The sequence below is a fragment of the Rattus norvegicus genome, chromosome 7 (assembly GCF_036323735.1).
Source record: "Rattus norvegicus strain BN/NHsdMcwi chromosome 7, GRCr8, whole genome shotgun sequence".
Taxonomy (NCBI): Eukaryota; Metazoa; Chordata; class Mammalia; order Rodentia; family Muridae; genus Rattus; species Rattus norvegicus.
Genome location: NC_086025.1, coordinates 27,517,121 through 27,588,555, shown reverse-complemented (window position 1 = coordinate 27,588,555; position 71,435 = coordinate 27,517,121). Strand labels below are relative to the sequence as shown.

The 71,435-nt window shown below is 43.8% G+C and overlaps 1 protein-coding gene, 1 long non-coding RNA gene, 2 other non-coding genes and 1 pseudogene across 8 annotated transcripts; 4 read left to right on the top strand and 1 right to left on the bottom strand.

Moving 5' to 3' along the window:
- Positions 1–21,283: 21,283 nt before the first annotated feature.
- On the bottom strand, positions 21,284–22,994 carry LOC134479859 (uncharacterized). The gene is made up of 2 exons (XR_010053664.1): positions 22,766–22,994; positions 21,284–22,165 (listed from the first exon to the last, which is right to left on the bottom strand). It is a non-coding gene; the product is annotated as an uncharacterized LOC134479859 (long non-coding RNA).
- On the top strand, positions 22,236–22,307 carry Trnad-guc1 (transfer RNA aspartic acid (anticodon GUC) 1). Its single transcript has one exon. It is a non-coding gene; the product is annotated as a tRNA-Asp (tRNA).
- Positions 22,921–22,992, top strand: Trnaw-cca1 (transfer RNA tryptophan (anticodon CCA) 1). The gene has a single exon. It is a non-coding gene; the product is annotated as a tRNA-Trp (tRNA).
- A 10,581-nt stretch (positions 22,995–33,575) lies between the features above and the next one.
- Tmpo (thymopoietin) lies at positions 33,576–58,579 on the top strand. Of its 5 annotated transcripts, NM_012887.2 has the most exons (9): positions 33,621–34,139; positions 40,294–40,420; positions 41,977–42,135; positions 47,188–47,285; positions 52,562–52,681; positions 52,779–52,874; positions 53,244–53,354; positions 54,160–54,248; positions 56,404–58,578. In NM_012887.2, the coding sequence occupies exons 1-9, from the start codon at positions 33,864–33,866 to the stop codon at positions 56,684–56,686; spliced, it is 1,359 nt and encodes a 452-aa protein (NP_037019.1). In that variant the 5' UTR covers positions 33,621–33,863; the 3' UTR covers positions 56,687–58,578. The 5 variants fall into 5 exon arrangements, with proteins under 5 accessions (XP_038934391.1, XP_008763441.1, NP_037019.1 ...); XM_039078463.1 differs by lacking the exon at positions 52,562–52,681 and having other exon boundaries at positions 33,576–34,139; positions 56,404–58,579; XM_008765219.1 differs by lacking the exons at positions 52,562–52,681; positions 52,779–52,874 and having other exon boundaries at positions 33,576–34,139; positions 56,404–58,579.
- LOC103692820 (cytochrome b-c1 complex subunit 7 pseudogene) lies at positions 34,152–40,287 on the top strand (annotated as a pseudogene).
- Positions 58,580–71,435: the final 12,856 nt, after the last annotated feature.

The following is a 71,435-nucleotide window of genomic DNA, read 5'->3' as shown; positions in this document are numbered from 1 at the left end:
AAACAAATAAAAATTATGTACTGGCTATATTTACTTTAAATTTTAAATGTTAGGAAATGACAGAAGCTTCTACTGTGTGCTGAATTATACAGAACTCATCCCCTCCCCCCCCCTGCCACCCCTCTCTCTGGATAGGAGCAACCCCTGAAGGGAGAAGGAGATGACCAACATGGTAGGAAAACAGGGACACTCATTATGTTCCTCAAAGCCCCACTAGAGAGTGAGGGGGGGATGTGTGTGTCCTCCCAATGAACTTTCTTCCACAGCCCTGTTTTTGATTCCTTCTCATGCAGCCCCAGTTCTCTTTACATCATAGCCTTTAATAAAGCTGACCCATGAGGGACAAAGATGTGCATAGATCCAAAATATCTGGCCCATACATCCAACTCATTTAAATGCCAGTGATAGGCACTCAGGAACTTGTTAAATTTCATAATCAAAATGCAGTGGCTTGCTTCAGCCCATGTAGTAGGGCATACCTGTGATCGCAGCTATTTGAAGGCTAAGCGAGAGTAACCTCTGGAGCCTAGAAGTTCAAGTTTAAGCTAAGCCTGCCCTAGCTCTTAATAGTTGGAGCGAGGGCTGACTCTGGCTCTGTTGCCTCCCTTTGCATCCCTTTCCTCTAGCAGGGCTGCCTTGTCTGGCCTCAGTGGGAGAGGATGTACCTAGTCCTGCTGCGACTTGATGTGCCAGGGTGGGTTGGTACCCATGGGAGGGCCTTCCCTTAGGAATGGGGGAGGGGTGCGAGAGTGGGCCTGGGAAGAGGGCTGCGATCTGGATGGGAAGTGAATAAATAATTTAGGGAAGAAAATAAAAATAAAGTTCAGTGGTTTCCATTAAAACCCAGAACCAGTTTTACACGGGCACCCAGGCATGTAGTATTACAAGAGACATAGGAGTACAGCTATCTTGTCGTCTGCTGCTGTGGCGGCTGTGGCGACGGTGGTGGTGGTGGTGGTGGCGGCGGCGGCAGAGGCAGCAGGGTCTTACTGTGTTGCCCAGCCTAGCTTGAAGCTCACTATGTAACACAGGCTGACCTCTAATTCACCATCGTCCTATGCAGCCTCCGCCATACTGATATTTCAGGTATGGGCCACTCTGGACTCTTATTTTGGTTTATGTTTTTGTTTTTGAGACAGAGTCTGATTGATGTATCCTTGACTGCCATGAAATTCCTCTGTAGACCAGACTGGCCTCAAACTCGCAGAGATTAACCTGCCTCTGCTTCTCCAGTGTTAGAGTTAAAGGCATGCGCCACCACAACCATTGTCATTTTTAAAAATTAGACTTTTATTGATTACTTAGGGCCTGCCAGGCAGCTGGACACAAGGATCAATAAAACAAGCCTTCTGCAGTTTTTAGCCGATAAACCTTCAACTCAGCGTCACATTTTAATAAAGTTTATTTATTACATCGCAGATCAGGGGAGGATAACGGATGGACAATTTATTCCATACTTGTCCTCTGGGACTTGAGTTCCTTCCTGTAGCTCCACTATCTGTATCGTGTCAGCCAGGGGTCAGCCCACTCCAAGCATTCAGGATTATCCCAGGAATAGGTCTCCTAGATCAGCTCCGATAATGGCTTTCAGCACCTCCGCTCACATTCTTCGAAGCAGAATGTGTCATGTGATCCTATCTAACTACAGACTGTGGGAAAATGGTCAGTGCGCATGCCCAGAACAAAAGAGGAAATGGCTCCCAAATAGCACAACTGATATCCCTGCATCTTCTCATCCATTCTCTCTGTGGCTACTTTATCTTTATTTTAGCAACAGAAACGGAGCAAAGAGAAAGACTCAAAGCTGACCAAATGCCCAGTGTCCCGAGGTATTTTCTCCTGGTTGGGCTTCACATTAGAACTGAATGAATATATATATATATATATATATATATATATATATATAGTTTGTGAACAATGGCTTGTCTTCAGTTCAAGTATAACAAAAAGTCAAAGAGACAAAGTAACCAATCCTTTCCTTCTTGCCCTCCGTTCTGTTTTGCGTTTTGCACAGAGAAAGGTGGCTGTGATGTTCAAATAGCTGGTACAGAGTTATCTCCTGGGCAGCAGGGGCTCTGCTCTGTTATGATTGATTGTGTTTGGGAATCCTTCCTTTATAACCTACTGATGAAACATAGAAACCCACTGGCAAACTGGGAGGTGATACCTAAGAACTATCTGTCACACATACACACACACACACAGACACACACACACACACACACATACACACACACACACATATACATACATATACACACACATACACACACAGACACACATACACACACACATACACACACACATTCACACATGCATATACACACATATACATACATATACACACACATACACACACAGACACACACACACACAGACACACACATACACACACATGCATATACACACATATACATACATATACACACACATACACACACACATACACACACACACACACACACACCACACACCCATACACTGTTGTAACAGAAGGAGAAAAAAAAACAGGGAACAGTTCCTTCTCCACAAGGTGAATGTGTTTATTAGCTTGATTTAGTCATTTCATATATATATACATATATATATATGAATATATATCATATATCATGTTGGATACCATATATAACATTTTCAATTAAAAAACTAAAATAAGCCTCTTTCGGGTCTTGGCTCCAAGATGACCAAAAGAAGAAGAAACAATGGTCGTGCCAAAAAGGGACCTGTCTTGGGGGAGGGGAGGAACAAACTGAAATTTGAGGGCCAGAGGAGATGGGTCAGTGGTTAATGGCACTGACAGTTCTTCTAGAGTACCTAGGTTTGACTCACAGCACCCACATGACAGCTCATAATCATCTCTATCTCCAGTTCCATGGAATGGGACATCATCTTCTGGCATGTAGGCACTGCATGCACATGGTACACAGACATAACACAGACAAAACACCTATACATATAAAATAAATAAATAAATAAAATTTTTAGAGATAAACCAGTCACTGTGCTATACATCTATAATCCCAGCAGTTGGGAGGTGAAGGCAAGAAGATCAAGAATTGAAAGTCATCTTTGATTATATAGCAACGTATGTAGCCTGGACCACACAAGACCTCTCAGAAACACAAAATGATAATAACAGTAATAATATATTAATAAATAAAAGCAAAAGGCATCTCAGCGAGATTGCTCCACTAGAGGCTATACTGGTCAGATTTCTGTTGCTATGACAAAATGCCTGAGATAACCAACTTGAAGGAAAGGTTCACAGTGAATCAAGATCTCAGAGGTTTCAATCTGTGGTCACTTGGTTCTGCATCTTTGGTCCTGTGGTGACATGTTATCTTAATGGTAAGAGCTCATAGTAGAGCTGACCTGGTCCCTTGTGACTGTCAAAAAGCCAAGGAGAGAAAAAGTACCTGGGGTCCCAATTGTCTCTTCAAGGGAGTAAGTACACCTCCCACAGCCTAAATTCTTTCCAGGAGGCCTCATCTCATAAATATCCCAACACTTTCTGACACTGCCTAGGGACCTTGCCTTTTGTTTAAGTCTCTAGGGGACCATAAAGATCCTGATCACAGCAGGGACCTTCACTGCAAATGCAGATGCTTCACAAGTGTTTCATTAAAGTCTTTTTTCCAATAACGTTACACGCTCAAGAGGTATATGAATTACCACTGTAGCACTCAGGAGATCAGGCCCTGCACCTCACCTGGGCAACACAGTAGAGCTGGCCCTGAGGGTGTAAGAGCAGGAGAGCTGGCCCAGCCCCTCACAGGCTGCAGCATTTGGGAGAGTGGGCCCCATGCCTCAACTGGGCAGCAGACTAAAGCTGGCACTGGTGGTGTGAGTGTGGGTGAGCTGACCCAGAGGTCACCAGAGCTGGACAGCTGACCCTGCCCACAGCAGTGTTGTCTCATGAGCTAGCTGGGCAGTGCTGGAGAGCTGGCCCTGGTGATGTGGATGCAGGATTACTGGTGGACTGACCAACTCAGCTACCATGGAGGCCCAGTTCCAGGGCTTTGAATTTGTCCTCCCCCCAAATCTACCTCATCTGTGAACTGTTGGAGCATGTGAAAGGGGCAGTCCTTAAGATCCAAAGCTACAGGATCTCCATGACACAGGCCAACAACAGGGTAACTGAGAGAAGTTCTGGTGAGGATCCAAAATTGAAGGTGTGTTGAAGGCCCCGGATCAGACCAGTGACTGGTGCAATAAACATTTGCAAGTAAAGATGTGTAGAGAAAGGGAACACACTGTGGGACACACTGTGACAGACCACAGCCTCTACAACAAGATGTCTCCTGTGCTTTGTTTTGTTTTGGGTTTTGCTGTTGTTGCTCTGTTGTTACTGTTTGACTGGTTGGGTTTTTAGTTTGTTTTGTTTTTCATTTTCTTCTGGGGGAGAGGTTACAAGAGCAGAGGGAGGGCGGATACGAAGGGATGTGGAGATAAATGGGACTGGGGTGCATGATGTGAAACTCACAAAAAAACAATAAAAAGGTCTTTTTTAAAGGTGTGAATATTAAAAAAAATAATTCAGAGCTGGTTACAGTGATATAAGCTGTGATTCTCAAGACTAAAAGGCAGAAACGGAAGAATATCACAAGCTCAAGGCTAACCTGGGCTATAGCAAGAGTTCCAGGCCTTTTGGGACTATATGACAAGACTCTGTCTCAATAATAACAGTGGTGGTGGTGATGGTGATGATGATGGTGGTGGTGATGATGATGATGATAGAATTATTTTAATCTTACACCATTTCACTCTGTACCTTTTTTTATATTTTTTATAAATAACTTACAAAATAATAAAAATGTTTTTATTGCCCTAATTACTAAAATTTAAGAAAAATAAATCGGGCTAGAGAGATGGCTCAGTGGTTAAGAGCAATGGCTGTTCTTCCAGAGGTCCTGAGTTCAATTCCCAGCACCCACATGGTGGCTCACAACCATCTGTAATGGGATCTGATGGCCTCTTCTGGTGTGTCTGAAGACAGCTACAGTGTGCTCATCATACATAAAATAAATAAAATAAAAAAAAAGAAAAAGAAATCAACATAAACCTTTTGGAACTAAAATGCTATTTAATTTCGTTTTTCCTCTGGAGGCAGGACCTCACTACACATTTCATACTAGCCCTGAACTTTAATATGTATCCCAGGCTGGCCTCAAACTACCAATTTCCCTGCTTCTGCTTCTGCTTCCTTAATACACAGGCCTGAGTCACTCTACGCCTGGTTATTTAAAAATTTCCCTTAGCCCTAGTTTGTCTTACGTCTCCAGAGTGGGGATATCCAGAACTAGCAGGCTTGTTTAAGAAAAGTAGGTGAACTTTTTGCCCCCCCTAAGCATTCATTTCTAGATGACCTCCATAGTTTAGATCCTGGTATTTGTACTGATGTCAGCCACCCGGAAACTTCTTCCGTCCCTGTCTTTATGTAATCTTTGGTTTACTTTCCAGTAGCTAAACTGGCTTAAGACACAAAATCAAAACCACAAGTAAACACATGGCCACACTCCCTTCCCAGAGCTGACAGCTGATACATTCTCAAGAAGACTTGAATTGTCTCCGCTTGGTTGTCCTGAAATGACAAGCTCTCCCTAAGTAGACTACCCTAGACAAAGCAACCATCCTGGCGGTCAGAACAATCTGGGCAGAAGAACTGAGATGAGACAGCCAAGAAAACAGCTTCCCTTCCTTCCCTCCCAGATTCTATGAACCAAGTCTGTAATACAGACTTGGATCCAAATTCCTAACAGAGCCTCTTAACATTCCGGACTACACACCGCAGGATATCTCTGACCTAAGACTGATCGAGTGTCTCAATCAGGGTTTCTATTCCTGCACAAAACATCACAACCAAGAAACAAATTGGGGAGGAAAGGGTTTATTCAACTTACACTTCCATATTGCTGTTCATCACCAAAGGAAGTCAGGACAGGAACTCAACCAGGGCTGCATTTTGGAAGCAGGAGCTGATACAGAGGCCATGGAGAGGTGCTGCTTACTGACTTGCTTCCCCTGGTTTGCTCAGCCTGCTTTCTAAAGAACCCAGGACCAATAATAGCCCAGGGATGGCATCACCCACAGTGGGCTAGGTCCTCCCACTCTTGATCACTAATTGAGTAAATGTCTTACAACTGGATTTCATGAAAGCATTTCCTCAAGGGAGGCTCCTTTCTCTGCGATAACTCCAGCTAGTAGCAAGTTGACATACAAAACCAGCGAGTACACCCACTAAGCAAACTAAAACTTCTAAGCTAACCTAAACCAAGAGCTGCCTCTAAACTAAACCAGCATTTACACTTCCTTTGGTGACTTCATTCGCCTTGAAAAATCCATTCCAAGAAGGCAGGTGTGGTGACCCATGCTTGAAATCCCAGCGTTTGGGAGGCTGCTGCAAGATTTACCTCCCTGCACTGACCTGGGCTTTCTTCTGTTTTCTGATTTGCTTTTTACCAGGGCACACGCTGATGTCACTGGCAATCGCGATCGCGATCGTGGTGGTAGACAGACAGCACAGGGAGATTTAAGAAGACAAGCACTCACAACTTCTCAGAATTTGGGTAATAACCTCTCTCGGTTTCCTTTTAGCCAGGAAGGGAATTTGATATTTGAAACTTAGTATTTGAACTGTTCCTACCTGGGACAAGATACAGCTAATGTTCTGTACATAGCGAAGTGCATCGTCAGCAGCCTTTGAAGGTTCTACGTCAACAAGACAGACAAGATGGGGAGCAAAATGAGCTTGTGATCTGCGAGTATTCACCAGGCAGCAGGCTAAATGCTTCTATGCTACCTTGCTCAATATTAGTGGCAGCCCCAAGAATCACACTCGTTCTGTAGACAGAGAAAATAGGTTTAGAAAGGTCTAGTAGCTAAGCAAGGGGGGGTGGACTAAGGCGATTTTAACCTGGTCTCTCTTTCCATTTTCTGTGTGTCCTATTAGCATTACCCAGCATCTTTTACACATAATGTCTGTGCTTAGAGGATTCTCTACACTTGGCCACTCCCTCACATGTGGGAAGCAAATGAGGCATACGATAAAGACTCTACTAATTAACTACTCCCACATGAAAATCTTGGGTGCAAGGCTCACAAACAAATTGGCAGTACATGGGGACCTACTAGTCTGTTGCAGGGAGGGCTTTGTTCTAGCCTGGTTCTTCTGTTTTTATTTTTTATGTTCTTTGGTGATTTGCCTGTACAGAGGGTGTCAGATTCCCCTGGAATAGGAGTTACAGACAGTTGTGAGGATGCTGGGAATTGAACCTGAGTCCTCTGGAAAGAGCAGCCAGTGCTCTTAATCACTGAGCCATCTCTCCAGCCTTCCAGGCGTCTAGCCCGGTTCTGTGTCAATTGGTCCTCAGGGACGTTCCAGCCAAGTCCTCAACAGCTGATGTTCAGGAGTCTTTGCTGGAGTCTAAAAGTGACTCGTTTCTGGCTGTGAAGCCATCAAGCCTACTCTGACTCTCCCAGAATTCTCTCATGATACCTGTCAGACCGTAGTAGATTTTGCTTCTGTTTAAGCCAGCTGACAGTTCCGTTATGGGCCACTAAGAACCCGAGTGAAACAGCCCCAAAGAACACAGAAAATAACGTTTCAAACAGACTGAGAATACCTGTTTCTTCTTCTTCACAAACCAGAGTCAACTGAATTATTTTATTATTGATGGAGTTGTTTTCAGTGAACATAACTTTTCCTGGGTCTCCTGATAATTCATCAAAAGCGGCAGAACAAACCATCTTCAACAGCTTTTTATCGGCTGGAAACCAGTTCTTCCATGAGCAGAAATCCAAAAACAAGAAGAAAAAAAACCTTCAAAAACATTTTCCTCTTTGTGCTTTCCTTCTCTGCCCCTTTCGATGTTAATATTAATGCGCAATATCTTACTATTACTGTGAATTTAATCAAATTCTTGTTCCATTATTTTAACTTTATTTCTCGAGCCAAGTCCTAACACCCTGGCTAACTCTGTTCAGCTGTTTGAGTCTTACAAAATCCCCTCATTCTCTACCTTCGCTCAGATAGACTGACCATCGTTCTTTCAGTGACATTCTACGGGTCCAGAGAGATGGCTCAGTGGTTAATCGCATCGGCTGCTCTCACAGAGAACCAAAGTTCGGTTCCCAGCATCCACACTGGGCAGCTGACAACCACCTCTAACACCAGCTCCAGGGAATCTGGCTCCCTCTCCTGGCCTCCTTGGGTACCTACGCTTACGTTTGCACAGACCCACACACACATATGCACAAAATTTAAAAATTCAAACCAATCTTTAGCATTACACAATTGTGAGATGTTCAGGACATTTTCTGTCTGATTTCACCCGCCAGCTGTCGACAGTACAACGTAAGGCATGAGATGCTTTTGTGAAGAGCAAAACAAGCATTATTAGCTGCCTTGCTGGCAATCAATCATTTCCACCTTATCTCTTGCTCACCAACCCCACATTTGTGCTTGCACAAAGAAGAAACACACTATGAGTTGTGAGTCCTTCCCCAAAGCCTCATCCTTTACCCTCTAATAGTGTGGGAATGTGACTGGCACAAATATCTGACAGGCCAGATACATGGATAGTTAAACCACTATGACTTGGCTTCCTGTTTAAGAGAGCTAAGGTCAGTATTGGTACTTCCTATCCTATATGGGGTCATGTGTGTGTGAGATGTGGTAGAGAGTTATCTTGTGACCATGAAGGACTTTTTAAAAATCCCACAAGTGCCAGGTGTGACGGTGCACACCTTTGATCCCAGCACTCAAGAGGCAGAGGCAGGAGATCTTTGAGTTCGAGGCTAGCGTGGTCTACAGCATGAGTAGCCAGCACTACATAACGAGAACCTGCCAACAAAACAAAAAAAATTTATAAGAATCAAAGAAAAAAATAATAGAAGAAAAGAGAATCGTCATTGGGTATAATGCTACCTACATACCAGCAATCTAAACACTCAGTGAGGATATAGGTTCAAGACCAGCCTAGGATACATAGTAAAACCCTACCTCCAAGAAAGAAAAAAAAAAAAGAGGAGGTGGGAGAGGAGGAAGAGATTTCCTGGAAGAAAACAGAAACTGTAAAGGAGAGAAGATGTTCCAGATCACACTCTCTAACACTCCCCGCAAGAAAAGACAAGACAGTATTTTTGTTTCCATAAAACAAGAACCAAATATGATACTGAAAGTAGGATCTCAATGTGAGAATGAGCTTATGAATTTTTACAACGTGAAAACAGATTTAAAAAAAAAAATCAAAATAGAGGCCAGGATATAAATGTGTAGAAAGCTCTCAAAAGTACAACATGAAAATCAAGCTAAGGCTGACTGAGCCCTGCAGGTCCCTGGTCAGCTAATCTAGCCAAAGCAGAGAGCACCAGCTTCAGGTAGGAACCCTGACTCAATGATTAACAAGTGAATAAGGGGACAAATCGGAAAGCAACTGAGGAAGATATGCAACTTTGACCTCTAACTTCTACACACACACACACACACACACACACACACACACACACATACAAATACACACACACCATAAGTACACACACACATACACACATACACACATACACACACACCATAGGTACACACACACATACACATACACACCAAAGGTACACACACGCACACACACACACATATACACACACACCATAGGTATACACACACACCATAGGTACACACACACACATACACACACACCATACAGAGCTTGAAAGAAACAGGGAAAGAGCCCCACTGTAGGTAGAGTTGTAGTCCCCCGTCTGCTCTGCCACTGCAGACACTAGGGCAGGCGGAACAGAGCCTCAAATCTCTGGACAAGTTCCTGGACAGCCAGGGCTCCACAGAGAAAACCTATCTCACAAAGCAAGCAATATAGTATTTAAGGAGTTATATAGGGGGTTGGGGATTTAGCTCAGAGGTAGAGTGCTTGCCTAGCAAGCGCATAGCCCTGGGTTCAGTCCCCAGCTCCAGAAAAAAAAAAAAAGGAGTTATATAGGTTGTAAATATACAACAGGTTTAAGGAATAATTATCAAAGAGGTTACACATTGAGGAGGAAGAAGAAGAATATGATTCCAGGAGAACACATGATGCTGCAGCCTGGGTCGCTAGTGCAATAGACACAAACGTTCATTTTAACACCAGCCCTTAAGCTCTGCATAGTTCTGATACGATTACTCAGGTGTATTACACTCGACAAACCTTTAACAAAAGTCAATGTTCTTATAAAATAAGGATGTAGGTGCTGCAGAGGTGATTTGGCGGGTAGGAGCATGTGTTGCTCTTCCTAAGGACCCAACTAGTTCCCTGCATCCCCCATTAGGCAAATCACAACCACCTGAAGCTCCAGCTCCAGGGGCATCCGATGACTCTGGCCTTCTCCAGCATTGTATGCATGAACACATACCCATATGCAGACATACACACAAACAAACCAATAAAAATAACATTTCCATGTTTCACGCACGAAATTACAAATTAATTTTTTCTCCCAGCTTCTTAGCCATTGAGTGACATTCTTTTTTATTTGTTTTTAGACACAGGGATTTTTTTTTGGTGGAACTCTGGGCAGGGTTCTCCATCCTAGAACTCGCTCCGTAGACTGCCCCAGCCCACAGGGCAGTCAGCAGAGGTTGGGGACCACCTAGGAGAAAATGGAGGACAAGAGAGGCGAAGAAGGATGCCAGGACAAAGAGTCTGATCAAAGTGACAAATTTTATTTTTTCCCAAGGTAGAATTTATACCACAGCAGGGGTAACAGAGGGAGGGGGAAAGTGAGGAACATTTACGCCAGCCAAGGACACAGTGCTCTTGTAGACAGGCAATCAGTTGATGTCAACAGGATGTCAGAAAGGTCACAAGTTTGTCATATCATTAGGCATCCTGACCACCAGATTTATATTAGCCTTCTGCAGCTGGCTGGGGATTTTCCGTGTCCTGACCTCTTAATGAACCCAGTCATACCTAACTCTAATTACAATATTAACATCAATAATGGAGGGTTTTAAGGGCATAGCTCCCAACAGTAGACCAGGCTGTCCTCAGACTCAGAGATCTGTCTGCCTCTGCCTCCAGAGTCCTAGAATTAAAGGCATGTGCCACCAGCACTCAGTTTAAATGGTGCTTTTTGTAACCCTTTGACATGTTAAATGTCCCATAGTAAGCAGTCTTTGAAAATCAGGAATATGATTTTCATCGTGAGGAAGAGTTTTCCTCAGTGGAAAAAAGATGAAATATTTGGTAACATTATAGCATCACACCAAAATTAATTCAAGATGGAGGGCTAGGGATATATAATCCAGTGATGGAGTATTTGCCTAACATACACAAAGCCTTAGACTTAATCCCCAGCACCACAAATAAATATGTAAACAACTACAAAAATACCATTCGGATCAAGATTTACCCAGAAAACTCAAAACTGAAAGTAAAAGAGGAAAATGGAGGAGAATTATTCTGGTAGATGGAAATAGGAAAAGCACTTCTAAGCATGCCACGAGAGCTAGAAGCTATAAAAAGAAAAAAAAATGGCTAAATATAAGTTCTTTTTAAAAATTCTGCTTAGTAATACCACCAACCCAAAACACATAAAAATCTGGTAACTATTTGCATTCCCACAAATTGGTAAGAAAAAGGCCAATTTTGGGCTCCAAAAAAAAAAAAAAAAAAAATGGGCCAAGGATAAAAAAGTAAACAGTTCTCAGGAAATAAATTGCACACTGCTTTAAGACAGGGAAATATGCTCAAACTTCTCTATAATAAGGGAGATGCAAATGAAAGCTTCTAGATTGGCACAGACAGAAATTTTGATAACACCATGTGGGTGAAGGTTAGGGAGACAGATGCTCAGACATATTGCTGGTGGGAGTGTAAACCGCTTCGCCCCCTGCGGGGAACAACTTGACAACATCTAGCTAAGCCTCAGATGTGTGTTTTGGCAGGCACCGTGAGTTGTATACCCCAAACCCATTCCTTCATATTTGTTGCTAAGAGAACCCAGTTGCTCAGGTGGCCGTGAGCCAAGCACCCAGCAATGTGTCTATGTATTGATTACTTATAGGTCTAAAGCATTTACTGGATGCTAGGCACTGCTCTGTGCTCTGCGAAGACACACCCGAGGAAGGACACCAGAGCCAAGCCTCATGACAACCCACCACAGACTGGCTGAGGGGTGGACGAACCGTAACAAAGATACTTTGCGATGGATATATTTCAAATTAGAAGGGGCAAGATCATTTTTTTCCTCTGGACCGAGGTTTTTGAGAAGGAACTGAGTGAATGCTACTGTGATAAGTCTGTGCAACACAGCATAAACTCGGATTAGTACAGACTAGAAAATAGTTCTCCTTCATAATCCTAAAACAAAAACACCGGCTCGGCTGCTGCTGTGAACAATGCCTTCCATACTAAAACCACTCCGCCAGGGAACCCTGGAAGGGAACCCTTACCTGAACTGGCTCCGGAGAAAATCCATCCTACAGTTAAACACGAAACTATGTTCAACCTTTTTAAAAATGAGAGAAGTTGCATTCTGACCAGAGGAGCAGTTTCTTCACGTAGACGTTATGGCTTCTAGTTTAGGGTTTTCAATGCGATTCCTGAGCGAGCGAATCAGTGGGTCCCTGCATCTATATCTGTTTCTTGTGCCTTTCCCTGGGCTCTTTTCCTCCCGTTTTGTTTGTTTGTTTCCATCCTACTCTATTTTACCTTAATATATTTTATTTTAATATCATCCCTTAGAAGCCTGTTTGTTTTCTTTCATGTTTTATTTGTGTTTGTTTGTTTACGATTTTTCGAGACAAGGTCTCCCTGTGCAGTCCTGGAAGTGTCTCTGAGTCCTGCTCTGTAAACCAGGCTAGCCTCGAACTCACAGTGATCTGCCTGCCTCTGCTTCACAAGTGCCTGGTTGTTTTCTAATGAAAGACAGAAAAGATCAATCTGGATTGGAGGGCGGGTGGGGAGAGAACCCGGAAGAGTGGGGTGTGAGGGGTGGTCAGGATATATTTTTAAAAATATATTTTCAATAAGAGGAAATAAATCCAATTATTTTTAAAAAATGGGGGAAGTTAGAATAAGATTACTAAAAAGATCTAAATCATTGGAGAATTGGAGAAAGAGTAAGAATATAAACAGACTCCTTCATAAAGCTTGGGGGACTTTAAGATACTTACATGGTATTTACTCCTCTGGGCATACCCCACCCCCCAACACAAAATGATTAAATTATTTTCATGGGCTCAAAGCAAAAACAGATTATACCATAGATTTGGGTTCTTAAAAATAACACAGAGCTCCAAATCAATGGTTCTCAACCTTCCCAATGTTGCAACCCTTTGATATAGTTCATGCTGTGGTGACTCCCAACCATGGAATTATTTTGTTGCTACTTTATATCTGTAATGTTGCTACTGTTACAAATCGTGATGTAACTATCTGATACCTGACTGCCACAGAGGTAGAAAACTGCTGCTCTAGAGTATGAAAAACTACTAGAATCTCTTGGGTTTTTTACTTCATTATCATCTACTGAATCTCTTTGGAACCCAGTAACAGTCTAACCAAACAAGGAGACACCGGCCAGGACCCTGGGGTAAGCCTCCTTGCTGCTAAATGGACGAACTTAGAAAGTTTGCTGGGGCTGGCTCTTCACTCAAGTGCCAACCTTGAAAGAGTGGCTTCATTGCCTGCAGGAATTACATTGTGACCACCAAATGACATTTGTAAAAAGGAGAAGTTGGTAGGCTAAAGGTTGAAAAGAACCAGAAGAATGAGGGGGAAAGGCCTCCTGGTTAGTTCTTGTTGGTGTCACACAAACTAGTGTTAACTGCAAGAACAGACTCCACCAATTGGCCCATGGGCAAGCCTATCGGGCATTTCTTTGATGAATGGCTGATATGAAAGACCCTGCCCATTGTGGGTGGTGCCACCCCTGGGTAGGAGGTCTTGGGTTGCATAAAATTCAGGCTGAGCAAGCCGTGGAGTGCAAGCCAGTAAGCAAAACCAACCCCTTCATGGCCTCTACATCAGCCCCTGCTGTGGTTTCCCTCAACAACAGACCATAACTTCTAAGCCAAATAAACTCTTTCCTTCCCAAGTTGCTTTTGGTGAGGGTGTTTTATCACAGCCACAAAGAGGTAAACCAAGACAAATTGTAATCTTCGGAAGACCTCCGGGAACTGTCAAGCCAACCTTAACGTCAGCTGAAAGAATTGTAGGAGAAAAGTTTTACCTACATACCTTTGGGTACGTTTTGAATCTCATTACGCCTGTATTGTGTTGCTTATCCAAATACAACTATGGTACCAATTAGTTGCTATAATTTTACCTACCCAACATTTAAACCAAAAATTTGCCAGCCAGGAGTGATGGTGTATTTTTTGATCCCAGCACTCAGGAGGCAGGCGAAGGCAGAACTCTGTGAATTCAATGCTGGCCTGGTCTAGGACAGCCAAACTTTAAAAAGCTTTTCAGACTTATTTATTTTTTTAATCTGATGTGTAACCTGGTTTTGGCCAGCGTGTATGTCTGTTAGAACTGGAGTCCAGACATTTGTCTGCCACCATGTGGGTGCAGGGATTGAACCTGGGCCCTCTAGAAGGGTAGTCAGTGCTCTTAACCACTGAGCTATCTCTCTAGACCCCACTCTCCTCCCCAAATAAAATTTAAACAAACGAACAAAAACCTAAACAAATCAAGAGAAAAAAAAAATCCTGCTTCTATTCCTACTCCAAATACACAGCTCAGAGATGTCGCTGGCTTAAGAAAAAAGGTTGCAGTGAGCATAATGGTTCGTGGCTTTAATCTTCGCACTGGGGAGACAGAGGCAGAAGGACCTTGCCAACAGAGCAAGTTCTGGTTCAGCCAGGGCTACACAGAGAAACTCTGCGGGGGGAGTGGGGGAGGCACACAAACAAACAAAAAAAAGGGAGAAAACCAAAAACTAAAATAGTGATTACGTTGGATTTTCTTGACTTTCTTGGTTCTAGTACCCATAAGCTTTTGCCAAGTGCTTTTGAAAGACCACCGGGGTGGGGAAGACCCCCACTCAAATCTCGAGACAATGCAACCCCCAAGAACTCAGGAGAAACCAGTCTTGATGTAATAAACAAGAAGTGTATTTGAGGAACCAGAGCTCTGGGGACAACAGGTATCTCACACAGGAGACAGAGGAGTCGACCCCGAGCCCAATTAGGGGAAGGGATTTACAGGGAAAATTACATAGGTAGTTGACAACAGTCACACAAAGCAATTTCATTGGTTTGTAACTTGGGCTCAGTTCAACTCTAGGCTGCCCTGCTTCTGGGGCAAGCTGACCCTAATTCTCGTTTTTCTCAGGACTGTTGAGTCAGGCCTTATCGAGGCCAGATGGTTTGTGGTGGCTATAGCCAGGCTACATCCCCAAAATATGTTATGTTATTCTTTGCTGTGAGGTGCACTTGTCCTCACAGCAGGGTCAGTGGGGGATAGTTTAAAATCTTTATTCTTTTACTTTGAGAACTGAGTTGTTGAACTATTAGGTTCTGGGTTCTGTTTTGTGTTTAACGTTAGTGGGGCTCAAACCCAGAGCTGCTTGGCACATGCTAAAGGTAAAAGCTACGTAGGATCCCAGCTCCTACAATTCTCCTAAGTATCTGCACCACAGGCACTGCTGTTTTTGTTGTTGCTGCTGCTGTTGTAGCTCGTCTTAATCCGTCTCCACACTTAGAAATTCTGTTGGTATCCAATCTCATCCAAGATTCCAGGCGTTCTTCTCCTCTCTCTGGACATCTCCGGTCTGTGAAATGGCCGCGATGTTTGTTTGTGGATTTTATCTGGTTATACTGCGTTGGGACACCAGAGGGCGCGAGGAGAATCGGCTCTTGTTTTTCTTTAAATCTCAAATCGTGCTGGCTGCGGGAGAACAAAAGACCGGGAACACTGGGCTCCGAGACAAAGGGACACCGGGAAAAGCCTCCCGCCCTGTGTTGGACTCAATTCCAAAGCCTTACCCCCAACTCCTTTGCCAGGCCGAGGACTGGGAAAACAGTTTAAGCTGCGCAGTAATGAGGAAACAAGAACCACAGTAGAATTTTAAAAAGACAACAAAGAGAGAAAACAAAACAGCTAAGGAAGGACACCTGAGCTGTTTTACCTAATATTAGTAACCTTAAACTATTCAGTTCAGGGTAATAACAAGCATCTGGTGGAGAATTCGGAAATACAGATCGGCACTTTTTTTAGGTCCTCAAAGAAACTCTGGATAAACGGCTGAGGTGCCTATTAATGTATCAAAACGGGTGCTAGCCGCCCAGTTCTCCTAGCACCTCTTAGCACCTCTGCTACTTGTCCTAGAGGCCTGGCCCCCCTATCAGGGACCCTAAACCCCTCCAGCACCTGAGCTTGGCTTCCCTTCCTCCAGCTCTTCTTCACTATATAACTCAGGCATTTTCGTGCCCTCTTGGCTTGGCTCTCTTGGCTCCCGGTCCCTTCTCTCTCTCTCTCTCTCTCTCTCTCTCCTCTCTCTCTCTCTCTCTCTCTCTCTCTCTCTCTCTCTCTCTCTCTCTCTCTCTCTCTCTCTCTCTCTCTCTCTCTCTCTTCCTCCCCTCTCTCATTCTCCTCCCTTCTCATTCCTCTTATAACCCCGTTCACTCTGCTGACCCAATTCAGTCCGGACACTTCCAGATGCCTCAGACTGTGCTCGCCTTCACATCTAAAATAAACCTCCTCAACCATACCTTGGAGTAGTCATGTCCTTCCCCCACCCCTCCTTCTTTTTTTTTTTTAATCCGACATTATTCATATTTTTCTTTTCTTTCCCGCCCCTTCACCGTGCCCTTCGAGACAGCGTTTCTCTGTGTAGCCCTGGCTGACCTAGACTTAAGAATGTACATCAGGCTAAAGGTGTGCACCACCCCCACCCGGCTTCCGGATCGGCACATTCTAACAGATCTTCTTTTCTTTCTTTCCAACTTCTCCCAGTGTTTATAAATGCGTAAAGCGTGAGGCCGCGTGGTAATTTTCTGACTAGGTCGTGTGCCTTACTTTATGGGTGGGTTTTCGCTCGCTCATTTATCTCTGTCTGATGGGTTCTCCTTCTGTAGCCACGGTGGCCTGAAATTCAGACGATTCTCCTGCCTCAGCCTCTGAGATGCTGAGATTAAAGATGTGAGTCACCACACCTCGCTGATCACGGGTGGACTCTTAGGAGAACACTTTGCTGATAAAAGAGGACATAAGCCCAAAAATGCTACAGACAACTTTTTTTCTTAGATCCACAAAAGCCACTCGAAAACTGCTCGAGGTTTGCATCAGAAGCAGGGACAAAGCAGGGTTAGTTTTGTTGTTGCTTGTTTGTTTGTTTTTGTTCTCCTTTTCTTGCTTTGCTTTTAAAAGGAACACTTAAAGAGCAAAGGTAAGTAGACATTATTCCATGTCACCCCCACATGCCCAAAATGAATTTGTCTTTCCCAACAACTTGAAAACTGACACCACCACCACCACCCCCAGTCTGTCAGGGAAGAGAGCATGGGTTACCAGCACCTCTGATCTTCTTCAGGCAAGGATAGAGTGATTTGTTTCATTCATTCATTCATTTCAGTTGGGGTGGGCATCAGGATTGGGTTGGGTTTGCCTTAAGACTGGACACAAGACAAGAAAAGAGGGCATCAGATCCCCAGAACTAGAGTTACAGACAGTTATGAGCCACCATGTAAGCTCTGGGGATAGAACCCAGGCCCTCTGGAAAAGCAACCCAAGCAGAACAATGCAACAATGTCTTTAAAAGATAAATATATAAACCATCATGTTATATTTTGATGTTGGTTTTTTTTTACTGTCAACATAACACAGACTTAGAATTACCTGGGAAGAGGGAATCCGGTTTATAAAAAAAAAAAAAAAAATGACCTTGATCAGATTGTCCTGTGACGCCGACTAGGAGAGATTTTGGTTAAAAATTGATGTGGGAGGGCCCGGCCCACTGAAGGTGGGCCATCTCTAGGTAGGTGGGACAGTGAAGTGTATTCATCCTCGGTTTGTGCTTTAGAGCCTGCTGCCAGGCTCAATGATTTCCCTCAATGAGGAACAATCATTTGGATATGTAAGATAAAACAGGCCCCCTTTAGTGCATTGTTTTTGACCAAAGTGGTTTTTTTTTTTTTTTCTTTTCTTTTTTTCCGGAGCTGGGGATTGAACCTAGGGCCTTGAGCTTGCTAGGCAAGTGCTCTACCGCTGAGCTAAATCCCCAACCCCTTGACCAAAGTGTTTTACCACAGGACCACTTCTTCATTAACCATCTTGCCTTTGTTCTTATCTCCCTCCAGTCTCCTCTCAACCCCCTTTGACCTTTTGCCTCTTTTCTCTTGTCTGTCTTTGTTTCTTTTTCTTTGTTGGCACAATCTGACTGTGCCCAGGGCTGGCAATCCTCCTGCCTCCTGCCTAAGAGTATAGGCTAGCACCACTAAACCTGGCTCAAAGACACTAAAACAGAGGTCAGACCATGTCATTTTCTACTCCAAACTCTGTGACACTTGACTTTAATCCCAGATCGACAGGTGGGGAAAAGACCAGACAGATATCTCTGTAGGTTCAAGGCCAGCCTACACAGTGAGTTCCAGGACAGCCAAGAGCTGTCCTGTAGAGAGCTGTAGAGAGACCCTGTCTCCAAAAAAAAAAAAAAAAAAAAAAAAAAAAAAAAAAACCGGGGCTGGAGAAATGGCTCAGTGGTTAAGAGAACTGGCTGTTCTTCCATAGGTCCTAAATTCAATTCCCAGCAACCACGTAGTGGCTCACACCTATCTATAAATAAAGTAAATAAATCTTTAAAAAAGAAAAGTTTTTAAAACCCCCTATTGGATCTTTCCACCTCACTCAGGATGAAAGCCCAAATCCTAAGATGGCCTCTTCCAAGGCTCTCATGCCCTAGAAACAGTCATGTTGACAAGACATACTTTCTTCACTTTTGTGCGAATAATCATTTTTTAAAAGCTCTTTCATTTTCAACTCCATTCAATTCCATACACACATATATAAGTACTTTGATATTATCGCCCTCTATTATCCCGCCAAACCCCTTCTTCCTTCCTTCCTTCCTTCCTTCCTTCCTTTCTCCGTTTATACCCCCCCACCACCTGCACCCTGATTTAGGGTTGTTTGCATAAGCATGGGTGGAGGGTCATTTACTTGGACAGGGACACACCTACTGGTGTCTATACCACTGAGGAATAGCACTCTCTTTCCCAGACGGATGGGGCCTTATGAGCCCCTCCCTGATCCATGATGGAACACAGGTGGCCTCTGTCCGTACCAGCTCCGTGCAGGTAGTCGCAACTGCTGTGAGTTCGTTTCCCATCTGAACACACATTTATGACAATCGACACATCCTCCTCCTTCTCCTCCTCCATGTTCTGGGATGCTCTCTGAGCCTTGGGAAAGATTCATGTCTTGCTGTTAAGATATGTTTGTCTTTCTTAGAATTATGTGTTTGTGCCCATGCACGCACAGAGGGTTGTGTCTACATGAGTGCAGTACCCACAACGACCAGAAGAGGCCAATGGAACAGCGGGAGCTGAAGTTACAGATGACTGAGTTACCTGATGTGGGTGCTGGGAAGCAAACTTGGGTCCTTGCTACAGCAAAGTGTGCTCTTAGCCACAGAGTCATTTCGCCAGCTCGAGGACTCACTTCTTAACCATGCTGACTTCCACGTATCACGCCTGCTTAAGTAGCCACTCTCTATTACTTTGCATTTCTGCTCTTACCAATGTCTAAGATGTCTAACATGTTATTATATTGTTTACCGTTTGTCTGCCTGGCAATACAAATACAAGCACCATAGGAACAGGATTTACCCATTGAAATATCCCAATGCGTGTAATATAATGTCGGACACACTGTAAGCTCAGCACATGGCTAAGTAACCAGGCCTTGCCTGTCAACTAAGATAGCTGATTAGGCACCAATAACGGAAAAACGAGCGTGCCACATGCATCGTATAAACACACATACTAGTAATAAATTTTCCCCTTCGTGGCTGGTATTTACTTTTTAACGTACAAGCACATGGATCTAAGCATCTAAGGGAAACTGCAGAGGACTGGCTGCCAATGCTTATATGATTTACCAGCTTTTCCTCACTCTGTGCTGGCTAGATTTGTGCCAGCCAGACACAGAAGCTAGAGTTATCTGAAAGGAGAAAACCTTAATTGAGAAAAACGACTCCATAAGATCCAGCTGTAAGATTTTCTTAGTGATTCACGGGGGCGGCGGGCCCAGCCCATTGTGGGTAGTTCCAACCCTACGCTGGCGGTCCAAGATTCTCTAAGAAAGCTGGCTGAGCGTTCCTCTGTGGCCTCTGCATCAGTTCCTGCTCTGTTCGAGTCCATTGACTTCCTTGATAATGGACAGCAATATGGAAGTGTAAGCCGAATAAAACCTTTCCTCCCCAACTCGCTTTTTTGGGGGGGGAGGGGAGGGAGGGGGTCATGGTGTTCCCTCTCAGCCATAGAAACCCTAAGACCGTAACTCTGCGTACGATTCTATTTCAGCCCTCACCTCACAGGCTGCTGAGATGAGCGCGAATAGTTTTGTGAGACATGATTACTATCCAAGACTCGAAGCTTCCAGAGTCAACCAACCATTCTGCTATCTGCCTCCACCGAGTGTCCTTTGGACTGCCAGTCAGCATTGTAACCTGCGCTCTCTCCCAATGCTGACCGTGAGGAATCTCCCACACCCGGTTCAGGTTAAATACCAGTCTTTTTCCCCTTTCCATTTTAGGAAGACAGACAGCAGGTGCTGAGCTGCCTGCACGCTCCCTGATCTCAGCTGACTCAGGCTCCTGCTTAGCGTCCCCAGGGAGTAAGTAGTAACATATGTGTCAGAACACAGGCATGGCTCTGCTAAGACAGGGCGAAGCAGGCAGTGAGCGCCTCTTCTCCCATATAAGGAGCAGGGCAAACAGGTGATTCATTTGACCTGGGTTCCAGCTTCCTTGTAACTCTGCCAACTAAAAGACCTAGGGCAAGCCCTTTAAAACTCACCCAGAAAAGGGCATCACCATAGTTACCACAGGGACTTTTGGACCTCAGAAGAGTTATTGGAGAGTAAGAAGTTATCAGAAGCTACAGGATATGGGGGAGTGGGAGGTAGGAGGTTAATAGAGTTAGAGGTGGAAGGGGGGGGGAGCCAAAACACACCTCTGAAATTGCCATTTCTGTCTCTATTAAACAAATAATCCTGCCACCAGATTTTTTTAAAAAATCACCGTGTAATCTATGACCATAAAAATACAATAGTTAGCACCCTTGAGATACACGAGTGAAAGTTTTAATATTGATATTGGAACTAGCTGGCTGACTCCGACTATAACATAGCATAAGATTTGGGATTTACCCAAGAAGGTCTCCCATTGCATCTAATACAATGTCTGGTACACGGTACGTTCCAAATATCTTCTGAATCCCGGTCGGTGATGTGTGTTTATCTATAGCTGTGTAAATGTTCTTGGTGACAAATCAAAGTTTCTATACGAGGTCCTCCCTGTTCCCCTTCGGGGAAATGGCTCGATCTTGTTTATGAAACGGCTTAATATATCACAATAATTGTGATATATATGAATATATCCTATTGGTCCTGTTGCTGTATTTTCACAGCTCTATGTTAACCGATGGAACGCCTTTGGTTTTTAATTCTTTAAGTGCAATATTACTTAATAATGCATTTAAAACTTGCTTCTGTTCCTTTTAAGTTGTAGACACCTTTAGACGGGGATATAGGAAAAGTCAGATGGTCAGTGAAGTTTTCATTTTAAGAGAGTTCATCAAGAGCACAGATCCTTTTGTGTCACAAACGCTGACGAATCGTCTGAAGACACACAGAGCTTCGGAACATCTCTGACCATACTAGAGATCTGGCACCATAGGATACACTTGAACTTCAACTTCTGGTAGAAAAGACGAATTTGTGAGGATCTCAACTCATTTCAACCCTTCGTCACGATTGAACACAAAAGACCGAAGCATCTGGAAAGCTTCTGCTCTGCTAAGATATTTTCACATAGTTCGCTCACGTTGGCTTGGGAGTGTAGTTTATTCTACAGAGAGACAGAGCCAGCGACATGTCCAGATAAAGAAATACAGCAGCCCATCCCAAGAAGTCCAATTTCGAATCCTCCAGCTACGAGACGCTGCAACCTAGGGGGAAAAAAAGAAAAACAACTTAGTTCTCCTTTAAGTAAGGTCTGGAAAAAGACTTCCTCACAGCTCCTCGTTAGTATAGTGGTTAGTATCCCCGCCTGTCACGCGGGAGACCGGGGTTCAATTCCCCGACGGGGAGGTTGTAAACATTTTCTTTTCTCTGGCCGATATCAAGGACTTGATATCTCTGTTTGAAAAGCTGAGGAATCCTTTGTAAACCCAAAACTGTCTTCTTCAAAACAATTGCTTTTAAGTGTCAATGTTCCCTGTGAGACAAAAAACTCTGTTCGAGAGAAAACGCCTAGTGCTTTTGGCCCAGGCAGCGCACGCTCAGCGGGGATCAACTATGGTGTCCCGGCGCCATTTGGCACAGGCCCGCGCGTGCGCAGTGGGATCCCGCCAGATTACAAAGGGAGGTCACTGGCTCCGCGCGCAGATAGCGTGGGGGAGGGGAGACGGCGTCTCCGCCCCTAACGGGCGGGGGCGGGGCGGCCGGAGCGGAAGTGGCTGCCGGAAAGGAGAGGAAGAGTGGGTTTCCTTCGACTCCGCTGACCGGATTAGACGCCAGCTAGTCTCCCGCCTCCGCTGTTTTACTACCTAACTTAGACGGAGAGGGAAAGTCGGGCGCCGAGTGAACCCGCTTGGTCTCTGCCAGCTCTCCCGAGTGAGTGGCAGGGAATAAGTGTGGGATGCATGCTTCAGCCGCCATGTTTTCGGACTCCTAAGAAACCGCGCGAGCCACAGCCCAGCAGGACCTCGTGGCGCAACGGTAGCGCGTCTGACTCCAGATCAGAAGGCTGCGTGTTCGAATCACGTCGGGGTCATAAGCTTTTTTTTTTTTTTTTTCCAAATTCACTAATCAACTGTGGACTGTGGTGTATTCCCGCCACTTTTTAAAAAATGCTTCTTGTGCTCTGAAGCTTCGTTCAGAAGTTACAGTCATACTTTAATTGCTGAAAAATAAGGCCTGTCAAATATTGTAACGCCTGAAGTCTAGATTTAGGCCTTGTAAAGTGAGGTGGCTTGTTTTGTTCCGTTTTGTTTTTTGTGCATGCAGTGCCTTGGGAACTGGTCTTTCTGCTCTGCATTGGGTTTCTGAACCCGCTGTGATTTTTTTCACAGCAATTACATAATATTGGGGTACAGACTTTATAAAAAAAAAAACAGCTTTGACCCATTATTTGCCTTTTGAAAGCGAGATCATATACAATTTATTAAACGATAACCGGTTTTGAGCAGCAGAAAAGTTACATTGTAAGCCAGTGGGTGCCAAATGCTGGAGTAAGTGTTGTGAAAGTAACATAAACTGGAATGGAGTTACACAACAGAGACGACTGCTCTGCCCTGGGTGGGTCCTTAATAGTACATCACAAGGTGGTGCAGTGTGTTCTGTCTGCATCAAAAAAGGTGAGATTTTGTTCAAAGGAAATATGTTTGGTTCAAGCTAAGATAAAGAAATGTTGTAACTCTAGATGCTCCAGATGCAAAATGGGAGAAAGGTATACTGAGTTGTATATTCAAACTTTTCATGTTGGAGTCCTGTCTCCTACCCCCATCTTCAGTAATGTGGCTCTTAGGAGACAGGCCTTTTAAAGAGCTGAGTAAGTAAAACTGAGGCTGTCAGAGTCCTGATGCCATCTGACTGGCATCATGCTTTTGGACACACGTCAAGGACACATGCATATAGAAAGTTGGTGTTCCGGATAGAACAAGAAGGCAGACACCCTCAAATGAAAACAGGGAGGGTTGCCTGCTTCTAGAGAGAAAGGAAGACCGGCTGGTGAGGTAAATGAGAGAGGCAGGTCATACAGGACTTTCCTTCTAATTCTTCTGAGGGAAATGCAGAGGTCACCATAATCCTTAGTTTTTGTTATTCACAACTTTGGCAAGATCATAAAGAACTTAAAACCTAGCTTAGACTTCTTCTGGACTGCACCCTGACAATATAGAAGATAAAATTTGAGGTCTTGTTTACCATACAAGTTAAGAGGAACGAATAAAGCCAAAAATAGCAAAATACTATCTAGGCTGTAAAGCAGTAGTGTTCTGTTTTCTGTTCTGGTTGTGTTGCTGTAATAAAACACTGACTGAAAGCAATTTGGGGAAGGCAAGGGTTTATTTCAACACAACTTACAGTACATCAGTGAGAGTAATCAGGGCAGGAACTCAAGAGAAGAACTTGAAGCAAAACTACAGAAAAATGCTGCTTGCTGGAGTCCTCAGGCTCAGGCTTATCTAGATTTCTTACACAGCCCAGGACCACCTAGGGAATGGAACCACCAACAGTGGGCTGCCCTCCACCCCTTAACAAGGCAGTTCCTCCCAGCAATTCCATAGGCTAATCTGATTCGAGCAGTTCCTCACTGGATGAGACTCTCAGATGACCCTAGGCTCAGTGAAATTGACAAAGCTGGCCTGGCCATTTTCGTTTGTTTGAGACAAGATCTCACTGTGTAGTTCTGGCTGTCTTAGAACTCTATGTAGACCAGGCCGGCCTCGAATTCACATATCCACCTGCCTCTGCCTCCTGAATGCTGGGATTAAAGGGATATGTTACATTTGGCCAATTACTACCCCGATCCCCTAAATTTCCATTCAAAGGTTCTAGCTTTTTCCCCAAAGCTGATCTGTGTAATTTCTTAGAATGGCTAACTGGGTGGGTTAGTATAATTTAGAAGCAATCTGACACTGCATTTTAACTAGTCTATATTTACTCTATAGGGATGACATGTAGAGAGAAACTCAAGAACACTAAAATCCAACTTTCATATTTGAATCTTCAGTCACATTTTGTTTATTTACTTATATTTACTTATTTAAAAAATTTCTGTGTGTGTATTTGAGGGAAGTGTGCCTTTAGAGGCCATAGAAGGCTTCAAGACTCCTCAATCTGGAGGGACAGGTTGTGCAATGCCTCGCATGGATTCTGGAAACAGTTCAGGACCTCTGGAAGGACATCAAGCACTCTTAACCGCTAAGCCCTCTCTCCAACCAACCCTTGAATTTTCCACATAATAGCTCTCTGGCTTTTTGCTTGTTCATTAAAAAAAAACAAAAGTAGTATTTTTTTATCCTAAAAAGGGATTTATCTACTAATACAGTATAATCTGGTTATATAGTCACCTAATTAATAACCTTTCTTCCGAAGTCAATTACCTAAAACAGATACTCCCTGAATGAGCTGATTAAATGGGATTTGAACCTTGAAGACAAGACTTTGAATACTGGTTATTTTGGAGGGGGGATTAGATTTGGGTGGGTGGTTGGTTTTCCTCTGCCCGCCTCAGCTGTCTGCTGATGCTCCAGTTCTCACACTAGTTTTTCTTAACATACATCTCATTGTCTTGGGGGTGGGGAGGCATGCATGTGGAAGTGAAAGGCAGGCAGCCTGTAGAAATCAGTTCTCTCCTTGTACCATGGGAGTCCCGGGGATGGAACTTGAGCTGTCAGCTTGTCCGCCAAGTGCTGTATCCCTTCAGGCATCTGACCAGCCCTCTCACAGGAATGTAAAAGAAAAATATTTATGATATAGGCCCATATATGTTGATCATAGAAATCTTGGAAAATATAGAAAAGGAAGAACTGCCCAGTAGAACTGCTTTGTTTTTTTCGGGTGCATGAGCCAAGGGGTGCTGTTGGAGGTCAGAGGTCAGTGTGCCGAGGCAGCTCTCTCCTTCCGTCTTGAGGGTTCTAGGCATCAGGAACTTACTGTGCTATCTTTGTTTATTTTTGCTTTTCAAGACAGGGTCTCTGTGTAGCCTGGCTGGCCTGGGACTCACTCTGTAGACCATGCTGGCCTTGAACTCACAGAGATCTGCCTGCCTCTGTCTCCAGAGTGCTGGGATTAAAGGTGTGTGCTCCCTTTCCCTCAGTTGGAGTACTACCAACGTTAGGGTCAGTACTAATCTAGTGTTTCTTATGGTGCTGATATGTTCCCCAAAGTCCATGTGTTGGAAGCTCGGGCCACAGCTGCTGGCCCCATTGAAAGCACTGACTTCATCAGTGGGGTTAATCCATAGATCACTTTATACCGAATGGGTTAGTAGGTGGTAGAGCCTAGTAGATGGATATATATTGGATTTTTTGTTTCTTAAATTTACTTTATGTGTAAGAATGTTTTGTAGACCTGTGAATTACATTTGTTCCTGGTGCCTTCAGAGATCAGAAGTTCCCTGAAACTGCAGTTAAGAATGGTTGTAAAGCTACCATGTGGATGCTGGGAATTGAGCCCAGGCCCTCTGCAAAAACAGCAAATGCTCTTAACCGGTGAAAGCCTCTCCAGCCCTCTGAGGGGTATACGTTGTCCCTCCTGACTTCTGTCTCTCTCTGCTTCTTGGCTGCTGTGAGGTGAGAGTTTTCCTCCACCATGCATTTCTGTGATAATGTTTCTGCCTTGTCATAGGCCTAGGAGAGATGGGGTCAGCTGGTCACAGAGAGAGAAATCTGAAGTGTGAGGCCGCACGGACCTTTCGAGTGCTGAACTGATACGCTCAGATATAAGGTCAAACCGACAGCAAATGACTAATGTTGGGCTTCAGATGAGGATAAGCAGCCAAGGTGCATATTTTTTTTTTTTTTTGGTTCTTTTTTTTCGGAGCTGGGGACCGAACCCAGGGCCTTGTGCTTCCTAGGTAAGGGCTCTACCACTGAGCTAAATCCCCAGCCCCACTAAGGTGCATATTTAACATACCAAATCCAACCTGGCCTCCAGGCTCTCCCAGCATCCCTCAGTCCACAGGACAGGCTGGCATACCAGCCCTCTACCCTGAACTTCCCAGCCCAGGGGCGACCTTCCCTCCCTCCCCTCTCCCTCCCCCTCCCTCCCTCCCTCCCTTCCTAGGTCTATCTCTCCCTCCCCTCCACCCCCCCTCTTTCTCAATGCACTTTTGTGCTTTCTCTCTCTTTCCTGCCTCCCCGCCCATGTTGACTTCACTGATCCCCTTCTACGTGAACTTTCTGCCCCCAATGAACCTGCCTTTTTATTTTAATTTGGCTTGAATTGACCTATTTCGTCAGAGAATGCCTATCAACTTTTCATATATATGTATAATTTTTAATTTTTAAACGTATGTGCCTGTGTGGATTTGTACATGAGAGTACTTACCCACAGAGGTCAGAAGAAGAGGACACCAGGTCCCTGTGAATTATAGTAACAGGCAGTTGTAAGCTGCCGGATATAGATGCTGGGAGCTGAACTCCAATCCTCTGAAGAAGCAGCAAGTTTTTCTTAATTGCCAAACCATCCCTACGGTCCGTGAATTGTTGTTGTTATTGCTGTTGTTGTGTAGGTGCATGCCTCATGTGGGGGAACACAGAAAGGTCAGAGAACAACTCTGTGAAGTCGTTTCTCCCCTACCACCTTTATGTTGGTTCTGCATGGGGAACAAACACACTGACCCACTGACCGTCCCGCCAGACTGCTTGATTCTCTTGATACAGGCTATGTAGCCTAGGCTGGCTTTGAACTCACAATCAGCCTTCCAAGTGTGAAAATTACATACAAACATGTAAAAAGAAAAAAATAAGTGTGTTACTATTCCCTTCCCTGAGACAGGGTTTTACTATGTAGCGCTGGCTGTCCTGGAACTCAATGTGTAGTTCAGGCTGGCCTCGAACTCACAGAGATCCACTAGCTTCTCTTTCCCTACTGCTGATATTAAAGGCATGAAACACCATACCTGGCACACCTCTCTCTCTCTCTCTCTCTCTCTCTCTCTCTCTCTGTGTGTGTGTGTGTGTGTGTGTGTGTGTGTGTGTGTGTGTGCGTGCGTGCGTGCGTGCGCGTGCATGCATCTGGTTAGTTGGTTGGTTGGTTGGTTTTTTGAGACAGAATTTCTCTTTGTATAGCTTTGGCTATCCTAGAATTCACTGTGTAGACCAGGCTGGCCTCCAACTCACAGAAACCTACGTAACTCTGGCTCCCCAACACTGGGATTAAAGATGTGCGACACCACTGCCTACCACATATTCTAAGTAAATGTCACTGTTGTCATGGCCGTGCAGCATCTCCTCTTATGGATATGCTGGAAGGTATCTGTCATGGTTTAAGCACGGGAAGTATGCACGCCACACGCTAGTTTTGAGGCTTGGGCCTGTCTGTGTCGACTCTCAGAAGGCTCTTAAGTCTGTGGGACATGGGACCTGGTGGTAGAAATAAGCCCTTAGAGATGAATAATGTAATATCCTTAAATTTGCAATCAATCCCATGTGAAACAGGCTTAAAAAGTCAGGTGCAAGTTAATAGTATGAGAAAGGGGGCAGTTATCCAAATTATTGAAAAAAATAAAGATTCAAGAATGGGAATATATAGATGGAATTCACAGAACCTCAGTTCAACCAACATCAACAGAAAATAAGCAAAATAAGTTTTCTGATGTAATAATTGCACCAGGTCTCTTTTTTTTTTTAACCTTTTCGTTATCTAAAATATTTTTTCTACTGATTTTCAAGGCTTTAGGCATCATTTGTATTTTAAGGTTTTTCTTAGTACCCATTTCAATGTAAAATATATTTTACTATTTTAGGTAATAAGATGTGGGGTGGTGGGCTGTAAAAGGTATCCTGGTTCCCCGTCGAGATAAGGTTGAAGCCCTGGTGACCCTAAGGGATGACAGGTGCTTCCCTAAACTCCCAGGAGGCTGGGCCCCTCTCACATAGCTACAGCCCCCCGCCCCCCCCCCCCCAGCCCTTGTAGAGAGGCTTGTGGCCATCAGTCAAGTAGAAGAAGGACCACGCCCTCCCATATGTAGATGAGGTACTCCCAAGCTCTCAGGTCAAGCCAATAGAAAGCACCTACTGTCAGACTCTGACCCACCCTGAAACTGTATAGAAGAATCCTATCCAGGAGGATTAAAGGTGTGCAATAATTACTCTGTCTCCTGAGAGCTTCTGTCATAAGAGCTGTAACAGGGCTGCTTGGGAAAGAGATCTGTCCTCCGGATACCACCGCCAGATGCTCCCCTGTACCCCTAGCGGGCTGGTTAACCTCCTCTTGGAGCAACTGAAGCAGCAGCGGCCGCGGAGGCAGTTCTCCCTCCCTGCCCGAGTTCTCCCCTTCACTTGAACCCGCGCACCTAGCTGAACCAGAGATCTCCGGGGAAAGCCTCCAGTACGCAGGCCCACAATAAGATACTAAGTTTTTTGTTGTTAAATCAAGGTCTCACTATTGCGCTCTAACTGGCATCAAAGTTGCTATCCTCCTGCCTCAGCAGGCTCCTCAGTCCTGGAATTACAGATGACCATTCCCAGATGTGCTGGAAGTTTTAATTAGGAAAGGGCGAATATTAAAACTTAGGTGAGCAAAAGGCTTAGTGGTTAACGATTGGGGTCCTGAAGTAGAGACTGAGAAGGGCAGCTTGAGAATCTAACTGAAGCAACGAGGCCGAATACAGCGGCAAGCTGGTAAGACTTGAGTCACAGATGCTTCCGAAATCACCCATGCTGACTGCACAGATTAATAGGAAGCTCAGAGGGAAACTTAGAGCCAGGAGCTCCCAGTCTCTGAAAGAGGCTCCTGGTTTACAGCCCAAGTTCCCGGACATCCAGGGCTTCAAATGACAAACCACATCTTGTAACTGAATGGATGGAAGGTGGGAGGGAGGGAAGGAAGGAGGGAAGGAAAGTAGGAAAAAAGTGGGGGGACGTGGGGGTTTGGGGGCGAACAGGGGTGTCTGGCATTGATGGTGCTTACCTTTACTCAGCACCACCCAGGAGGCAGGTGGATGGATCTCTGAGTTCCAGGCCAGCTTGGTCTACAAATCAAGTTCCAGGACAGCCAGGGCTGAACATATGTCTTTTTTAGAGGCAAGTTTGGAAGCCGTAATTAGGAACAGATTTACTAGCCTAACCTCCTGCCCTTACCGTATATAGAATGTGAGAGATAAATATTCTCGACTTTGGAATTCTACAACAGTTAAAAACAAAACTTACTTTAATCACTAAGTTCTGGAAGCATGGGTACATGGGGCATCTCCAATTACCATTTGGTGAGAAAAGTCTAGAAAAGCAAAGTTTTTGATAGCTGATGAAAATAATCATGTCTCCTAAGAAATTTAGTTAAAGAATTCTAGTGTCTAGGGAACTCTTTTTAAAAAGTGGGGGAGGGCAACCCAACAGACAAAGTGAAGTTTTTGCTTAGGGAACAATTGCAGGCATCCACAGTGCAATTCTTTGTGAATCACAGACTGAATGTTGGGATTGAATGTTGGGCATGCTACGTACAGGGTTTAAAACGACCTCTAGGGCTGGAGAGATGATTTCGAGGTGGAGAGTACTGTGCATTTCTTTTCTAGGCTCTAAATTCACTTCCCAGCACACACATCTGGCCATTCGCAATTGCCTGTGCATCGAGTTTCAGTAGATTCTAGCACCCTTGTGCTCCTTAGGAACCTGCATATACCCACACATGCCAAGAAAACACAAAAATAAAAAGCTACCAAAACACACACACACACACACGCACGCACGCACGCACGCACGCACGCACGCACGCACGCACGAGCGCGCACACACACACAAAATAACAAAAAGCACTCGAGGCATGCAGGTATCTGTGAGTTCAAGGCCAGCCTGGTCTGCAAAACAAGTTCCTGGACAGCCAGGGCGATTATACAGAGAAACCCTGTCTCAAAAAAAAAAGGGGGGGGGGGGTTTGGGGATTTAGCTCAGTGGTAGAGCGCTTGCCTAGTAAGTGCAAGGCCCTGGGTTCGGTCCCCAGCTTCGAAAAACAAACAAACAAACAACAACAACAAAAAAGAAACAAAGGAATGAGAATAAATGTGTTGGTAGCATGCTTTAATCCCAGCCCCTAGGAAGCAGAGGCAGTCAGATATCTTTGAATTCAAGGGCAGTCTGGTCTACTGAGTGAGTTCCAGGACAGCCAACGCTAATCAGGGAAATCCTATCTCCAAAATATAAGTAATAAAAATAATATAAATTAAAACATCAGACTCAAAAGGTGAATTCCTGTATATGGTTTTGGTCTTTGCGTGTGGAAGGATGGTGGGAAAAATAGAATGTGTTATTGTCTCTAAGGGTTAAACTCCCTGGAAATTTTCTGCTGCAAAAGCCCTAAGGAAGAAAAACTAAAAATCAAAGTTGATACCTCCTTCTCCAGAGCTGCTTCATCAACCTAGCTACACTGGTAGTCTCACCCAACGGGACAACATTTAGCCTGAATTCTACTATGCATTCCCTCCTATCTAGCCCTGGTAACTGAATCATTTCAGATAGCAACGATTGTTTCCTAAAGCACAGACCACGGTCAAATTCTTCAATTACAGAGGTTACAGGATTATTTGCTAATTCGAAGACCATAAAATAAACCTGTTGATTCTGTGGCCTGGCAGAGAGAAGAAAGTTCTGGACTTTATAAGTTCTATGTACTTGCCCTGGTAATAATTTCACAGTTTGACTGGAAAAAAATAAGTAAGATACACTGCACATTGGGACAACCCCACATGGATTTATTAGGGTTAAGAGTCTGCAATATCATGCTTTTGGTGATTAGTTCAATTCCACAGAAAAATGAAACACTTCTCTGTGTACCCAATGAAGCTTAGGGGGATCTTTTACAAGGTATAAAAAAAAAATCTATTAAAAAACTTGTTAGAACACTATTTTTAGTTTGCATTACTGAGCTTAATAATACTGATGCTTAAACACATGTGAATACTGAGAGTTTTCTGGGTCTTTTGTTTTGTTTTTGAGACAGGGTTTCTCTCTGTAGCCTTATGGCTATCCTGGAACTCATTCTGTAGATCAGGCTGGCCTCAAACTCAGAGGTCTGCCTGACTCTGCCTCCCTGTTACTGGGCTTAATGTAGTGCCAACATAGCCCAGGACCTCCAATGCTGAGATTTTAAAGGGGGGAACTAACAATAAAGTTCCCTCTAGGAAAATAACCTACCATTAAAATAATGTTCTGCCAGGCCGTGGTGGCACACACCTTTGACCTCTGTTGCACTCAGGAGGAGGCTGACAGATCTGAGTTCGAGGCCAGTCTGGTCTATATACTGAGCTCTAGAACAGCCAGGACTACATAGAGACCCTTCTTGAAAATACAAAATAAAGCGTATCTTTAAATTTAAAGGTCCATTTTTAAGAACTTAAGGTTATGCTTTTCAATTCCTTTCAATATAACCATAAATAGGTAAACATTGTTCAAGTATTTTTCCATTGATATTTTTTATTTTGTTCATGTTTAAAATTTAAGACTTTTTATAGAAGATACTCTCGAGCTTAGACACTGAGGAAATGATTAAGATACTGTGAATCTGAGGTCAGCTACTTCCTCTCCGGAGAAGTATTCTGAAACATTTCCTGTGTGGGTATACATTTACATTGTCCCAAAACATATGTACAGTGGAGACATTATACATTTTCATTGGCATTTACTAACTACACGTCTTATTGCAACTTTTTACATGTATAGTGAACTCTGATCATGTTTGCCCATATATGCAATTTGTTACTGGGAAACATTTGTGGTCAGTATTGTGTTCTAGGAAACAGAACTGTGGTATATTTGAGATTGCGTCAGGTCAACAGCATGAGTTTTACAGGACTCCTGGCTTCCTCTAAAATTAAAAATCTAGTATGAACGACTACATGCAAAGAAAGTTGACTATTGAGGAGTTTCTAAATGTTGCGTTTCGTCTTGTTTCATTACCAAACATTAGGTTTGATGAAGTTAGGGATGTTTGGGGGTGGGGTGGGGTGCGGGTCTTAACCTAGACGACTTAACAAAAATACAAAGAAGGGATTTGTTTTAAGCCTCAAGGAACTATTGAAACCAAAGCGTTTGGTAAAAGGGTAAGAAGCGAATGGGAGACTTAAAAAATGCAATTTTGTAACAAATTGAAGCAGTATGGAAACCTTCGGCTGTGGAAGTCTGGCTTTCCCTAGATTCCAGACAAAAGAAGCGTTTGCAAACCCAGGAGATTTGACTTCCTACGCTCCCTGATCCATAGTCTGCCTGGTTTCCCCGCTTCCCCTTCGGGACCAGAATTCGATGGAAAGCCAGGCTGCCGCCATTCTTGGGGGGCTCGGTGTCCCGAGAGGGAGCCAGGCCCCGGCAAAGGGTCCTCAAAAGCTGGCGCAGAACTCCGCCGATCAGAAGGCGACCGAGGCCGGTGCGAGGCTTCTCCGGTGCAGGGAGCAGGAGAGGAAACAGCGCGCCAAACCAGTACCGCCCATGCCTTATCTGCGTCCGAGGGGAAGGGTGGAGAGCCGAGGAAACAGCGGCCCCCACGCCCCAGCTCCCGCCCGAGCGCCTTTTAAACTGCGTTTCTGCACCTCTCGCCCTGCGCCGCGGCGGCTGGAACCCGCGCGAGCCGCCCAGCCAATCCGCGCCGCGCTTCCTCCGGGCGCCCGCCAATGGCGGCGCGTGTTCTTGGGGCGTGCACGAGACAGGCTCCCCCTCCCCACCCCACGCACTAGCTTGTGTGTGGGCTAGGCTCGCTGCGGGCTCCAGGCTTGGCCGCACTTGCTCACCAGTGGTGCGCCCGGGGCTTTTGTGGCTTAGCCGGCCTGGGCTTTGTGTCCGAGTTCTGCTCCGTGCCTGCGGCGCTTCTCCCGGTCAGGGATTCCCGAGGCGGCGTGCGCAGCCCCCGGGACCAGCGAGCGATCGAGCGAGCGCGCCGGCTTGAGCGGTGGCGACTGCGAGGGGCCGAGGAGGAGAGAAGGAGGGGGACGAGATGCCGGAGTTCCTAGAGGACCCTTCGGTCCTGACCAAAGACAAGTTGAAGAGCGAGTTGGTCGCCAACAACGTGACGCTCCCGGCCGGCGAGCAGCGCAAGGACGTGTACGTGCAGCTCTACCTGCAGCACCTCACGGCGCGCAACCGGCCGCCGCTCGCCGCGGGAGCCAACAGCAAAGGGCCGCCCGACTTCTCGAGCGACGAGGAGCGCGAGCCCACCCCAGTGCTTGGCTCCGGGGCCTCCGTGGGTCGCGGCCGCGGCGCCGTCGGCAGGGTAAGGCGAGTCCCCGGTCGGGGCCACGGAGACGGGCGTTTGACGGCCGCGGCGCGTGCTCGGCAGCGGGGCTGGCCCCGCGCGGGGGGACCCTGTGCCCGCGGCGCCCCAGTCGTGAGGCCCGGCGGGGAGGGCGCGGAGTGGGGAGTCCTCGGTGCGAGCCGCCGCGGCTTTGCAACTTTGCTGCTTGGCCCGATGCACCGCCGGGCTCCGGATCCGTGTGCACGGTCCGGAGTGGGTGTAGACGCGGCCTTCGGAGCCGTTTTCTAAAGCCCTACAGGCTTGGCCCCAGCACGCGAGGTGAAGTTCTAGCGTTTTCCCGCTTTAGCACTGAAGTGACTCGCAACAGTGTCAGAGCGCTCCCTGGAGGGCAGTTTGCGACATAGTCATCTCTGGCCTTTTTTTTTTTTTTTTTTTTTTTAAATAAAGGCATTCCCGCCTTTTTATGTCTTTACAGATGGAGGGCTTTTTGAACCGTTTGTTTCCTCGTTCGCCTTGCTCTTCCAGTCAGTAGGCCCCGCCGTAAGTGGGCTGGGCTAGCTGTACTGTAAATGGACCGCCTTAGGCTGCATTTGGAAAAGTTACTTCATACTGGAGTTAGACGTACTGGAGAATCCCAGCTAGTAAGAGTTTATCATTTTGCCGGAGGAAGTAAAGCAAAAAAAAAAAGTTTACGACGCACTGATGTATCAATATTACAATTTGATGCCTCAGATCAGTAAAGTGTAAGACAGGTTCCCGCCAGTGTATACCATTTTGCTTTTTTTTTGTTGTTGCTGGGTTTTTTTTTGGGAGGGAGGGGGGCTACGTTTTAAATAGTACTTTGTAGGTTTATTTTGAGTTAATAGAATTCAAGTCATTAAAAGTTAAGACTATTGACTTGGTGTAACTTAAACTCTTTTGAGAGACACGTGAATGTTTTGATTGGTGTCCCTATTTACTGATCGCGGCTTGCCTCGTTTTGGTGCTGGGAATTGAACTCAAAGCCTCTTTGCTTAGCATGCGGGGGGGGGGGGCGACCACACCTCAAGCTGTTTGCTTCGAAAGTTTTACAGTGTTGTTTAACGTTAATTTTGTTTTAAATATGTTCTTTTTCCTGATTGCTCGAACAAGAATGAAAGCTGTGTCAAACGCATGTGTGGATTTAGTTGAGAAAACTTTGGCCCTGAGCTTTCATTTCTCAAGTGTCTTAAGATTGGCACAAGTCAGTGTCTAGTAAGCACTAGTTCGAGCACTAGTTCCAGCTCTATTCCCAGCTGGAGTCCATGGCCATCCTCATCCTAAAACCAAGTAAAGATTGATCCGCCTATTATCTTTGGGGTCTCCTATTTGTGGATTTTGGGGGACAAACATGTTACATATTTGTATATGTGTGTGTTAGGATTTTTATTTTGTGTGTGTGTGTGTTTTAAGATTTTTATTTTTTTATGTTCACTGGTGTTTCTCCTGCATGTGTCTCAGGGTGCCAGATCCCCTGGAACTGGAGTTTCAGGCAGTTGTGAGCATCCATGTGGTTGCTGGGAATTGAACCCAGGTCCTCCGGAAGAGTAGTCAGTGTTCTTAACCTCTCAGCCATGTCTGGAGCCCCTTGTCACTGTATTTTTAATCATACAAAATAATGGGTTTCACCCTAACTTTTTAACTTAGTATCAAGTTCTCCCATTGCTACCCACCCCTTTCTCCCCTCACAGTAGTCCCTTTTTACTCCCTTCAACTTTACATGTCACTTGTTTTGTTTGTTTGTTTTAATCCAGATTCAGCATATTAGAGTATGTAGGATATTTGTCTTTGGAGGGGGAGTTGTCATGTAACCCTGACTGGTCTCGAATTCACCTTAGTCCAGGATGGCATTTTCTCTGATTTCCTGGTCTGGGATTATGGGTATGCACCACCATTGCACTGAGTGGCAAATTCCACTTAACATAATTTTCAGCTTCATCCATTTTTGTACATGGCGTGATTTTATTCTTTATAGATGAATAAAACTCCTTTATGTATATGTACATTTTCTTCAGTGATTGTTTGGTGGCTGTCTGGGCAGATTCCATGCTTTTTGTGGGCTTAAAGCCATTCAGGGGGTAGGGAAACGACTTGTTATGCAAACACAAGGACCTGACCTCTAGCACCCACATAAAAAGCTGGGCACAGCAGTGGCATGTCTTAGATGTGGAAAACACATGTACCTGAATGTGAATACACACACAACCACTTTAAGTAAAATTTACTAGCAGAGCTTGGTGGCTCAAATCTGTAAATCTGGCATTCAAGTTGTTGAGACCAGATGAATCATAAGGGTTTTTAGTCAGCCTGGGCCGCCTAATCAGACTCTCATCAAGAGCCTAATTGGGGGGATGGAAGAAAATTTTTTGAGGGATGGTTTCTCGGTGTGACTGCTCTGGGTGTCTGGGTTTTGTAGACAGGCTGGCCTTGAACTCGAGATCTATCTGCCTGCTTTTGTCCCCCAAGTGCTGGGACTAAAGGCATAGGTCACCACACTGGACTGAATTATATCCCTCCCTTGCCTGTTTTTCTCCATCCAACTTGTTCGTTATTTAATTGTGTATGGGTGGATGGTTGTCCTGCGTGTACTTATGCCCGTCATGTGTATGTGAGCTCTCATTCCCCAGGACCAGAGAGGCCATCAGATCCTTTGACGTTAGATGGTTGTGAGTTTCCTTGTTGGTGCTGAGAATCAAACCTAAGTCCTCTGGAAAAGCAACCAGTGCTTTTAGCCACTCAAGTCTTTAAAACTACCTTGGTATTTAGTTTAAAATATAAAACGTATTTTCCATTTCAGATGGTACATGGTGGGACAGGTTTTTCTATTAAACCATCCAAGTGTTTGGCCGAGAAGACCAAGCCACAGAGCTTTTGGTTGTGTGAAGCTAAATCTCAGGTCACCTGGCGGAGGCTGGCGGGTCAGGAGTTTAAACTTATCCCCAGATAGTGGGGTGTTTTTTATGGTTTCACACATAAGACTTCAGCTCAAAACAAAACCAGTTCTGTTAGCTGTCATGTTTGAGTTTCTGATATATGCTGATTTCATTTTTGACATTGAGTCTCCTCGCTCTGGTGTAGTCCTGCTTTGGCCTCCCGAGTGCTCACATTGTAAGTGAACCTCCAGCTGTGCTTAACTCCTGCAGATTGGGCTCTGCATATCTATCATCTTTTATCCCTAAAAATTGTCGTATTTCCTCTTCCCAACTCAACTCGCCTTCACATCGGAAGAGCCTACCTTTTCGTGAGCACGTGCTATATGGGACTAGGCTGTACAGCAAGAGTGCAGTTAGAGTGCACTTAGTAGTGTTGGCGCCTAGCACTTGGGAGAAGCTGTATCCCATGGATGCTCTCTCCACACTAGCACAACCATAGGTTTGTATTCTCCACCCGCACTATTTAAATATCTTTAAATGTACAGCCTTGATTAGACTCAATAATATCAACTACTTGAGAAATTAATATTGGCAATCAGTACATGAATAAAGTGAGTTGTGATTTAGAAATTAATTTACCACTTCAAAGTCCTAAGGATAATTTCATAAAATCATAAGATTGTCTCATATCTATTACCATCATAGAATATCACCTTGGATGCATATGATGGGCTCTAGTGTGTGGGGGGGTACTTTTAGGCTTTTAATTATCTGTCTTGATACCAATATTTTAAGTGTTAAAATCACCTCGATATTGGGTACGAGAGCAAGCATTTGTGCGGTTGGCAATCTGCCTTTTTGTTAGGGCATGCCAAGCATGTAAGTTTAGCTGTTCGGGATCCAGTGGGGCACTGTAACATTCTTAGTGAGCCTGTCAGGGGAGCTTGTTCTGTTCTGGCTGGGGGTTGAGTCCAGAACTTCAGGCATGCATATTTGTTCATTTACTTACAGACATTCTTGCTATATAGCTCAGGCTGGCATTAAACTTAGTGAACCCCTTCAGGCTCCTTGTGCTGGGAGTTCAGGTATGCCCCACTGTGCCTGTGCTGGAGATCTGTGGGTGGGCGGTTCTTCCTGTTTTGTTTTGGGTTTTAAGACAGGGTTTCCATCCCACAGTTCAGACTGGACCTAACTCCTAAACAGTACAGAAGGATGAAAGACAAGTAGATACACAACATGTTCCATGCAATATTTTATAGCTGGGTATGCTGGCTCATGCCTAGTGCTGGAACTCCTGTGATGAAAGCAGGAGGATTGCTGGGAGGTCACCCTGGATTACAGTCTTTAAAAGCTCTGGCTGCTGGGCCAGAGAACCTAGGTTTGCTTCTCAGCACTGACACGGTTGCTCACAACCTGTAACTCCCTGTTCCAGGAGCTGACACCCTCTTGTGGTCTCCACAGGTACTGACAGCACGCACATGGTTAAGGCTGCCTTAGGGATGGGACCTCTACACAGTACTTAATTCTTGTTAACAATGCACAGCAGACTACCCGCTTCCCAGTACTTGTTCTTACTAAATTTAATATTTATTAGGTAGTGTTACTTTCCTGGAACTCTTTCCCCCACAGATTAAATTTTAATATCAAATAGGCTGTTGATGGACCCCAACTTTCTGGTCCATTTTGTGCAAGCATATTGCCTGCTTCAAAGTGTTTTTCTTCACTTATGGAAATTAAATTCAAGAGGCTTCTGTTATTTCATTTCTTTTTTTTAAAGGGAAGACAGGAACCCAGAATATTAACAGCCCCATCCTTTCTGATAAGAAGTGTTTTGTTTGTTGTTTTTGTTTCTAAAGATTTATTTATTATATATGAGTACACCATAGTTGTCTTCAGACACACCAGAAGAGGGCATCAGATCCCATTACAGATGGTTGTGAGCCACCATGTGGTTGCTGGGAATTGAACTCAGGACTCTTTTTAAGATTTATTTTGGGGTTGAGGATTAAAAAAAAAAGATTTATTTTATTCATATAAGTACACTGTAGCTGTCTTCAGACACACCAGAAGAGGGCATCAGATCCCATTACAGATGGTTGTGAGCCACCATGTGGTTACTGGGAATTGAACTCAGGACCTCTGGAAGAGCAGTCAGTGCTCTTAGCCACGATCCATCTCTCCAGCCCTTGTTTTGTTTTTTTCCATGAATTCAATATGAATGTTCTAGCCGGAAGGCAGTGCATGCTTCACTCTAAGGTCAAACTGGCGGGCAGACCTGCAGTTGCAGTGCCAAGCGGGTGGCCGGATGGTTTTCAGAAGTGGTATTACGATGCTGCAGGATCCAATAAACCGGGGTTAATGCGAGATGATAACCACACATGACGCTGAGAGTGTGAAAGAAGCCATAAGAAGGCTTCCTGAGGGCTGTCAAATGACAGACTGTGAATCAAAAGAGCCTTAGACCTGACTGTGGCGTACCAGATCTTGCCTAAGGATCAGTGGACAAAATATGAGGAGGACAAATTCTACCTTGAACCCTATCTGAAAGAGGATATTCGGGAAGGAGAGGGGAGAAGAGAGAGAAAAGAGTGGGCAGAGAACTGATCTTGTAGTTAAGATCTGTGGATGTGCCTGGTCTCACCATATTTTAATGAAGTTATTTCAACCCAAATCACAATTTAAGAATTATTTGCTCTACATATGCCTCACTTTAAATAAATGTCTATTGTACCCAAAAAAAATATGGGTGCTCTGCCTGCATGTGTGCTTATTTACCACTGTGTCAGTGCCCTAGGAAGGCGTTCAGATCCCCTGACACTGAAGAATCTGATTGGGCCAGACACAGTTCATGGCTTTAGTTCATTTGACTTACTCTGCTTGTATTCGCTGTTTGGGCACTAGATGCCATTACTCTCTTCAGCTAGGCAGTTAGCACCCTACCACTGAGCTGCCTCAGCCCCCAAGAGCAGTGCTTTTTTTTTTTTTTTTTTAACTTTATGTGCATTGGTGTTTCGACTGCACGCATGTCTGTGTAAAGGTGTCAGATCCCCTGGAACATGAGTTGTGAGCTGCCATGTGGGTTCTGGGAATTGAACCCAGGTCTTCCAGAAGAGCAGCCAGTTCCCCTAACTGCTGAGCCATCTTTCCAGCCCCAAATACTGGGTTTTAGTTTAATCAGATTGCTGTGGTAGTGTGACAATAGGTCACCTTGTCCCTTGCATAGAGAATGTCATGTAAATGAGTACTTTCATGTAGAGGAGATAATTGTACTTTATTTACAGAAAGCCACAAAGAAAACTGATAAGCCCAGGCCAGAAGATAAAGATGATCTGGATGTGACAGAGCTCTCTAACGAAGAACTTCTGGAACAGCTTGTGAGATATGGAGTGAATCCTGGTCCCATTGTGGGTAAGTTGATCAAGTCCAATACCTTTGCCAAGAGCAAACCCCAAATCATTTTTTACTTTTTTTTTTTTTTTCCTTTTCTATTTTTCGGAGCTGGGGACTGAACCCAGGGCCTTGTGCTTGCTAGACAAGCGCTCTACTACTGAGCTAAATCCCCAACCCCCATTTTTTACTCTTATTAATGGTTAGAATTTGGATCTTCTGAGACCATTTGTCTTTATTTACTTAACCAATCAACACTGTGGTTTCCCTAACTCTCAGTAAAGAAGGAGACTTTTGGTAGACAATACGCAAAATTACCAATTGCTGATATTGTCCTCTTCAGGGGTGATGTTGGGCTATTCTGTAGACCTCTTGGATCTTATCTGGTCAAGTCTGCATCTGCATCAGTGAATTAGAGGGAGAATAATGAGTAGAGTGTAAGTACTCAGATCCTCACAGTGTTCTATTTCCTAATTAGCATTAAGGGTTTTGTTCTAAGTCTAAAGAACAAAGGAAACAGAAGGTGTGCAAGAACTAAATACTCGATCCATCGTTGCCTTTTTCAGGTAGCAGTGTGTTTGCCAGGTTGATCATGCCGTTCTTACAGATTTTAGGCACTAACTGCAAGACTGAGAAATCCACACAGAACTTCAATTATGTGAAAATTAAACACAGTATGGAGATTGGGTGGGTTTTCTTACAGCTATAGTTGGAAACAATGAGTTGGTTTTATCTTTTGTTTGTCTGTCTGGAGTCTGGATCTCACTGTGTAGCCTGCCTAGCCTTGCCAACCAAGTGCTGGAATTAAAAGTGTGCACTTCATAGGCTACTCACAGACAAACGTGTAGTTATAATTACCAACAGACATATATATATATATCTTTTGTGAAATTCTGGAAACACTAAAAAATACATATTACATGAAAATGTGCTAAATTGCATGTTAATATATCAGTTGTCTTAAGACCTCTTATCCAAAAATTAAGGAAAGATATATACCTAATGTAAAGTAAAAATTAAAGATATTCAGGTAAGATTGATAGAATTTGACACCCATATCTTGGTGAGTGTTCATAGGCATACTGATCAGTGTTCTGAAGTATGATCATTTTCTGTTCAAGGTCTCCATCTGTTGGTATGAAAGCTCTTTGGGGCGCTGGAGAGACAGCTCAGCATTTAAGAGCACTGGCTGCTCTTTCCAGCAGTTAGACGTATTGGATTCCCAGTACCCAGGAGGCTAGCAACTATCTGTAACAGGACATACGACACTGTCATGTGGCCTACACAGGGACATGGTGTACAGACATACGTGCCAACAAAGCTCCCACTCACGTGAACAATAATCGTGTATTAACATCCCAGAGAAACAGCTCTTTTGGAAAAGCGTACATTATGTATTATTTTTTAATTACTTTAGAAACAGAAAGCATGTTGTGTAAAAACTGATTTTCTGTGGAGGCTGGAAAGATGGTCCCAGTTTAAAGAGCTTGCACTGTTTTTGCTGAGGACCAGTGCTTACATCGGTGGCTCACAAAGATAATTTGATGCCAGTGTAATGGGACTTTTCCTTAACACAGGAACCACCAGGAAGCTGTATGAGAAGAAGCTGTTGAAGCTGAGGGAACAGGGAGCAGAATCGAGATCCTCTACTCCTCTCCCAACAGTCTCTTCCTCTGCAGAAAACACGAGGCAGAATGGAAGTAATGACTCTGACAGATACAGTGACAATGACGAAGGTAACGTTTGAATGTGCTTGAAAACACGAGGGGCTTTTTCCCAACTTAGTGTTGGCCTGTGAGAAGGTATCATTCAAAGCAATATTGATCAGATATATGTAATTTAACTTTCTGTTTAAATAGCTATTTAACTTTTGGTTCAAAATGATACTTTTGTAAAGGGAAAGTTCTTTTCTTTCTCCATTATCACGTCTACAGAAGAAATGATTAGTTTGGTATTTATCTTACTAATGTAATTCATTCTTATATTTAATGATGAGTTTGATACTGCTACTTTTTTTTTTTTAATTCTATATAAACGACTAGGTTGAGTCTTTTATGTGCCATTTTGTTCCACGTAATTTTTTTTGGTCCATATTACATGTTTATGTGTTTATTCCTTATAATTAATATACAGTGTTAACATTTAAATATATTTCTATTAATAGGCATATGAGTTAATATTTAAAAGAATTATAAATATTTTGGGGACTAGAATAGGAAGTATATTTCGTTTTAAAGTTAGAATAATGCAGAATTTCATATTTAAAAAGTTTTAACTCCTAATTTGCTGAGTTTGTAAATATTTAGTTTGGCTGTGCCTTCCAGGGCACCGTATACCAGATTAGTTGCTGAGAATGTGAAGAATAGGGCCCTTTTCTTCAACAACACTATTTTAGCAAGGAGGCAAGTAAGACCAGCCCAAACCAGTCATGCTTAAACTTCCTGCCTCTTTTGCCTCTACAGGAAAGAAGAAAGAACACAAGAAAGTGAAGTCCGCTAGGGATTGTGTTCCTTTTTCTGAACTTGCATCTACTCCCTCTGGTGCATTTTTTCAGGGTATTTCTTTCCCTGAAATCTCCGCCCGTCCTCCTTTGGGCAGGACTGAACTGCAGGCAGCTAAAAAAGTACATACTGCTAAGGGAGACCCACCTAGGGACACTCATGCTGATACAGCCTTGCCTGGAAAGGGACAGACGCAGAAGTTAGCCCCTGGACGGAGCTTATTTATTCCTTCAGAGTCTAGCTATGATAGATGTGTAGAGAAAAGCTCTTCACCATCTTCTCAGCGTCAATTTGCTGCCAGGCTGGTCTCTGCTGCAGCGTCTCCTTCACTGATCAGAGAAACCACTACTACTTACTGTAAGGACGTAGTAGAAAATATTTGCCGTGGAGGGAAGAGTAGAGCTCAGCCATCGCGTGCTGAGGAGCCTCATGTTTCAGATCAGTCAGTTTTCTCTAGTGAAAGAGAAGTGCTGCAAGAGTCGGAGAGGTCCCAGGTCATTTCTCCTCCACTTGCTCAGGCAATCCGAGAGTATGTCAATTCTCTGTTGGTCCAGGGTGGGGTCAGCAGTTTGCCTGGGACTTCTGATTCTGTACCTACACTGGATGTAGAAAACATATGTAAGAGACTTAGCCAGTCCAGCCATCCAGAATCTGAATCCCTGTCCCCTCCCCGAAAAGTCCCTAGGCTCAGTGAGAAGCCAGTAAAGGGAGGGGACTCTGGCTCCTGTGTGGCATTCCAGAATACACCTGGATCCGAACATAGGTCTTCTTTGGGCAAAAGTGTTGTCTCTCATTCTCTTACTACTCTGGGAATAGAAGTGTCTGAACAGCCACGGCGGGATAAAATAGATGCCTCAGAACCGTCGTTCCCTCTCCATGAGTCTATCGTAAAGGTCATTGAAGAGGAGTGGCAGCAAATTGATAGGCAGCTGCCGATGGTGGCATGCAAATATCCAGTTTCTTCCAGCGAGGCAACCCGGATATTATCAGTTCCAAAAGTAGATGATGAGATCCTGGGGTTTATTTCTGAAGCCACCCCAAGAGCAGCCACTCAGGCATCCTCCACTGAGTCTTGTGATAAACAGTTGGACTTGGCTCTCTGTAGGTCTTACGAAGCTGCAGCATCAGCATTGCAGATCGCAGCCCATACCGCCTTCGTGGCTAAGTCTCTGCAAGCTGACATAAGTCAGGCTGCACAGATGATTAATTCCGATCCTAATGATGCACTGCAGGCCCTGGAGATTCTGAGCAGAGCCTATGATGCAGCATCCTATCTTTGTGACGCTGCATTTGATGAAGCGAGGATGTGTGCCTGCACCATGGGGTCTTCTACCATGGGTCGGCGGTATCTGTGGTTGAAGGACTGTAAGATCAGTCCAGCTTCTAAGAATAAACTAACTGTTGCCCCCTTTAAGGGTGGAGCGTTATTTGGAGGGGAAGTACACAAAGTGATTAAAAAGCGTGGAAATAAGCAGTAATAAGATTAAGGACAAAGACAGAAATGTTGACTTGGAGAATTCGTGGACCTTTCTATGGATTTAGTCTCCTAATGGAGCCGATTTCAAGGTGTTAAGCTCCCACTCATCAAGTTATAGTATAACGGCACATATCAAGACCTAGTACCATTGAAGCTTGATAGATCACATCACACTTGTCTCACAAGAATGTACAGCTTCCTATTTTATATGACACTCTGGGTTTACACGGAGTCCCAGCAACTGAAATAATCAGTAGAACCCTCACTTGCTTTAGTATGCCATTCACATCCTTCCTTATGTGTAGGTCGGAGTTAAACATTGTTAGTCCTTTTGTTTTTTATTTTCCCTGCTCACAGGAGTTTGGTTTTGGGAAGTCTAGTGCATAGGCATGATTTCAGTCTGCTCTGCTTTGTGCCGCCTGCCTTCATTACGTACATCTGTTTTGCTAATAGTCATTTTGTTGTCCACTCAGTACATTGCCAGACATCTTACAGCTGACCTTTGTACCAGAATTTTTAGCCAAGCATCTATCTACACACTCCACATCTGTCTGCACTCTTGTTCATACTTCTGTCTGCAGAGAACTTTTATAATTCTAGACCAGTGCAACAAACTTACTGATTGATTCAGACACGTGTGTGCCTGTATCAGAGGGAAAGGCACTGCTCCTCAGTGGTGAGATGCATAAGCTTCACATGCATGTGACTCTGAGTTCAGTTCACAGCCACTTAAAACAGTTTAATGAGCATTTAGATCTAGAGATACTTTGTAAGCAACTGATAAGAGGTAGATTGCATATCTGTATAACACATTTATGCACATTTTTAGTAAAGGAATAGAAAGCAATGTAGCTTCATGTCTGATAGAGGAGGTAGTCAGTCCCTGGTTACACAAGTACATGGGCCACATTTGAGGAACACGGGGATGATAAATAAGTAGAATCTGCTGTACCTCATGGTCGCTCAACATGACACTACAAAGATGGGGCTTTTATTTTCTACATGTATTTAAAGATATTTTTGTATGTCCTGCATAGTTAAATTACATATCTGGATGCTAAAACCAATGAGGTATTTTCTAAAAACCTTGAGAATTTTTACTCTCCCCCAATGTCTGTGTCTGTATGAAGCAATGTATTGCCCTGCTGTCACTTGTATGGCTGTAAGGTAAGGTTCCAGTTGCAGAGCCAGTCTGGAAGATAGTCTGCAGTATAATCAAATGCAGCCCTGGTGTGCATGTCCAGCACCCCGTGTTGTTAGGCTACTCACTCCATCCCTGCAGCTGTTATGTCTTCTAAAATGTACATGCATACATGTACCTGTTAAGTGCTGTGTGATTTCTTTAAAACAATGTATGCCTGTAGAATGCCTCTACGAATTCAATAAAGTTGTTAAATTTGAACAGTTTTGTGTGGTCTCCAGAAACATGTTTTATGTGTGCTTTATTCTCGGAGTTTGAACAAGTTGAATATATGTGGATGAACATACCTTTTCCGTTTCATCATTGAAACATTCCATTAGTGACTGAGAATTTTCTAATTGTCACATGTCCTTTTCACTATTTGAGGACTGTATTTAATTGGCTGTTAAAATCTAAATTTGAGCAAGAATTTAATTTGTAACCATATAGCTTATTTATCTAGTCAGTCCCTGCTTGCTAATAGATATTTTTTATTTATTTATCTTGCTCTGCTGTCTAAGGTTTCTTAGATTCTGAGTTAAGAAAGAACAGAAGTAGACACTATAATGCTGAGTGTACAGAGATAATGTTCATAGATCCCGTGACAGCGTTGGGGATAGGATTGGTTGCTCGGTCTTCATTGACCTGTTTGAACTATTTTGGTTAAAAATCACTGTTTGGAGGAGGGAGAATGGCAGGTATATATGGTCGACTAGGTTAAGACTGGAAAGGCCAGCAAGGCACAAAGTTACCTTGATCAGCTTGAAGCATGGCCACCTTAAGCTGGCATAAAACTAAGCTTTAAGAGTTGAGACAGTCTCGCTCTGTAGCACAGGCTAACCTTGGACTAGAGATCCTCATAGCCGCAGCCCCAGGTACTAGGATTACAGCTGCTAACTGTCATGGCTGTTGAGGGGTTTTTGTTTTTTTGAAGTTCTACTTTTTTTAAAGAGTTTGTATAGATCTTCAAACTATGGTAAAACCAAGGCTAAATTGGAATACTCAGCCTTTTTATGCATACATTATTGGGCTAATAATTATAAGAGTTTAATTTTATTATTTTGATGCTAGAGTTTGAGCCTAGCACCCCAGACATATGGTCTTCTACTGAGCTACAGCCCCTAATTAAGGACAGACTTCTATAACATTCAAGCATTACACTCACGTCATTGGAAATTACCATTAATTATTAAATGACTGGTGCCAAACAATCTTTTTTTTTAAATTTTCCCTTTTGTGATATTTTAATAGGTAACCCTTGTTATACAGCGGTAATGTATTACAAGGACAAAGCAATAGTCACTTCCACATTTGCATTGTCTTTCAATGAAAGGTCTCCCCAGGAGCAGTTCGGAAACCCCTTTGATCCTAGCAAAGATCCCATTCTAGGGGTGGGAGTAATGGAGAGGAATAAGTAAGGAGAAGAAACCAGATTAAGCAGCGGTACAGGATTTTTTTAAAAAGGACAAGTTCAGGCTGTTCTGTTTTACTAAACAGTTTTTATCCATTGAGGTATTAAACAAGATGGTCACCTGTACTGATGTGCCTACAGCCGGGTTCCCGAGTTAATATTGGTAGAATGTAACCTACTCGTTCTAGCAAATAATGATTTCTTCAATGTTATTTCCAGACTCTAAAATAGAGCTCAAGCTTGAGAAGAGAGAGCCGCTAAAGGGCAGAGCAAAGACTCCAGTAACACTCAAGCAAAGGAGGATTGAGCACAATCAGGTATCTGTAGTTTTATGGTCACCATGTCCAGTGTGTCACCTGACCCGTGTCTTGACCTTTGATAAATAGTTGGTGCACACAGTGCCGCTTGCCACAGACTCGGTTTCCCAGTTGAGCGGCATGGGGCACGTGCTTTGTGAGATGTGTCACAAGCATAGCCTCTGGTGTGTAGTCCTGCTAAGCTGTCCAGCATTAGTCAAGGTGCCGGTTTCTAGTTTGGGTGTAGCAGTTTTGAACCTGGGGTCTCAGGCCAGTGTCCCCCTACCTCATGCTTCCTCTTGAGGATTGTTTTAGAAGATAAAATGCACCTTTTTTTTTTTTTTTTTTTTGATGCAACTTATTTGAAATCTCGGGAAAGTCTTATTTGTCTTTGTGTCTAGATTTTTCAATCTTATTTACTTTATTTGTAGCTTCTTGCACTTTGAAGCTAGTGTGATACATTGTTTAAGATGACAGTTTCCTTTGGGGGGGGGATGGGACAGGAAGGGCAAGATAGAGTTTTCAAAAGGAAACTGGGGAGAGAATTAGCATGAGGCATTAATTAAATACATTAGTTTGCAGAGGGAAGTTACTGGCTCTGATTTAGGCCCCGCACCCTAGGTTCTTTTCCTCATCTTTACTCATCACTTGAAAATTGTTACTTTGTTACTCATCTATCCTTCCCACAGTCTGTCTGCCTCTGGTTTCTGTGGTGTTTTTGAAACAGTGATTCACAGAGAAGCCTTGGCACGCCTGCCCAGGCTGGCCTCTTGTAAAGCTTCCTGCTTCCTGAGAGATGGGATTCCTGGTGTTCACTACCGGGTCCTGCTGACTTTCTTCCGGGTGATGGGAAGGGAGAGGCAGGGCCCACTATTCCTGACCCTCCTGCCTGTACCTCACAGATGCTGGGATTACAGGAGTGTAGCACAGATCCTAGCCAAAAAAAAAAAGGTTTACTGCATAATTAAGTTGTGGACAAGTCTGAACAATAAGTCTGTACTAATTTACACCATGGCTGTTCCTCTGTCTGTAGCTGGCCATATCGGTATTTCCTGCTTTCTGGAGGTAGTTTTCAAGTGTTGTGTTTCTTGGTATCCTGTGTGATCTGGCATAGTGGAGGCTAGACCTTTATTCTGTTGTAGTCACAATAACAATGTTTGTCAGTTCTGGAGTAGCCTTTTGTAACTGTTGGACTATGGACCGTCTATTTAAATAGTGAGATTCTTTTTTTTTTTTTTTCCCCGGAGCTGGGGATCGAACCCAGGACCTTGTGCTTGCTAGGCAAGTGCTCTACCACTGAGCTAAATCCCAACCCCTCGTCTGTTTAAATAGAAGTATGTAGCTATGACTACTGTATTGATAGCGCAGACCTACAAGGTTGGTCTGTATTTGGATTCAGTTTCTTTGACAAGAATAAATGATGTTGTAGCCTTCCTATTGATAATTTCAGAAAACATGAATTTCCTTCAAAAATATTAAAATTAATCAATAATTTAGATGTTGGTCTTTTCAGTTAGAGGTTTTAACAGCTGTAGATAATAATGCCTAAATCTGTAATTTTTTAAAGTTACAAAATGATGGCTTTCGGGATGGGGATTTAGCTCAGTGGTAGAGTGCTTGCCTAGCAAGCGCAAGGCCCTGGGTTCGGTCCCTAGCTCCGAAAAAAAAGAAAAGAAAAGAAAAGAAAATGATGGCTTTCCTCAGCCATGTTATTAGATATCTATAACTAATTACTTTATGAGAAACTTCCCTTACTGAGTTCCTTCGTTGCCTTAAAGTAGTTCATACATGACGACTAGGAAAAACTACCCTTGAGGGGCCAGGTTTAAGATAGGGTTTCTCTGTGTAGCCTTGGCTGTTTCAGAGCTTGCTGTGTAGACCAGACTGGCCTCATACCCACCAATCCAAATTCTGGGATTAAAGGTGTGCACAACCACACTGGATAATAAATTCTTTTACCCTATGTTTTTGTTTTGTTTTTGAGACAGGATTTCTCTATAATATTGGCTGTCCTGGATTTTACTCTGTAGAACAGGCTAGCCTTGAACTTAACAGTTATCCTCTTATCTCCTGAGCACTGGAGGCATGCATCACCACTGCCCAATTTAGGGTATGGTTTTTATATGCCCGATCAAGTGTAATACAGTCATTGCTCTCATCACTCCCAAAACCTGCTGCAGGCTGTACAGTGGTGTTACTGCTGGGCTCCATTTGCACACAAATAGGTGGGGTCTAGAGTCTCAGTCATTCCTTTGTGTCCCTTCTTTCCTCTGTTCCTAAGGAGAATTTGTGGGCACATAACATTTCACACTTAGAAGTACAGGTCGTGGGGTTGGGGATTTAGCTCAGTGGTAGAGCGCTTGCCTAGCAAGCGCAAGGCCCTGGGTTCAGTCCTCAGCTCCAAAAAAAAAAAAAAAAAAAAGAAGTACAGGTCGTAAACTTCTGACTCTTACCTATGATTCATGAGCATCTTGGTCCTTCTAAGTATAGCTTTCAGAATGACGCTGAGGCTGCTAAGTGCAATCCGATGTTTTACTAGTATATAAAGTAAAATATTGTGCTTAAAATATCTGCTTTTGGGCTGGAGAGACAGCTCAGTGGTTAAGAGCACTGACTGCTCTTCCAGAGGTCCTGAGTTCAAATCCCAGCAACCACATGGTGGCTCACAACCATCTGTAATGGGGATCCAATCCCCTCTTCTGGTGTGTCTGAAGACAGTGACAGTGTACTTATATACATGAAGTAAATAAACAAAATCTTTAAAAAATATATATCTGGGGGTTGGGGATTTAGCTCAGTGGTAGAGCGCTTGCCTAGGAAGCGTAAGGCCCTGGGTTCGGTCCCCAGCTTCGAAAAAAAGAACCAAAAAAAAAAAAAAATATATATATATATATATATATATATATCTGCTTTTTTTAGGCAATAGTTTAATGTTCTGCTGGAGTTTTATGTTACGTAGGAAATACTCCCCGTAGATTGTTTGTTTGCACCTCTGCCCGTTGCACCAAACATTCCTTCCTTTCATCTGTCCTAGAGTTCACTCCCTCCCAAATCAAAATACTGTCCCCTTTCCTAGTACAGCTGCGCCCTGCACGTTGAGATTTGTGGACGTGCTCTACTCTGTTCAGCTGTTTTCCTTGTGGTGAATGTGTGAGTTGTTTTCACTGTGAGCTCTCTATGCCCAGACAAGCAGCCTTCTGCGGGTAGGATTTTGTCTGTTAGTCTGTTGGTGTGTAAGTGAAAGTGCTTTACAGTTTTTGCAACGCCTTACAAATGTCTTTACATCCCGGTCCTCTATGGAGGTTTATATACAATTGTAGGTTGTGAGTGCAATACAGCTAGCTCTTTGTCTTCACTCATTCCGTGTTTGCATATTCTCTCTCCTTCCCTCCCTCCCTCCGTCCTGTGAATCAATCCAGGAGCTCTTACATGCTGTGTACCTACTTTGAGAAAGGGTCTCGCTATGAGAGCCTCAGGCTTCTCGTCCTAGTGGCCCAGCAGCACCATGCAAGGCTTGTTTATTTATATCTTACTGTAAAGTATTTAGTGTGGGTTTTTGTTTGTTCGGAGCTTCGATTGCGTTTGGATTTAATAGTCCAGCTCCTGTATTCTCACGTGCCTCAGCTATTTAATGTCTTCCAACTTATTCCTCATCAGAACTCAGTGAGAAAAGATTCGTTTCTTCTGCTTGTCACCAAGAAAGTCAGGACTTTTCTAGGGAACACCTTGCTGATGATGAGTAGGACTGTGACTCTCACGGCCTCCAAGCATAGAATACTCACATCACGTCCATGCTGTTGAGATAGATAGCCCTCTGTGTGCTTGGTGCATCTTTCCAAAGTCTGCCATTGAATGATAATTTCATTAATTTTTACTTACATTCTCAAAGTCAGTTGCTGTGAGTGGCAGTGTGTGCTTAAAGCTGTAGCACTATGAGGCAGGCGCAGGAGGATTAGGAGCTGGAGGCCAGGGCAGGGGTGACAGGTGCATGTCACCAGGATCGAGAGCACAGACTGGTGCTGTGTCTAACTTGTGTGTTTGACTGTTGATAACAAGTTAGCATAGTGTTTCATTTACGTAATGACCTCTGACGTTAATTTTACGTTCAGCAGAGATTCCCTAACTAATAGCAGGATAGAGTCCTGAGATTCAGATTGGGAGTCAAAAACCTTAGGATGCCGGTGCTGGAGAAACGGCTTAGTGGTTAAGAGCTCCTGCAAGGACCTGAGTTGAATTCTCAAACCCACATGATGACTCAGCTTCTGTGGCTCCTGCCCCAGGGGACCCTCTTAATGGCCTCTGATGTGTGTGTGTACAGACATACACATACAATAAAAAGTACTGAACCACATATAAGGCTGATAGCCTGAAACAGCTGCCCACACTGGATTGGTTGAGGGGAGTTGAGCGTGTGAGAGGCCTAGGGGTTATTTTGTTTTTGTTTTTGTTTTTGTTTTCTTTTTTTATTTTTTTTTTCATGTGCCCTGGGCCATCTTAGAACTTGTGGCTATTCTCTTATCTCTGCTTCCCTGAAGCTAAGACAACAACACATGTAGTACCCCTGTGCATAGCCACTCAGGTTTAAATGAAGGGAAAGTCAGTTTTGTTTTGTGTTTTCCCAGAGAAAAATTAATCTGGGGTTGGAAGGCAGCCACAGTCTACTTTCTGTATAGGGAGGAGAGAGTACAATTACAGTTTATAACAGAGTCTACTAAAATAATTAAGTCACATGGAAAGAATGTCTGATTTATGAACAACCATAGAAGTTTGTTGTTTGCTTTTTCTTCTTTTTTTTTTCTTTTGCCTTGCTGGGAATAGAACCCAGGACCTAACACATGGTAAATAAGGTCTCTAACACTAAACTATTGCCATCAAAGTGGTTTCTTTCTATCCTGCTTCCTTCCTCCTTCCTCCTTCCTCCTTCCTTCCTTCCTGGAAATGAGTGATAATAAAAGACACGTATATAAATCATGATCCGTCAGCTTTCTGTGTAACGCAGAGACACAGCTCCAGTGCTAGGTCAGTTACCAACAGGAGAAGCCAGTGTTAGCTATTAATGTTCTCCTCAGGCGAGTGTATTTTTTTTTTTTTTTTTTTTTTTTTTTTTTTTTGCCCTTACTTTCTGGTGCTTACAAGGCAGCACAATCAATACCTTTAGTTAGACATAGTCTGAGGGTGTAGCATCGTTTGTAACTGCTGATGTCTAGAGAGTTCTTGGTTTCTGGTGTGCTAAAAATGGTCATTGTCAGGGGGTTTGTGTTAGGATATGACTTTTTAACGTGTCGATGCTTGACTAGAGCTATTCTGAAGCTGGAGTAACTGAGACTGAATGGACAAGTGGATCTTCAAAAGGCGGACCTCTGCAGGCATTAACTAGGGAGTCCACGAGAGGGTCGAGAAGAACTCCAAGGAGAAGGGTGACGCAGGGCTTGCCGCTGAGTCGGGTTTGCAGATTGGTAGGGCCTTAGTGATTGCTTCACATTGATTGTTTTTGTTCTGTTTTCAAACTAACAGGTGGAACCCTCACAGCATTTTCGTGTAGATGGTGCAGTAATTTCAGAGAGTACTCCCATAGCTGAGACTATAAAGGCTTCCAGCAACGACTCCTTAGTAAATATGTTTCGTACACTGTCTAAGTGCTGTTCTTTGTAATGACCCCTTAGTTGGAATTTGGGAGGTGGTTAGTTTTGGCAAATGGAAAATTTAATACTATGTTTTAAACTTCTGGATTTTTGAATATTTGAATTTAGCCATTTTATAAATTTAATTACATAACAACCCTAAATATCATGAGGATAATTTTTTTACTGGATATTTAAAGAAGTCTAAGGTTTCACGTGTGAAACGCTGAATGTGTTTCTACCTAAATTTGTATTAGGGGTAAATTAAATAATTGCAGAAGTGAATTTTTTTTTTTCATTTTAAGTGTCTTTGCTATATTTGGATAATTCTGAGTCTGAATAATTTGAATCTTGGCAGGTGGCCAATAGGTTGACTGGAAATTTCAAGCATGCATCTTCTATTCTGCCAATCACTGAATTCTCAGACATAACCAGAAGAACACCAAAGAAACCATTGACAAGAGCTGAAGTAAATGGATACAATTTAGCCCACTGCTGTCCTTCATCTTTCTGTTTTGTTTTCTTTTGTTTTTTTAAGTGGGGAGAGACAGAATTTACTGGGAGGTTTATTTATACGTGTGTGTGTGTGTGTGTGTGTGTGTGTGTGTGTGTGTGTGTGTGTACACGTGTGCATATATGGTTAAAAGACTAGAAACTTAGTTGTGAAAAATAGAAATTAATACAGTCTGGCAGACTAATATACTACATTCCCGCTGCTGTGTGGCTGTTCAGTTCCTGGTTGCAGGGGAGTTGGTGTGCTGCTTGTAATGGGCTCCTCCTGTCGTGGGTCCAAGTTTAGAATGCTGCTTGGGCTGTGAGGGGAAAGACCTTCAAGTACCTTTGTGTAGTAGACGCCTGTGTAACCAAGCTGACTGCATGGCTTATTATAATTTTAATCTTAAGCAATTGTTTTAAGCTGGAGTGGTTTGACTTTTAAAACAAGATAGAGGTCTACATTAATTAGGTATCTTCTATATTTAGTCCTTTACATAGCACAGATTCCTAACAGGAAGAAACAGTGCATTCTTAATGCAAAACAAGGAAATTCCTGGGGGGAATTTACATGGCTTGTTGGGTTGCTGGGTATTTCTTTCTAATAACCACATTAAGATGCCATCCCAGTGATGAAGAGTCTTGGAGGCTTCTCAATACCTAGATAATAACCAAAACTAGGCCAGAGGGCACTTAGTTCCCTTAAAGATGTTTTAAGTATTTAAATTATTACACATTTATACTAAATTTTAATTTGTGTTTGTTTCTTTGTTTCTTACTAGGTGGGAGAAAAAACAGAGGAAAGAAGAGTAGAAAGGGATATTCTGAAGGAAATGTTCCCGTATGAAGCCTCTACTCCAACCGGAATTAGGTACTTGGATAGACTAAATCAAGTATAAATACGTTCTAGAGAACTGTTAGTTCTTGGTCACAACATTGTTGTAGCTTTGTTCTCAGAATTCAGTGGTTCACATCAATGAAAATTGAATCATTTGAAATTTATTTTTGTTACAGGAGTGGGGACAGGGTTTGGTGGTAATTGGGGTCAGATCCGGGGCCCCATACATACTGCAGCAAGCTCTCTACAATAGTGTAGTTACACACACACACACACACACACACACACACACACACTTGCTTACTTTTAACTTTGTTTATTTTGGGTGTTTATGTTCACTTGTGGAAAACAGAGGCAGACAGTAGGTGTCACGTGACTTCCTCTATTACTCCCCACTCACTATTTGGAGACAGCATCTCTTGCTGAACCCGATGGTTGTTGATGTGGCCAGAAGAGTTTATCCACTGATTCACTGAGCCATTGCCAGTCCCCTTCTTATATTTTGAGACACGGTCACTCAGTGAACCTGAAGTGTAACAGTTCAGCTGGATTGACCGGCCAATAGGCCCCCAGCAATCTTTCTGTCTCCTGCCTCTCCAGAGGTATACTTGCTGCCTCCTCCAACTTAATAGTGAGTAATATGTGAGTCGGAGGGCAACTCTTGGGAGTTCACCCTGCGTGCCGAGGATTGAAGTCAGGACATCAAACTTGGTAGACAAGCAGTAAATGCTTTCTCTCACTGGCTAAGCCAAAAATGTGTGCAGATGCTCATGTACACTGGGGATTGAACTCATGTCCTCCTGTTAAACAGCAAGCACTTTGTGGACCAAGCCGTTGTCCTAGTCCTGCCTGGTCTCATGTAGTCCAGGTTGTCTTTGAACTCATTGTGTAGCTGAGGATAGTCTTGAACCCCTCATCCTTGTGCTTTCACCTAAACCCTGAGATTACAGGTATACGCTGCAATCCAGGTTTTGCACACTCAAACACCCACTTTGAATCTAAATAGACCTTTTTTGTGTTTTTGTGTGGGCAGGTACAAGCTATATCACCCGAAGGTCAGGGTTGGTTTTCTCAGTTCATTAGGCTTGGTGGCAAGTGCCTTGCCCCACCGAGCCATCTCATCGCCACTGGTTCTGGCTTCTGTTAAGTTTTATTTTCTCTTTCTGAGACAAGTTCTCCAGTCACCAGGCTGATCTTGGATTTACCATGTATTCAAGGCAGATCAAATGACACACTTCCCAAGTGCTGCTACCACTGGCACATGTCCAGTACTCGGCCTTTAAGACAGGCTTAGCGAGTATTTCTCCTGAGCACTATTTTATAATTAATGATGCAGCTAACGTTGGAGTGTTTGAAACATAAGGTTGCTCTATAACAGCTCTGACTGTTCTGGAATTTGCTCTATAGATTAGATTAGCCTTACACTGCAATCTGCCAACCTCTGTTCCCCAAGTGCTAGGATCAAAGGTGTGCACCACCATATCAGGCTAAAGGCAGCTGGAGGGACAACTTGTGTGCTGGGGACCAAACTTAGCCTTTTGGTTGGAGTCTGGCCATTAAGCAGCTAAGCCATCTCTCCAGCCCAAAACTAATTTTTTTTTCTTCTTTTTTTTTTTTCGGAGCTGGGGACCGAACCCAGGGCCTTGTGCCTGCTAGGCAAGTGCTCTACCACTGAGCTAAATCCCCAACCCCCAAAACTAATTTAGAAAAAAAAATTAATGACTTTAAAAGATTTGTTTTTTTATTATTATTATTATTATTATTATTATTATTATTATTATTATTATTATTATTATATATAAGTACACTGTAGCTATATTCAGAAGGGGGCAGCAGATCTCTTTACAGATGGTTGTGAGCCACCATGTCGTTGCTGGGAATTGAACTCAGGACCTCTGGAAGAGCAGTCAGTGCTCTTAACCGCTGAGCCATCTCTCCAGCCCCCCAAAACTAAGTTTTAAGGTAGAGGCGGAGCTCCATAATAAGAATGCCTAGCGAGCATGCGAGGCCCTGCCTTCCCTCCCAGCTCCACCATAGAAGAGACAGTAGGTACTGCAGAGCATGAATAAGTAGGGCCCTGCTTTCGTTTGTCACTTGTGTGCTGCTGCCTTCTGCGGTTGCTTGGGAGTCACACTAAGGTTCTGCTGCTGACTCAGTCATCCGGAATTGTCTGTTTCGCTTTGAACAGTGCTAGTTGCCGCAGACCAATCAAAGGTGCTGCCGGCCGGCCGCTCGAGCTCAGTGACTTCAGGATGGAAGAATCGTTCTCATCTAAGTACGTCCCGAAGTACGTTCCCTTGGCAGACGTCAAGTCGGAAAAGACAAAGAAGGGACGCTCCGTTCCCATGTGGATAAAAATGCTGCTGTTTGCTCTCGTGGCGGGTTTTTTGTTTTTGGTCTATCAAGCTATGGAAACCAACCAAGGAAACCCCTTCACTAATTTTCTTCAAGATACTAAAATATCCAACTGAAGAAATCATTTCGGCACATCCGACTCGATCTCCTGTTTTTAATAACTGTAGAAAAGCATCTGTGTCCACTTGTTGGCCGAAGAACTAAATTGTGATTTCACCTCAGTAAAGGTAGCGCTGCGTTGGAAAGCAGACAGGAAGCTTACCTGGATCTCATTTCAATGTTTTGGACTTTGGAGATCACACTGTGCCATATGAATAATTTTTTTAGCTCCAGAACTTTTTTGTAGGCTTTATTTTTTTAATGTGGACATCTTATTTCACTTTTGGGGAAAATGCATTGTTTTGTGTATTTGAAAAATAAGGCAAAACATGGTGATGTAATGTGAAGCTACACATTAAATACTTGGAATTCTTACAGAAAAGATTTATGACTTATTCTCTGCTGAGTAAAAATGTTAGAAATGTGAATGGCGTTCAGTAAGAGAAGCGGTCACGCAGTTGTGCTTCCTTCCATATGCAGCGGTTTGTCCGTGGAAGGTCCAGCAATAAGCTCTTCTGGGACTCCTGTCGTTCGTGTGGTGTCGCTGGCGCAGCCCTGCCACACTGCTCACTAGAATATTTTCATATCATGAAAGTGCTACGTCATTAAAGCCCTGAGTACACTTAGTTTTCCACTGGGATCTTGGAGAGCAACATAGATACCTGCTTAGGGAGCCTTTAGCTGGCTGCGCGCGTCTAAGAGCCGAGGGCTAGCTAGAAGCTCCCGTTGGGATCCTGTGCTTGTATTTACGGCAAAGCATCTATCCCGTCCATCCAGCTCATCAGACTGTTCTGTAGGTAAATAAGCATGGGGGTGTTTGTTTAGAGTTAGAAACTAAACACCAGTCCCCTCCACTTCAGTCCGATTCCATTGTCGTCTTTTAACCAAAAAAAAGTTTTCCTGGCCAGGGATTTTTGTTTTGCTTTGTTTTAGATGGAGTTGGGGTGTTGAGATTTTTGTTTGTTTTAGGCATGTAATTCCTGATGTAATTTGATTTAAAAGTATAACTGACTTGCTTTTAAATCACATATATAGTAGCTAATGCTTAATTTGTAATTTCAAATAAGGTGGGCATTATGGTTCTGTGTATTCCTGAAGTGATTAACGATATCCTTATGGTTGTCTTTTTTAGCTGAAATTTACCTCATGTATGGCTTAGATGATGTTGCAGTCGATTTAAATTTTGGTAAAAATCAAGTACAGCATAAACATTTTTAACTAAATCATTTAAGTTGCAATTTTACAGTCATTGACCACAAAGCACACTAAAAATGTAAATTATTTTTAATAACATCCGGAATGTAAAGACAGTTTTAATTTTTACAAAGGAGGAAGCTGAATATGAATATCTAGACCAGCACACAACTTTGACTTAATGTTTACTGTGTTTAGCTTATAGATATGTCGTAGGCATTTGAAGTAAACTTCTGCCCCAGAGACCAGAACATGTAGGCCTGGTCCGTGAGGGCGTGTGGGGAGCTGACTTAGATCTGAAGTGCTTTCCTCTCAAAGACAAGCCACAAGGGGCATGTTTTACTCAACTTTCCCTCTCTACAGTGACAGCCATCTTTCTTTGTTCTCAGACACAGCTTCTCATATTGCTTTCAGTCATCTGTTTATAATTAAAAATTGTGAGAAGCCCCATTTGATGTTTAAAAACAGGGGTGGGGGTTAATCTGGCTTCACATTTCTATAAGGTCGCTCTGGATAGGGAAGTGTGGTCCAGTACAGCGAAAGTCGGACCAGGTAAAACATGCCATTTTCTTTTTTAAAAGCGTGTATTTGGTCTTTTGTCTGTGTCTGTTTTATTCCACTAGAGTAAATGTGTCCTTGATGTAAATGCAAAGCATTTATTAATTCGTAGATGTAGACTTTACAATATAATTCAATAATAAAGTAATTAACCTCTAGTTCTGTTGTTGAATAAATGATTTTCAGATAGCGTGAAATTTAAGATTTCGCTATAGCACTTACTATGTAGTATTTATTTATAGATTAAGCTTTAGTCCTCGTTTTAACCTATTCTGCTCTCTGATTATTGTAGTTGTTGGGTCCTGTTAGAGAATGGCATTCAGAACCTCCCAAAGAACCTCTTCCTTCCTGTAACACAGTGATTTTTTTTATTCTCCTCCAGTCCATATGTCCTTTCCAACCATACCTCTGTGTTTATGGTCAACCCGCACCCCCCCCCCCCCTTTGAGCAGGGACTTACTGTGTGACACTAGCTAGCCTCACACTCACAGAGACCTGCCTCCTCAGTGCCCGATAGAGCAGTGCAGTCGTATTGGCTCCTGCTTACAGCCTGCATTTGTGAAATGAGGGTGCTGTTTTTGTCTTTGTCATTCACATGTCCCTCTGTGGTGACTTCGTTTAAATTTGTGAATCTCAGTGTATTCTTCAAATTCTTAACTGTGCAGAGAGCTGTTGTGGGCCCTTGATGTGTGTGTACTTTTGACTTCATGATAGTTCCATAGGGTAGGTATTTTTCTCGTTCAGAGACAAAGCGGATGCCTAGGGGTATTTAGAAAGTTGATAGGGGGGCTGGAGAGATGGCTCAGCGGTTAAGAGCACTGACTGCTCTTCCAGAGGTCCTGAGTTCAATTCCCAGCAACCACATGGTGGCTCACAACCATCTGTAATGATATTTGATGCCTTCTTCTGGTGTGTCTGAAGACAGCTACAGTGTACTTATATATAATAAATAAATCTTTAAAAAAAAAAGAAGAAAATTGATAGGTGTTATGTACAACTATAGGTCTTGTTCTGCCCTGCTCCTCCTTTAGCTCTGATAGTTCCTCAAGTCCCAAGCCCCTTATGTGCTTTTCAGGGTTAAGGAGCTCTGTTTATGTTTTATGTCTTCCAGGTTTTTTTTTTTTAATCTTTTCTTTTGCTATCGCATTCTTCCTCCTCTTTTTACACATATCTCCTTCCTTTATTAGTAATAAACTCTCGGCAGGAAAAGGCTATTAACGAGTCATCAGTCTGAAATCCTGAGTTTTCTCATTAAGCTTCCCATGGTCTCAGGAGGTGGGATCCTCCGTGCTTGTGTCAGTTGACTGCCCCAACTTTTTAGATGTTATAGAGCAGTAAGAGATCATTTTAGTTACTGCTTCAGTGAGTCAGATTCTTGTGAAATAGATATATCGGCACACGCCTGTAGTCCAGGTACATGGGAAGATCATGGTAAGTTCACGACCAGTTAGGGCTGCACAGTGAGTCTGTCTTACATATCTCTCCCATGTGGACAGGCAAGTACCACCACTCCTGTCCTAGAACAAACTTTTGTGAGGTGGCCTCAGACTTCGGATCCTCCTGCCTTGGCCTCCCAAGCACTACTCTAGCTGGTTGTCTAAAGTGTTTGCTTTGATCTGAGTCGTTTGAGTCAGTTGGTGGTATGTAGACTCAAGTCTTTCAAAGGCAGTTGGTTGGTATATTTGGTTAGATCTGGACCTAGAGGTTATGTGGTTATTTTAATAACTCATTCTGCTAGAAGGTGGGCAGGAATTCTCTGGGAACACCAAATTCAGAGGAAAAACCTTTCAAACTATTGTGATGTGCTTGGTACCCACCAGGACATACACAGCTGGTGATTGGCCACACACCAGCCAGGTTGCTGAGGCTACTGGCACACGAGCCACCCAGACAGCTATGATCCAACAGACTCTGACTGAACTAATCCCAGCTTTACCCATCTCACACTTACAATGGACACTAAGGCACCAAACATGCAGAAGCCTCATAGCAGTTAAGAGACTTACTGCTTTTGAAATGGAGTCGGGGTTTTTTGTTGTTGGTTTTTTTGTTTTTTTTTTTATGAGTGTTTTATCTTCAGACCCCCAGTACAGATGGTTGTGTGGTTCCTGGAATTGAACTCAGGACCTCTGGAAGACAGTCAGTGCATCTAACCACTGAGCCGTTTCTCCAACTTACAGATTTTGTTTTTTTAAAAGGACTCAAGAGCTCAGTAGTTGGGTTTTGGAAAACTAGAGCACATCAAGAGTGTTTTAAAAGGAGTTGACAATTCTGAGTAAGTTTGACAGAAATGATAGTCCAGGTTTTTAATAAAATGACCTCAGAATTAGTTACGGGATGCAAAACCAGGACTTTCTCTTGAGTTTGAGGCCAGCCTGGTCTATAACGTGAGTTCCAGGACACCCAGGGCTACCCAGATCCTGGCTTGAAAAAAACAAAGATATGCACAGCTTGATAAATGACCAGCCCCCACTCGTTTCTTTCCAATTCATTCTTTTACTCCAAAACTAACTAGTGCTTAGCACAAAGCCGTGATTCTGCTGTGATCTCTTGTCAGTAAAATCAAACACACTCCTTTGTAAGTAACCCTTTTGTGGTATATTTGAGAACCAAAAGGGATCAAGAGAATGAAAAGCCTTGGAATCCAACAAAAAGTTCCTGGGGAAGCCTAAGACTGAAAACTAATAGGGCCCAAGCTGAGCTTACCAAAGATCCAACTGAACAGTGAATAGTAGAAAACATCGTGGGATGAAGCCAGATGTGGTGATCTGTGCCATTGCTCAGCACTGGGAAAGAAAGGCAGGCCTCATCTACATAGCAAGTTCCGGGCCTGTGCAATAAAACCCTGTTTGAAAATAGTCCAAAGAAAGCTAGATAGGTATGTATTCGTATGTGATGGGCGAGTAGAGCTGGAAGTTAGACTCAGGAATAAAGGAAGAACCTGCTAAACTGCACCCCCACCTTAGAGGGTGCACAGGGAGTGGAACAGCACGGTCTGGGGGTATCCGTTTCCCCAGGACGGTTTCTCCAAGCACTTTGATTACTGGTTCTGGCAGGCCCAACCATTCATTCCATGGCTCAAGCTGCTGTCAACTTGTAGCAGACAATAGAATGAAGAGTTGTTGGTAGGGCAGAAGTGAGAGCCCGTATGAAGCATAGGACAGATACATAGATGCAGAATTTGTCTCTGGTTGCTTCACCAGTGTGATCTAATAGCCCTGGTTGGATTGTTGAGTGGGTTCAGGCTCCTTGAAGAGGAGAGTCCCTAGTACATATTCATCCATTGCTTTTTTGAGTGGGTGATAAATTCTGGTATCTCCAAATAGTGAAGTTAGCAATGAAAATGAGAAATATAGGGGTTGGGGATTTAGCTCAGTGGTAGAGCGCTTGCCTAGGAAGCGCAAGACCCTGGGTTCGATCCCCAGCTCCAAAAAAAAGAACCAAAAAAAAAAAAAATGAGAAATATATAACAGTACACAAAACACACTAAGCACACACCTTTAACCCCAGCACTGGGGAGGCAGAGGCAGGCGGATCTCTGAGTTTGAGGCCAGCCTGGTCTCCTATTCCAGGACAGTCAGGGCTCCACAGAGAAACCAAACACTCTGGGCCCATATTCAATCTTTACCCTCCGCATGCCACCAGTGTTTCAGTGTAACATCACACCGAGAGAAAGGTGCAGTGGTTACCCATTTACTACTACATTAAAACCTAAGCTTTAGTTGAGAATGCCCCTAAAAGCCATCAATCCTGTTTGAAGTTAAAATTCAGTTAAATCACTGGCCAAGAAGCCCACCCACCAAATACACACCCAGGCTCTTTTAAAAAATGCACGCACACAAGAGAAGCAGATAAATTAAGTAGGAAGCTACCTGGATTAGGCAGGGATCAGGATGATGGGGGAGAAGATACCTCAGGAGGCTTCACAAGAGAAATGTCAATCTCATTAGAAAACCACTACTTAAGCTGGGTGTGGCGATGCACACCTTTAATCCCAGCACTCAGGAGACAGGCTGGTGGATCTCTTGAGTTCGAGTTCCAAGTCAAGTTCCAAGAAGGCCAGGGGTACACAGAAACCCTGTCTCAAAACCAAGGAAGCCTTTATTCAGTGGGTGTGTGAGTATAAAGTGACAGGCGAGAAGGGATGGTGGAAGAGGAATCCTGTTGTCCAGCCCTGAAATGCTTTCTCCTGCAAAAAGGCTGGTGTTGATGTCAGTGCTCTGTGGTGTGCAGTACCACAGCCTTCCAGACAAAGAGAAAGGGCCCCGTCCCTGCCTGGCCCCAATGCTACCGTGGTACCAAGTACCCACTGTAGATCATGGAGACAAGCATGAGGGAGTTGCTAATGACCGCTTAGATAGTGTACAGCACTGTGCAGGAGGGGGAAGTTCAGCATCTGGGTGTGTCTTCAAAAGATGGCTCCCTTTGGTGAAACAGGCATTGAGTTTTAGCAGAGGCCGACTCGAGACCTATGCAGCCGATGGTCTATGAGCTGTTGAATCCTGTCAACCATCCCTCCTGGTGTATTAATTTCCAAGTCAAAAAATAATTCCACATTCTTACAGCCAAAGTAGAAGGTCGTAGGCGGCGGCAGCAACTGTCTCTAACTCCAGTCCCAAGGGACCTGACCCCCTCGCACACATGTGCAGGCAAAACAGCGATGCCCATTTAATGAGAGTAAATCATTAAAAAGCATTTTTTTTTTAATACTAAACAAAGAGCTGGGCACCAGGGGCAAGTTTCAGTAGTCTCACCTTGTTCTTTGAACCCAGAGTTCAAGGACACTCTGGGTAACAGATTGTCCAAAGATTAAGGCAAAAGATTTTTTTTTGGATAGGACCTGAGTTTACACTTTCCCAAAGAAAGCACACAAATATCCCTGAAGCATATGGGAGGATCCCCAACATCATGATTGATCAGGGGTGAGGAATGCACCATAAGCTAAAAAATCAGGATTCATAAGCATTGATTGGGTAGCGTGTTTGCATCAGGATTTCAAAGTACAGGGTTGTAGTGGCACGCGCTTCTAATCCCAGCACTCGGGAGGCAGAGGCAGAGGCAGATGGATTTCTGTGAGCTCATGGCCAGCCTGATCTACATAAGTAAATCCCAGGACAGCCAGAGTGAGATTCTGTCACAGAGAGCTGAGTGGCAAACGCTTGTAATTCTAGCACTTTGGGAGGCTCAAGCAAAAGGATTGTGGGCTGGGGCAACGCTGAGCTACAACAGCAAGACACTGTCTCAAACAAACACACTCATCAATCAAATACAGGAAAAAGAGTGCCTTCTCATCCAAAACTGTAATCTAGAGGATCTTACCAAAAGGGTACACTAGGTGTCACTGTATAACTCTGCATGGTGGGCAAACATCCGGTTTCTGTAGGGGAAGCCTTGTTGGATATAGTCAATCAGTTGTAAGTAAGAATTGAGTTCCTGTTAATTTTGTTTTTATTGTGCAAGACATCAAACGTACTGTTAAAACTCAGGCCTGCAGTCTCAGGTCTTGGGAGGCTGAGGCAAAAGATTCCTCAGTCTGGGCTCCATAGCAAACCCTCAGCCATTCTTGGCTGTATAGCTGGATTCTATTTCAGAACCAGAACCAAACAACAACAAAAAGCCGAAATTATTTGACTTTATTATATTCATGTCCTTTCCATAAAGTTGGTGCACAAGTAGATTAGTATAAAAGTCAGTTGAGCCGGACACCGATGGCCCTTGGGAGGCGGAGGCAGGTGGATCTCAGAGTTCAAGGCCAATCTGGTCTAGAGAGCTAGACCCAGGACAGTTTGATCCTAAATAACCAACTTTTTATCACGTTGTTTCTATTTGTAATAATGAACACTCTACAAGGCAGCTAGACTTGCAAAGAATTAAGGAGGGATGGAATCCAAAGAAAAGATACTGGGAAGAGGAGGGGTGCTGCCCTGAGCTGCAGAGGAACGGTCTGCTTGGGTTAGACACAAGGCGATTGTACCATCACCATTAGGGGACTCAAATGCCCATGGCGTTCCTAGTGTTCCTGTGACAGTACACAATAAAACCTGGGAAACACTTGGCTTTGGTTTCACATTTGCAATGGACAAGATACAAAATTTTCATCATCAAATTTGCTTAAAGAGATGGCCAGCCCACCTGGTTCCATGTGTGTGTGTGTGTGTGTGTGTGTGTGTGTGTGTGTGTGTGTGTGTATTGTGTGTTGGGTTTATTTTGCCCCTTGAAACAGGGTTCTCTGTGTAGCCCTGGCTGTCCTGGAACTCTCTCTGTAGACCAAGCTGGCCTCGAACTCATAGAGATCTGCCTGTCTCTGCCTCCTGAATGCTGGGATTAAAGGCACGTGACACCACCTCCCAGCTAGTTCTTTCCTTTTTAAAATGTATTATTGTGTGTGTGAAGATTGCATGGGTGTGGAAGGCAGAGGACAGCTTCCTTGAACTGCTCCTCCTTTATGTGAGTTCCAGAGAGCAAGCTCTCTACCCTAACATAGGTTCCCTACAGCAAATTCAGATTTTCGTCTTTTACCCCTGAACTGTTCGCAGGGACCCTTATTACCAAGTCATGCTCGGAACTCCCGGCAGGACTGCTCTCCGCTCTCTAGAAATCTGCACGGTGTGAGGAAGATGCAGCCAGAAGGCTCACTACCAAGGACAACGATGAAGAATGTACTTGGTTGACCTTGACTATAATCTAGATTTTTTTTTCAGATAAAACATAAAAAGGTGCTCTGCTTAACTGTACATTTTGAATTATTTAATTCCTTTATAGTAAGTATTATATCGTGCTACTTGTAAACAAAATGTTTCCTAAGGGAATTGGTTAAATAGACACGGGAGGACTGGGTTAAAGAATTCAGAGGCAATAACTGAAGACAGCAGCCGATGCCCCTGATACAGAAGGCACTAAGGGAAGATGCTGGGTTCATGGAACTTCACAAGGGCAGGGGGGAGTCTCAAACTATAGGGAGGTTGGTAGTGTCATGGTCAAAACAGTCACAGTTACAAAATTCACTTTTTAACCACTTAGAAAACACAGCACCTTGGAAAAGGGGACACTGGAACTGGAGCAATGACTCAGTGGGTAAAGATTCCTCCCACCAAGTCTGATGGCCAGAGTTTGATCCCCAGAACCCACATGGTGGAAAGAGAGGGCCAGCTACTACAAATCTGCTGACCTTTACACGTGTGTGTGTGTGCGTGTGTGTGTGTGTATGCTTTGTGCAGTCACACAAATTTTAAATTCAAAAAGGGACACAGACAAATCTTTGTAGCCTGGTTCTAATCCAGTATCGGTAAACTGCAGGGCAAAGAAATCTATTTTAAGCTGAGTCAGTGATGTGATAAGTGGCTCTAGCAGAAGAATGCAGACTGAGATTGCTTTGTGGTGACCCTTGGACGTGGAATTGCAGTGATGTCTCCAGTGTCTCTGAGGTGTGCTTGTTACTCATTCAGACGGTATTTATGGAACACTTTCTGTACACGTGATGAGAATCCTCTGATGAGCAAAACCAACTCTTGTAGGATATATGGTTTGTTTTCCTTTTTTTTTTTTTTAAGATTATGTCGTATGTGTGTTTTTGTGGGGATTTATAGTAAGAACAGGTGCTCACAGAGGCCAGAAGAGACATCAGAGTCTGTCCAGCTGGAGTTAAAGCCCTTATAGAGAGAACATCTTGAGTATTGTATTGAGATGTATCACCGGTCAATTTTTTTTTCTTTTTTTCGGAGCTGGGGACCGAACCCAGGGCCTTGTGCTTGCTAGGCAAGCACTCTACCACTGAGCTAAATCCCCAACCCCTCAAATTTAAGGAAAAAAAAAAAAAAAGCCTTGGGGCTGGAGAGATGGCTCAGTGGTTAAGAGCACTGACTGCTCTTCCAGAGATCCTGAGTTCAATTCCCAGCAACCACATGGTAGCTCACAACCATATGTAATGGGATACGATGCCCTCTTCTGGTGTGTCTGAAGACAGCTACAGTGTACTCACATACATAAAATAAATAAATAAATCTTAAAAAAAAAAAAAAGCCTATGGCCTGTAGGAAAGGGTAGACTAGAAGGTGGGACATCTGGTAGGCAGAGAGAATTCTGGGAGAGTTCCAGGCACAGGAAGAGTCACCAGAGAAGATGTGAGGAGGGCAGATGTATGATAAGCTGAGAGCCTGTGACTTCGTGATGTGCCACAAAATAAGGAAGTGCTTCAGAAATAACAGGGACTTGTCAGAAAGACTCAGTCTCAAAGGTCTACACTGACCAAGTCAGAGGCGATATGTGTATAAAATCACAACTTGTCAACTAGCACAGTTGTGATGGTTTGAATAAAAATAACCCCCACAGGCTCAGGGAGTAGCACTGTTAGGGGGTGTGGTCTTCTTGGAGTAGGTGTGGTCTTGGAGTGGGTGTGGCCTTGTTGAAGGTAGTGGGTCACTAGGACGCAGGCTTTTGAGGTCCCAGAAGTTTCAGACCCAGGGTTAGTGGTTCACAGTCACAGGAAGACCTGCTTCCTGCCCACTCAGATGTAGAACTTTCCAGCACCCTGTCTGTGAGCCGCCATGCTTTCCACCATGGCAATAATGGACTAAACCTCTGAATCTGTAAGCCATTCCCAATATAACTCTTAAGAGTGGCCGTGGTCACCGTGTCTATTAGCAATAGAAACCTTAAGACAACAGTTAATGATTTTGATTGAGTAAGAGTCATTGAATGGGCAGTCAGGCATGAGTCATCTTAATTCCAGCACTCCGGAAGCTAAGGTAGAAATTACCATAACTGAGAAGCCAGCATGGGCTATAGAGAAAAACACGCGTGTCAAAACAACAAAACGAGAGTCATCTAAAGGGGTTGGGGATTTAGCTCAGTGGTAGAGCGCTTGCCTAGCAAGCGGAAGGCCCTGGGTTCGGTCCCCAGCTCCGGAAGAAGAAAAAAATAAAAGAGAGAGTCATCTAATGACATGAAAATTAGTGAGAGGCGGGTCGATGCGCAGAATATTTCACGGTCCCAGAATCCCCTCCCCCACAAATCACTTACCGTTACAGAGGGAAAGCAAACGCCATAATGAAGAGGCCTCATTATCAAAGTTCACCTCACAAGTCATGGAACAAATCAGTGTCTGGTGTTTCTTGCAAGTCACCCAGAACCAGGTATCATCCCAACCATCAGACACAATCTAAATCACATCATTCCGAAAATGTCAGGGAAACCTGAACGGGCTAGCATTCTCCGCAGTGTGCTCTGGGCTCCTGTGTTTTTTCAAAATGCTAAGGCCATAATCGAGGAAGAAAGAACTGCTCTAGGGCAGAGAGAACTAAACGGCACGGAAGTTAATGCTAAATGAGATGTGGTCTTCCTGAGTAGAAAAAGCAACTTTCACTTCCTCATTTTGCCAGGAATAGTGGCACAGTCCTTTAGTCCCAACACTTGGGAGGCAGAGGAAGATGAATCTCTAAGTTCCAGCCTAGCCTGGTCCACAGAGCAAGTTCCAGGACAGCCAGGGCTGCACAAAGAAACCCCGTTTCAAAAAACAAAAACAATGACAAGATCTCAGTTACCCCAGGCTGGCCTCCAGCTCTTTCACGTAGCAGAGGATAACCATGAACTTCTGATTCTGTCACCTCCACCTCCTGAGTTCTGGGAGTGCCGATGAGAGCTACCACACTGTGTTTTATGCAGGGTGAGGGATCGAACCCCGGCCTTTGTGCATGCTGGACACCAGTCTACCAACTGAGCCATATCCCAGCCCAGCATGTTCTTTTTGCTTATATGTTTGTTTCTTTGAGACAAGGCCTCACTGTGTAGCCCAAGCTGATCTGGAACTGACTCTGTAGACCAGGCTGGTCTTGAACTCAAAGATCTGCCTGCCTCTGCCTCTGTATGCCACCATGCCCAGGTCAGATTCTTTGATGTACATCTTTTACCTTGCCTTGACCTAGTTTAGTTTGTCCCTTCACAGTATTTCTTAAGAGTAAATAGTAGGGCTTTTTTTTTTTTTTTTTTTTTTTGCGGCAGCCAAACCTTTTATTGAAATCTTAGGGAGAGCCCCGCGCGCCCGCATGGCGTGGCTTATATACCATAGTAGGGCATTTTTAAAAAAAGATATTTTAGGGGGCTGGAGAGATGGCTCAGTGGTTAAGAGCACTGACTGCTCTTCCAGAGGTCCCCAGTTCAATTCCCAGCAACCACATGGTGGCTCACAACCATCTGTAATGGGATCTGGATGCCTTCTTCTGGGTGTTTGAAGACAGCGAGAGTGTACCCATATACATAAAATAAATAATTTTTTTTAAAAAAAAAGAGATTTTAAAAATTAGCTGGGCAGTGGTGGTGTACTCTTTTAATCCCAACATTTGGGAGGCAGAGGCAGGTAGATTTCTGAGTTTGTGGCTAGCCTGGTCCAAACATGAGTTCCAGGACAGCCAGGACAACACAGAAGAAACCCTGTTTCTAAAAACCAAAATAATAAGTAAACAAGCAAACAAACAAACAAGTAAATTTATTTTTTCTTGACTTGTGTCCTATGGGTTTTGAGAGTCTCACTATGTAACCTTGGCTAGCTTAGAACCCTGAATATAAATCAGACTGGCCTCCAACTTGCAGAGACCTACTTGTTTCTGCCTCTTGAGTCTGAGATTAAAGGCATGAGTTATTCCTCTCAGAATTATTAGATATTAAAAAATTATTTTTATGTGCATGAATGTTTTGCACGGTTGGGAGCATGACCATGCCTACTGCTTGCAGAGGCCAGAAGAAGGCGTCAGATCCCCTGGAACTGGAGTCGCAGACAGTTATGAGCCATGTGGGTACTAGGACTCAACCCAGGTACTCTGGAAAACAGCCAGTAATGTTAACCACTGAGTCGTTTCTACAGCCCTGAGAAACTTTTTTCCCCCAGAATAAAACCACTTTATTTTTATTTTTATTTTTTTATTTTTTTTGGTTCTTTTTTTTCGGAGCTGGGGACCGAACCCAGGGCCTTGCGCTTCCTAGGTAAGCGCTCTACCACTGAGCTAAATCCCCAGCCCCCACTTTATTTTTATTAACTCACAAAGCACAATACAGTTAGTTCAAGGAGGCCCAACTCTTGCCCAGTGACCACCCTGCAAGCCTCAGTGATCAGCTATAGTTATAACTCTTTTATGGTCATCCTGAAGCAACGGAGTTATTAGAAATATGGGTCCCCATTTGCACTATCAATTATGTAGCGCCAATTACATTTCTTCAGTTCAATTTTTTTTATTAAAAGACTTATTTACTTATTATGTAAGTACACTACAGCTGTCTTCAGACACACCAGAAGAGGGCATCAGATCTCATTACAGATGGTTGTGAGCCACCATGAGGTTGCTGGGATTTGAACTCAGGACCTCTGGAAGAGCAGTCAGTGCTCCAGCCCTCAAATTTCTTAATTAGATGAAACCATTTGCAATTCTGCACTGTCATGCACCTTACTGAAGCCATCACAGAGCTTGATGTCATTCTAGTTCTTTGTGGGCACACTCTAGAAACTGCTTGATCTCAAGAGAGCAAGGTCCACAAGACTGCTGGCCTGCGCTCTCCACTCAGGCTCTTGGTAAATGATGCCCGGTTTTGCAGGCTCAGCATTACCACCTCCACTGAAGGCCCCAGCGATAGCGTGACACAAGGTGTGCCATACCACAGAGCTCACAGTCACACCAACTGCAGTGGTGCCATCTGTGATGCCAGGCCTGGTTTCCAGGGAGCAGCAGCAGGTGAGCGAACTGCAGATGGTGCAGCTGCTCTGGTGGCTAAGCCGCAGGTGCTCATCATCTGGGAGCAGCCCTCCTTTGAGAGACCATCTGGGAGATGCTACTTCAGCTTCCACGAGGCATCCTAGATGCTCACAGATTCAGTGTTCAGAGGCAACAGACTGCCCTGAAAATTCTTCTGAGGCTTAACCATTTCCTCAGAAGGAAATTCACTTATGTAATGAGCTATGAAAACACTAATACAAAAAGACCGTGTCTTAGTTAGGGTTTTACTGCTGTGAACAGACACCATAACCAAGGCAACTCTTATAAGGACAACATTGAATTGGGGTTGGCTCACAGGTTCAGAGGTTCAGTTCATTATCATCAAGGCAGGAGCTTGGCAACATTCATGGTGCAGGAGGGGCTAAGAGTTCTACATCTTGGGGTTGGGGATTTAGCTCAGTGGTAGAGCGCTTGCCTAGGAAGCGCAAGGCCCTGGGTTCGGTCCCCAGCTCCGAAAAAAAGAACCAAAAAAAAAAAAAAAAAAAAAAAGAGTTCTACATCTTTAACTGAAGGCTGCTAGCAGAATACTATCTTCCAGGCAGCTAGGAGTAGGGTCTTATAACACACACCCACAGTGACACACCTACTCTAACAAGGCCACACCTTCTAATAATGCCACTCCCTGGGCCAAGCACATACAAACCATCACAGACCATACAAGCCATATCCAAATTGCAAGAAAGAGCTTTGTTCAAAAGTCAGTATCAAAGTTGGTACATGTAATGCCACAGATGTATAAGGACACAGTGTAGGGAATCTTGGATTTTATCATTACACAAGGGAGGTGACTAGTTTTTCTCAACTTGATACAAACTAGAGTCACCTGAGAAGAGGAGACCACAACTCAGGAATGGCCTCCGTTGTATTTGGCCTGTGGGAATGTCTGTGGGGGCATTTTCTTGATTAATTATTGATGTGAGAAGGCACAGCCCACGCTTGGTGGTGCCACCCCTGGACAAGTGGTCCTGAGCTCTATAAGAAAGCAAAATGAGCAAGGACAGCGTTCATTTCTCCATGGTCTCTGCTTCAGTTCCTGCCTTGACTTCTACCCTCGATGATGAACTATAAGCTGTAAGGCAAATAATCCCCTTCCAAACCCAAGTTGCTTTTGGTTATGGTGTGTATTAGTCACAATAAAGTGATAAAATACCATGATCAAGGCAACTTATAGAAGAAAGGGTTTATTTGGGCTTATGATACCAGAGGAATAAGGTTATCAGTATCACTGTGAGAGGCACGGCAGCAGGCAAGCATG

Bases quoted from the DNA above. Each gene is read 5' to 3' on its own strand.
- Tmpo (NM_001395714.1), top strand. From the start codon at position 33,864: ATGCCGGAGTTCCTAGAGGACCCTTCGGTCCTGACCAAAGACAAGTTG. The intron at 34,140-40,293 runs GTAAGGCGAGTC...CTTTATTTACAG, and splicing joins GCCGCGGCGCCGTCGGCAGG to AAAGCCACAAAGAAAACTGA. The intron at 40,421-41,976 runs GTAAGTTGATCA...TCCTTAACACAG, and splicing joins GAATCCTGGTCCCATTGTGG to GAACCACCAGGAAGCTGTAT.